Source organism: Diceros bicornis, chromosome 16 (assembly GCF_020826845.1).
Source record: "Diceros bicornis minor isolate mBicDic1 chromosome 16, mDicBic1.mat.cur, whole genome shotgun sequence".
Lineage (NCBI taxonomy): Eukaryota > Metazoa > Chordata > Mammalia > Perissodactyla > Rhinocerotidae > Diceros > Diceros bicornis.
Window position 1 is genome coordinate 32,585,395 of NC_080755.1, and position 72,089 is coordinate 32,657,483.

The following is a 72,089-nucleotide window of genomic DNA, read 5'->3' on the forward strand; positions in this document are numbered from 1 at the left end:
TTGGATGTTTCCTATTCAAATATATTATTATCTACCTAAGGATTCCTGTTGGGAGTCAAGGCAGAACTAGGATATGAGTTGCACAATGCAGTCCAATCTGAAAACAATATCTTAAGTTGCTATAAAGCCTTTCATAAGTGAAACCACAGATGACTTATGTCATTCAAATCTATAGCACTGTGATAGAACAATGAAAAGAGAACATGTAACTTAGTAATGGGCTCAGGCAGCTGAGAGAAGCCAAGTTTATGTAGAGCATTTGATTGAAAATAGATGAAATTCAAGAGTCTGTCAACTCAGCCAGCACCTATACAAACCAAAAAGCAAATAAGCCATTTGCCATTTTATTACAAGGCAATATGGATGTGGATGGGGCAGTGAACTGGGGACAGTGGCCATACAACAATTTTATTATTTTCCAATGTTATTATACGAAATAATTCATTGTAATTACACGCAATAGAAGACACTGTGTCTCCTATGACTAATATTTTTTAAGAGGTGACTCTTGGCTTCCCAGCATGCTCAAATTGTCAGGAGTGACCACAGCAGGAGAAAATATCAATTTATCTTAGAAAAATTTTAATTCACTTTTTAAAAATTGCTGTATTGTAGGTATACAAGCATTGTTTCACATACTTCCATAGGTCTATAATTTCTGAAATTGTTTAAAGGGTTCAATATTATTGTTTCTATAATCTTCACGCATACAATAAGGGAACACAACACATTAAACCAATTCACTTGCTCATGTAAATGTTACATGTCAGATTCTGTCTAGAAAATAAGAGAATGTAGAGAGGAAATGGACTGTGGGATGGGGTTTAATATTGGATGAAATTACGTAGGTGGAAGAGGATACAGAATAGAGAGGTTATCTTCCCAGAGAAAAGTCACTGAAAGAACAAAACTTATAGTTTAGAACAGAGATATTAAGGCAAATATGAAGACTTCTGACCAGAATATGGAAGTGAGGGCAGATGTTCAGGAATGCATCAGGCAAGGGGCAAAGCAAAGTTTCAAAGTGTTGAGTAGCAGATTAAGAGTGGAGATCAAGACTAAAAAACAGAAGGCCAAGGCCATTGGAATAGACACAATGTAAAAGGAGAATATAAAGTCTAGTCCACATTTAAAAAGTTACCTAATTATGCCTAAAGAATATCATGAGCAAAAGATTGATAGATATAGGTAGATAGATGATAGATAGGTAGATAGATAATAGAAAGATAGATAGATAGATAGATAGATAGATAGATAGATAGATAGATAGACAGACAGATAGACATTGTGAAATTTGGGGTTGTACATTTTTGTTTGTCCATCACCATATATATGTCTCCATTCACCCCTTGTGCCCACCCCCCACCTCCATCACCCCTGGTAACCGCAATACAGTTTTCTCTGTTCATGTGTTAGTTTATATTCCACATATGAGTGAGATCATACAGTGTTTGTCTTTCTTTTTCTGGCTTATTTCGCTTAACATAATACCCTCCAGGCCCATCCATGTTGTTGCAAATGGGACAATTTTGTCTTTTTTATGGCTGAGTAGTATTCCATTGTATATACATACCACATTTTCTTGATCCAATCGTCAGTCGAGGGACACAGGTTGCTTCCACTTCTTGGCTATAGTGAATAATGCTGCAATGAACATAGGGGTGTATAAGCCTCTTTGGATTGTTGATTTCGGGTTCGTTGGATAGATTCCCAGTAGTGGGATAGCTGGATCATAGGGCATCTCTATTTTTAATTCTTTGAGGAATCTCCATACCATTTTCCATAGAGGCTACACCAGTTTGCATTCCTAGAGCTGTGTATGAGGGTTCCTGTTTCTCCACATCCTCTCCAACATTTGTTGTTTTATGTTTTGGTGATTATAGCCATTCTAACGGGCGTGAGGTGATATCTTTGTGTTTTGGTTTGGATTTCCCTAAGGATTAGTGATGTTGAACATCTTTTGATGTGCCTATTGGTCATCTGTATATCTTCTTTGGAGAAGTGTCTGTTCATTTCCTCTGCCCAATTTTGGTTTGGGTTGTTTGTTTTTTTGTTGTTCAGTGTGTGAGTTCTTTATATATTATGGAGATTAACCCCTTGTCAGATATATGTTTTGCAAATATTTTGTCCCAGCCGGCAGGTTGTCTGTTCATCTTGATTCTGGTTTCATTTGTCTTGTAGAAGCTCTTTAATCTGAAAAAGTCCTACTTGCTTATTTTTTCTTTAGCTTCCCTAGCCTGGGAAGGCATGTCACCCAAAAAGATTCCTGTATGACCAATGTCAAATAGTGTGTTGCCTATAGTTTCTTCTATGAGTTTTATACTTTCAGGTCTCACCTTCAGGTCTTTGATCCATTTTGAGTTAATTTTTGTGAATGATGATAGCAGATGGTCCACTTTCATTCTTTTGCTTGTGGCTGTCCAGTTTTTTCAACACCATTTATTGAGAGACTTTCCTTTCTCCATTGTATGTTCTTAGCTCCTTTGTTGAAAATTACCTGTCCGTATATGTGTGGTTTTAATTCTGGGCTTTCAATTCTGATCCATTGATCTCTGTGTCTGTTTTTGTACCAGTACCACACTATTTTGATTACTATTGCTTTGCAGTATGTTTTGAAGTCAGGGATTGTGATGCCTCCAGCTTTGTTCTTTTTTTTTTAGGATTGCTTTAGCTATTTGGGGTCTTTTGTTGCCCCATATGAATTTTTGTATCCTTTTTCCTATTTCCGTGAAGAATGTCATTGGGATTCTGATTGGGATTGCATTGAATCTGTAGATTGCTTTAGGTAATATAGACATTTTAACTATGTTTATTCTTCCAATCCCTGTGCACAGGATGTCTTTCCATTTCTTTATGTCATCATCGATTTCTTTCAATAATGTCTTGTAGTTTTCATTGTCTAGGTCTTTCACCTCATTGGTAAGATTTTTTTCCTAGATATTTTATTCTTTTTGATGCAGTTGTAAATGGTATTATCTTTTTGATCTCCCTTTCTGTTAGTTCATTATTAGCATACAGAAATGCAATTGAGTTTTATAGATTGATTTTGTACCCTGCAACTTTGCTGTAGTGGTTGATTATTTCTAATAGTTTTCCAACAGATTCTTTAGGGTTTTCTATATATAAAATCGTGTCATCTGCAAATAGAGAGTTTCACTTCTTTGTTGCCTATTTGGATTGCTTTTATTCCTTTTTCTTGCCTAATTGCTCTGGCCAAAACTTCCAGTACTACACTGAATAGGATTGGTGAAGGTGGGCAGCCCTGCCTCGTTCCTGTTCTCAGAGGAATGGTTTTCAGTCTTTCCCCGTTGAGTATGATGTTGGCTGTGGGTTTGTCATAAATAGCCTTTATTATGCTGAGGTACTTTCCATCTATACCCATTTTGTTGAGAGTTTTTACATAAAAAGATGTCGTATCTTGTCAAATGACTTATCAGTGTCTATTGAGATAACCATGTGGTTTTTATTCTTTGTTTTGTTATGTGATGTATCATGTTGATTGATTTGCGGATGTTGAACCATCCCTGTGTCCCTGGTATAAATCCCACTTGATCATGGTGTATGATCTTTTTAATGTATTGCTGTATTCGGTTTGCCAATATTTTGTTGAGGATTTTTGCATCTATGTTCATCAGCGATATTACTCTGTAATTTTCCTTCTTTGTATTGTCTTTGTCTGGCTTTGGTATCAGGGTGATGTTGGCCTTGCAGAATGATTCAGGAAGTGTTCCATCTTCATCTATTTTTTGGAATAGTTTGAGAAGGATGGGATTCAACTCTTCTTTGATTGTTTGGTAAAATTCACCAGAGAAGCCATCTGGTCCTGGACTTTTATTTTGGGGGAGGTTTTTGATTACTATTTCAATCTCTTCACTTGTGATTAGTCTATTCAGATTTTCCATTTCTTCTTGGTTCAATTTTGGGAGGTTGTATGAGTCTAAGAATTTATCCATTTCCTCTAGATTGTCCAATTTGTTGGCGTATAATTTCTCATAGTATTCTCTTATAATCCTCTGTATTTCCATGGTATCCATTGTAATTTCTCCTCTTTCATTTCTAATTTTATTTACTTGCGCCTTTTCTCTTTTTTTCTTAGAAAGTCTGGCTAAGAGTTTGTCAATTTTGTTTATCTTCTCAAAGAACCAACTCTCTGTTTCATTAATCCTTTCTACTGTTTTTTTGGTCTCAATTTCATTTATTTCTGCTCTGATTTTTATTATTTCTCTCCTTCTGCTGGCTTTGGGCTTTGTTTGTTCTTCTTTTTCTAGTTCTGTTAGGTGTAATTTAAGGTTGCTTATTTGGGCTTTTTCTTGTTTGTTAAGGTGGGCTTGTATAGCTATGAGTTTCCCTCTCAGGATCGCTTTTGCTGCATCCCATATGGTTTGGTATGGCATATTTTCATTTTTGTTTGTTTCCAGATAGTTTTTGATTTCTCCTTTAGTTTCATCAATGATCCATTTGTTGTTCAGTAGCATGTTGTTTAATCTCCACATTTTTGTCACTTTCTCAGTTTTTTTTTTTTTTGTGGTTGATTTCCAGTTTCATAGCATTATGGTCTGAAAAGATGCTTGTTATGATTTCAATCTTAAATTTGTTGAGGCTTGCTTTGTTTCTCAACATATGGTTTATCCTTGAGAATGTTCCATGCACGCTTGGGAAGAATGTGTAGTCAGATGCTTTTGGATGGAGTGCTCTGTATATGTCTACTAGGTCCATCTCATCCAGTTTTTCATTTAAGTCCACTCTTGCTTTATTGACTTTTTGTCTGAATGATCTATCCTTTGATGTAAGTGGGGTATTTAGATCCCCTACTATTATTGTGGTGTTGTTAATGTCTCCTTTTAGGTTTGTTAATAGTTGCTTTATGTACTTTGGTGCTCCTATGTTGGGTGCATATATATTTATAAGTGACAAGTCTTCTTGGTGGAGTGTCCCTTTTACCATTATATATTTCCCTTCTTTGTCTCTCTTAACCTATTTTATCTTGATGTCTACTTTGTCTGATATGAGTATGGCAACACCTGCTTTCTTTTGTTTGCCATTAGCTTGGAGTATTGTCTTCCATCCTTTCACTTTGAGCCTGTGCTTGTCTTAACAGCTGAGATGTGTTTTCTGGAGGCAGCATATTTTTGGTCTTGCTTTTTAATCCATCCTGCCACTCTGTATCTTTTGAATGGAGAGTTCAATCCCTTTACATTTAGGGTAATTATTGATATATGAGGGCTTAATATTGCTGTTTTGTCACTTATTTTCTGGTTCTTTTGCATTTCCTTTGTTTCTTGTCCCATTTGTTTCAGACTGCCGATTCAGTTTGGTTGTTCTGTTTTATGACTCTTCTAGTTTTCTCTTTGTTATCATATGTGATTTTGTTTTGATTATTTGTTTAGTGGTTACCTTGAGGTTTGTATAAAAAATCTTGCGTATGAGATAGTCCGTTATCTGATAGCCTCTTATTTCCTTATACTAAGTCAATTCAATCACTTTCCTCTTCCCCTTCTAAGTCGTTCTTGTTATACCTTATTCTATTTTGTGTTGTGGGTGTGTGTTTACAGTGATGAGGTTATATTTATTTTTGGTGAATTCCTTCCTTTGATTTTTGATTTTGATATTTAAGTGGTTGCTAACCCAATCTGGTAAAGATCTATTATTTTTCTGATTTTGTCTACCTATTTTTCTCCTTGCTCCACACTTTGTATTCCCTTTCTTTTCTTTTTTTGAGGCCTGAGTGCCTTCTTGAGCATTTCTTGTAGTGGGGGTCTCATGGCCATGAATTCTCTTAGCTTTTGTTTATCTGGAAAGTTACTATTTCTCCATCATATCTGAAGGAAATTTTTGCTGGACAGAGTATTCTTGGCTGAAAGTTGTTGTCTTTCAGTATTTTGAATATATCATTCCAGTCTCTCCTAGCCTGTAAACTTTCTGTTGAGAAATCCGCTGAGAGCCTGATGGGAGTTGCTTTGTATGTTATTTTTTGTTTTTGTTTAGCTGCCCTTAATATTGTTTCTTTGTCATTGACTGTGGCCAGCCTTATCCCTACATGTCGTGGAGTGGGCCTTTGCCTGTTGACGTATTTAGGTGACCTATTGGCTTCATTTACTGGTATTTCCTGCTCCTTCCCCAGATTTCAGAAGTTCTCAGCTATTATTTCCTTAAATAGGCTCTCTGTTCCTCTTTCCTTCTCTTCTCCCTCAGGAATACCTATAATTCTTATGTTACATTTCCTAATAGTGCCAGATATTTCTTGGAGACTTTCTTCATTTCTTTTTAGTCTTAGTTCTCTCTCCACTTCCATCTGGAGCATGTCTGTATTCCTAACTTCTGTAATGCTAATTCTTTCCTCCATATTGTCAGCTCTGTTCTTTAAAGACTCCAGATTCTCCTTTATCTCCTCCATTGTGTTCTTCATCTTCATCAGTACTGATTGCTTTTTCTTTATGATTTCAATCTCTTTTGTGAAAACAGTCCTAATCTCATTGAATTGTTTGTCTGTATTCTCTTATATTTCATTGAGTTTTTTTATATAGCTATTTTGAAATCTCTGTCATTTAGGTTATGGATTTCTGTGTCTTCAGGGTTGGTTTCTGGGTGCTTGTCATTTTCCTTCTGGTCTGGTGATTTCATGTACCTTTGCATTGTGGTTCCTGTATTGGCTTTATTTTTCGTCATCCTGGAAATATCAGGTTGTAATTTCCACCCGCTACCACCATTTGGGGGTTAAGGGCTGTGTAATCTCAGTCCCCTGCGCTCTGCTCTGGCTGTTCACTGCGATCCACTGGCTGCTTGGTCTGGTCTGGTCGGCAGAGCTGTAGTGTCCAGCATGTGGGGACGGGGGGGCTCTCTCTTTTGCCTGCTGGGTCCCTGGCATGGGTGGCTTCTTGACTGCCCCTTGTTATCTGCTCTCCTGGGGTGCTCAGATGTTGATGGTAGCCCTGTAGCTGTTCTGAGTCCTCTCTCCTCATTTCCTCCTGGGGCCCAGCACGTTTCACTCTCAGATGTGCAGCAGTGTGGATCTTTCCAATCTTGCTTTTTGCTGTCTAGGAGTCCGTTGTTGATAGGAGCCCTTTTGTTGTATCTTATCAGGGGAAGAGTTTATGGGAAAGCTCACTCTGCCATGATGCTGACATCACTCCCATCCTTGCAGGTTTTAAGGACATGGAGATAGATAGTTGGAGAGTATGGCCTCATAGGCTAGGTCTTAGTGTTTGGAGAAAGCAGGCTTTCTCCAAAGAAATATCAAGACACTGATCTGAAGAAGGGTTTTGAGAGTCCCTGAGTATAAACGACACTGCTTTGGGTCCCTAGAGACAAAGTTCAATAAGCATTTAGAGTGGTTGTGAGGATTGGATGTAACATAGTGATGCTTTTACTCATCCTGATATATTAGAAATGTTGAGGATACCAGGAGAAAAGCAGCCCCCAGGAAGGGGGTCATGCTCTCAGGGGAGGGCTGGTAGCAGTGGCAGTAATGAGGCATTACCCCCACGAGGCTTTCAAGAAAGCCTGAGGCTGACAGGAAAGCATGGAGGAACTTTCTATGTGGACATGCTTGACGCACCTGGAGATACAAAGACAATTGGGGGGACTCCTGTAGGTAATAGTGGTAAAAAACATTGACCAAAGACATTGTCAAAATCAGCAAAGCAATTTTGTCACAGCAACCCCAAATAAAAGGCACAGCCAAATGCCATGCAATTCCCAAGTTGAGGCCAGGAAAAAAATAGAAGATTCTGGAATAGAGTAGAAGTAGCAACTTTGAGAATTCTTATGAATTTTCTCAAACATGGAGCAAACTGCCTATATGCTAATCCTTTCCCTCTTTTAACTGACAGGTTGTAGAAATGACTACTGGGGAAAAGAGGAAGCATGAATGACAGAGCTGTGTTTCTGATGGAAATGAATGCTTGGCCCCAAACATTCAGTGGGAGAGACAACTCAGTTTACAGAAATGGTGAGCACCAACTAACTAGGTGAAGTGAATCTACCTATGGGACCCATAAAGCCAGTCAGAAATGATAGCCTCTCAAAGGCAGAAGAAGAGTTGAATGGGGGAATGCTGGTAAACCTACTGGCCCAGCTGCCTGGAATGGGGCCATGGCTAGAATAAAATCTCTATAAAAACTTTTAGCTAGCTCACTCCTGCTGGTTTTTACAAACACTTTTTTCCCCAACTATAGGAACCAGGTCTTGGTGCCCTGAAGAGTGTACTGAATGCCATTTTATCTGAACTCATGTCTATCCCCATACATGTCCTCAAGGTATGTAAATGATAAGTAAGAAAGTAAGTACCAAAATCTCAAATTGTAGCTCAGAGGAGAAAGCAATCAGGTCTCAGATCTTATGGAAAACAGTGGGAAGTCTCTCTCTCTCTCTTTCACACACATACATGAACCCATACACACACACCATATGAGAGGATATAGAAAGCCTTGATGAGTTGCCCAAGCAAGAGATTTTAAAAGAACAAAGGGAGAAGAAAAGGGATATTGTGGAATTAAGAAATAATATGAAAGCAGTAAGGAGATGAATATACATTTTAAATGTTCAAATTACATATAAATTTATGAATATTTTTCTACTTCTGTAGAAAATGCTATTGGAATCTTGGTAGGAACTGCATTGAATCTATAGATAGCTTTTGGTTGCACAGAAAGAAAACTTGAGAAACTCCCAATGACAGCAAATGAGAAAAACAAGGAAATTAAAGCCAATAGAGAAGGGGTACCTGATATACAGATGAGAGAGAGGAGGATACTGTGTATCCCTGAAGTAGGGTGCTTAACAAAAATAATAAATGACACTCAAAGATAATAGAATATAAGTTCCTTTACATAAGAAATAAATGAATCTTTAAATCAGAATATGCACTGAGTTTTAGGAAGAATTAAAACAGAATATCCAACACAATGAAGTATCTTGGACTGATAATTTTTGAAATTCAAGGATAAGGGTAAAAATATTTTAGCTATCCTGAGAGGAGAAGCAAATTACAGGCAAAGAAGCCAATGCTGGGCTGGCCTCACACGGCTCCATAGTCGAACACTTGAGATGAGAAGCCAGGAAAATATACTGCCAAGTTTTGAAGGAAAGGAAGTAATATTAGATGCCAAGATTTAGTTTAAGGAGGAAAGCAACAGGCAGTTTTTCAAATGTGAACAAAGTCAGAGAGTTTAATACTTATGATCCCTTCTTGAAAACAAAAATAATGACAGCAACAACAACAAAATGTCCTAAAGATGACTTCCAAGTTCAGGGGTAATCCAAATAAAGATTTCAGTAATTATAGAAGCCATGATTTTAAAAAAAGTATTTTGGTTTTATTCAAGTTATTTAAACATAGAAATAATACTAACAGCTTTTAAGATTCAAAAAATTTAAAAGAACAGAAAGTAACTACTGTAAATCTTAATAAATATAAAATAATCAAAATTAAAATATCACATTATCACATTAATATGCAGAAGCAGGTGAGGGGAGGTGTGATAAGTGAGAATGTTACCACCCTTTTCTTTCTTGGCATGGAACAAATCGATGCTATCATATATTGAACACAGAATTTAAAAATCTCTGTTTTTCTTAACCTGAACGATATCTTTTAGAAAAATAGTATCTCTTTTGTCAAAGATCTTTTGTTAATTCAGCTGTGCTTGCAGTTTCAACTATACATTTTTTCCTTTTTCTAAATTCAAGTAAAATGAGATTGAATACTTTTCATTTAAAAAATTGCATGTATTTATGAAAACTTAGATTAATGAAACCAGCACTCTCTTATCCATTCTCTCTCTGTGTCTGTCTCTCTGTGTCTGTCTCTCTCGTCTCCTCCTTCCCTCCCTTCATCCCTCCACATAATACGTGATTATTTTTAGGGCATTTGATGTTATTTCTTTTAATTCCTCTTTTGTGTATTATTTGACTTTTACAGAATGTATGTGTATATATACATATATATATATATATATATATATACACATATGATATGTGTGTGTGTGTGTGTGTGTGTGTGTATTGTCAAATAAAAAACATATCTGGACTCAGTAAGGAAAGACTTTATTCAAAAGGATTATGGGTTAAGGCTATTGTAATAGCGGATGGAGACTATTGCCATGGAGAGAGCTCTGACCATGAGACCTGAAAGGGTCTCAAGGGTTAGGCAAAAAGAGTTTTTCTTTTATAAAGAGGCATAAACAAGGGTGGAAAGTTCTGGATGTGGGGAAGTGGAATAAAAGGATGGCATGATTGGACAGGAGATTGGAGAATGCTCTACCCTGAGGCCAGCCTGTTCTCAGGAAGCGCTGTCCATACTGCTCAGGTTGAGGATGGGTTAAGTTCCCGGGACTCCAGAAGGAGAAAATCTTGACAAAGTTTGGTTAACACACGTTGTGTTCAGACTGCTCAGTGGGGACAAGCAGTTCAGCTAATCTTTTATGAGACAAAGAAGGGCAATTTAAAAGGTTTGGTCTGTCATACGTAGGCAAACAAGGTGGGGCATCCATGGGTCTTATCAAGTCATATGAGGAAGGGTGGTACTGTGCAGTAAGCCATTTTTCTGAAACACAGAAGGATGGGGACATTTCTTAACTTTCTCTGTTTTCCAGGATCATAGGGCTCAGGTAAAATGCAATATTGTTTATATATATGTCTGTGTGTGTGCGTGTGTATGTGTGCATATATATATATATGTATAAAATCTTTTATACTAGAAAAAACAAAATGTACACACTAAAAGCTACTTTAAAACAATGTGAGAGTAAGTCAAATAGAAGTAATCACAGAGTCAATAAAACCAAAGCAACCCTGTTTGTTTCTGGGCACATTTTCAGCATTGCAATACCCAATCACCAATCTCACAGGTAGAATTCAGTTAGGAGTTGATATGGATACTGTTTAAATACTCCTAACTCTTTATGAAGACACAACTAAAAGAGCTGCAACATGAAGTTCTTGGTCTCCAGAAACATGGGCTCCGGCCAGGGTTGGGGAGTACAGCCCCCTTCACTGTTTCCATGTAGCCCATCTCAGGAGTTGACCACACCCAGAAGCTTACCATACTGCTACAAGGTGAAGAATAAAATACATTCATGTCCTCATTCATTACTTTACTCTTTGAAGAAATATTTATGAAACATCTCCTTTCCCTTGTGTCCAGTGGAGAACATAAAAACAAGTACTATATATGCTGTTCCCTGTAGGGGTCTTTTACCTCCCCTATGATTACAAGCACCTGTTACGTTAACGATTTATATAACAATACAAGAAAACAACATAAAAATACCACAAGATAATATGGGACAAACTAAGTGTATAGAAAATATTTACTATTATATCGAAGTAAGAAAGAGAATAGTGCAATGGGAGACAAGCCAGCATGGATTCTGCATCGTCTACCTAAATGCATGTGTGGATTCAGCAAGAGAAGAAAGGCACATGTAACTCCAAATTGGTGGGAGGTAGAGTAAAAAAAATAAGGGAGGAGCAGCAAACGTAATAGTTAAGGGATCAGGCTGTCTTCTCCATGAGAAGGGATCTCAGACTATGGTCCACCTTGGTTCAGACCTTTCCTGACCCTAGTGTGTCATTTCCTTTCAGTGACTCTCACAAGCATCCATGCCTATCCAGGGCTGGAAGCAAGTGTACCCACACATCTCAGCCAGTACTTTCCTTTCTCCTGTCTCATAGGTCCCAGGATAGACTCATCATCCAGTGGTATCCACAGATATTTTATCACAGTGTGGCCCTGCCAACTCTTACCCGACTCCAGGATGAAATAGCCATCGTATTCATTGTGTAACTATCTCTATTTCAAGGAAAGTTGAATCTGTTGTTTTTTACTTTGTCATTCAGCTGAGCCCTGATGCCTTTTACCTTGGCTTTCCAACTAATCCATTCTTCACCTTTCGGTACAACTCTGTATGTTCACAAGGCAAATTGGAGTGAACTGCAAATAGAAATACACAGCTTCTATAAGGTCAGATAAAAGCTCTATAACTTAATCAATATCTAATTAAACATATCTCCTTACACTTGTTACTCATTTATATAGGATTTTATATCAACCAAACTGTTTATAATCATGTTTTTTCCTTCTTTACTCAGCACCGGCTCATGGGTAGTTAACTCAAAGCACAGAGAGTTTTGGTGACTGAGCTCAAGTAACACAGCAAAGAAAATCATCTATATGTCATCCATCCCTCCAGCAAATCACCCTTTATGGATAAAAAAAAAATTTACATTTTTACTACTCCTGTCTTTACTCCAGAATGTCCTTGCCCTGCCACCCTACAAACATCCTAAGTTTCCTCAATTTTAAAATATCATTGATGTTAAAATGCTGAATCAATTTAAATATAGCTTTTTGGGGCTAATGGGAGACAGAAATACATTTACAGAGTTAAATGTACACTTTCAATAGCCATGCACATGTGGATTTGGATAATGTTAGATGACAAAAACCCAGTAAGTTGTATATTACAGTTGAAAAAGATGATATATCCTCATCCCCATAACTACCAATCTTTCAAGACCAAGTTCAAATGTCAGCATATCCAAGAAGCATTTCTTATTTGCCTCACCTGGAAATGACTTCTCCCTCCCTAAAAATCCAATCGCATTTGTTTGTTCATTCCTCATATGACGTTTAAATGCACTGCTTATCTAGCTGGTCTGTGCTCTTTTCATAGGAAAGTTAGCATAGAAGATGTTAGACTATCTTACATTCCAAAGCACTTTTATGTCACTGCAATAGGCACTCAATAAATTTTTCTTGCCGGTCTACATAGAACCAAAATGGCAGATGAATTTCTGTCGGTTAAGTAAACAAATGTTTTGTTTACACAATGTCATAGATCTTTTCCACTGATGCGACTCTTTTGGGTGCTGGAACAATTTGGTCATACCAAAGCCTTTTGTAATTGGTTAATGTGTATTATGTTCTCACAATACATTTGGGTGCTCACAGGCGGGCAGGACTTAGAGTAAGCTTAGAGTTCGCTCTAATCAGATTCCTCTCCATCAGAAGGTAAGATATGTCTTCCTTTTGGATGGCCTCACTCTACTCCAATCCCAAGGGTGTAGTGGGCAGAGGGAAAGCTTTGGATGTTCTACAGTAGCCTCAGCAAGGAAGTGAAAACAGAGAAGTGAAGTGTCACAGTCCTGGTTCACAGCACATTATTTAAGTGGAAAAAAAGAAAAATGTGTGTCACATCCTTAAAGTGGCTCATCTCCTTTTAGCCGTGCAAGTGGCCCAGACCAGTTAACCTTCCAAATTTTTGCGTCTGGTTTTAACGGTTTTGTTGTCTTTTTTTCTGTCAATGTCTCTATTAGTAGCCACTTCTTGCTGTTGTTATAGTACCTTTGTTTAACATGATCCTTTCACTTAAACTCTCTGAGTGGAAGCAAGATAATCAAGATTTTTTAATGAGCAAATAAGAGTAAATGAGGATTCTAAGACTTGAGGTGAAGAGATATGGACCTTTCCCCTGAGGGAAGTGAGTGCATTTAGGTCATGAAGTTTGAATCATGTGGTATTTGATTTCCCCTTTCTTTTTGATACCTTCTGCCCCACATCAGCCCAATCTGCTGTCCCTAGTGCTCTTGCTGTATCAAACATTTTCAGCAGCTCTGGTGAGCTTGTGGTTTAGTAGTCTAAATGGGCATCTGCCAGTATCTCACAGCTGGAAATTGTTCTCCCCTTCTCATTAATCATTATATAACATCCCTGAGTCTTAGCCCTTCTGCATTCCTTTCTAGTTGATATGATAAACATATTCTTGTAAATGATGCTGATATACTAGTGCGAGACACGTGCAATGTATTGTGGGAGCCTTCAGTGAATTCACATACGGGAGGAGTTAAGAGAAAATCATTTGGGGTAAGGAGTTAATTCTCTTTGTCCCTCAGTTCTCACCTCATCCAGCACTTCATGGATCAGTCCTGTTATGAATGGAACAGAAGGGGAAATAGAGCTCAGACATGATCTAGATGAGCCAGCAGAGAAGTTATTATTTTTCTGCAAGTCTTTAAAGAATTTATTTATAAAGTTATGAACTTATTTTACCCTCTCAATTAGTCATTGCCCTGCCCCTTGCTGGGTACCACGGGTGTCCACTCCGCATTCGTTAGTGGAAACTGCTACTCAGACGAGCCTGATTCACTATTTTTTTAAATGAATCATAATTTCTAGTTTTTGTTCTTTTAGTGTTTCATGTGTCTTACTTCCATTTGCATTCATTGACTCATGGAATTTTAAAGCTAGTAGGAACCTATCGACCATTTAGTTCGACTTCCTCCTTTCATAAACTAGGAGAGCAGACACATTAAGTAGTTTATTTCAAGGTCACCTGCTAACCAAATAACCAAGTCAGGATGAAAACTAGTGGATACAGTGCTGGGTCTTGTACAATTACTTGATGTCATTTTCTTTTAAAGTATGTTTTCTTTAAGAAGTTGCCTTTAATGATTCCATATATAACATAATCTCAAATATTTGGATAACTCTCTCTTCTCATCCTTCTAAAATTTACAGGTTATTGCAAATATTAATGGAAAAGAATTCAAAACTTGGGTACCAACTTGTTCAAAGGCAAAACGATCTACATATTCATGCTGGCTTTGATAGCCTGGCGTGTCTCCAGCACACAGTAAACAGACGGATAGAGAAGACCTTTATTCCAGATGCTGCAGTTAGCAGGGTGGTATCTAATACATTAGAGATGTTTTCCCAAGTTTCTCCCTGTTAAAATAATTCATAATGATATCAAGGTCAGTGCAAGCTGAGGCTATTTGTTCTGTAGATACCAGACATGCAAGGTAAACCTTCTAGGAGACTATTACAAGCCATCAACAAAACACCCGCTAAGGATGTAAATTTTCATTCTCTCTGTAAATCTTCAACTTACATCATTCATGGCAACTTCCAACTGTTCATACCCAACACTTCCTGACTCATTCCTTGCACAGGCTTCAGCAAAGTATATAATTTAAAAAGCTGTTCAGGACTCAGATCCACCTAGGAATTTCTACAAAGATAGAAAATAAATGTTTCTTCCATTATTCAAGTATGAGATGCCAGGCTTAAGGGTTCTTTTCAATCAGAAGTTTCAAAGCAAAGGATGTGCTAATATTGGAGGATGTGAACTAAAATCTGTTATCCAATCTCCTTGAGGAGATCAATTTCTGTGTTCTTATAAGGTGGAGAGAATTAAGTCTATTTGATAAACTTCATGGAATATGTGCTTGGTCCAGGGTCTCATCCTCTATGGTTGTACCTATAATAAAATTTTCAAAATCAAATGTAACCACTGGAAATTTAACAAGCTTCTGACATTGCATTTGTCAGTATACTTTCTATGGGAATGAAAACATATGCATATATTCTATAAATATCATGTATGTTTAGTCTATATATGAATATAAGTGTATTGTGTATGTATGGTGGAATTGTCTTTCCAGTCATTTCTTCACATAAGACCATATACATGGCACTAAGTTGTCTGTGAGCCTCTGAGGGGAGGATCAGGAAGGTGTGAACAATGGTGAGAGTAGCATGGTATCCATTCCAGGATCAGCCTTATGTAGAGAACAGGCCAGCTATAACTAACTGTAAGTAGCAGGTAAGATAATTGTTTTCATGATGGGTCTTGTGAGAAGGAGGAGACTCCAGGTGACAAAGTGTAGCATAGAGCTGGGGTTCTTGAAGGCTATGCTGCTCCCTGTTCTGTCATCAGATGCCTGCAGGATGAGTAGTGAGTGAATTGCAGCAGTGTTGGTTTAGCCTAAGCACCTTGCAGTGTTGGGGTCAGAGATGCACTCCAGGCAGAAGCAGCTTGGGCAGAGGCAACCCTGCTGAGATCCCCTCCAACTGCAGACAAGGGACATTTGTGAACATATTTGAATTACCTCTGTGGACTCCCTGAAATCACTGGGGAACATTTTGACTGTGGGGGCCACGTATCCATGGACCTTATTCATAATCCAAGGCACTGCAAGAGGACTGGATAAGTCATTCCTGATTATTCGAGTGCAAATTCTTCCTTCCCTTGGCTAGCGCTTAGGATCTATATCACGAACGACATTTGGCACTCTCCCTGCGATCCCTCTCCAGTTGTCTCCTGCCTATAAAACTTCACCCTTTTAGTTTTATTTTTAAATAGGTAAATTAAGCACATTGTACAAGTTCAAATAGTATCAAAAGGTAATTCTTTCGGTGTTTGTCAGAAGCCTGGAATCCCAAGGATGGGTAACACTGCAGAGATGATATTACTAACCCTTAGACTCCCAGGGGATACACATAGTCACACACACCAATACGCGGTTTCAGCACTACTGAGCGTAAGGAGTTAACACTGCTGGGGAATTTAAGATAAATTATGCTATGGAAAGTAACAGACCCTGAAAAAGGAAGCTGAGCTCTGGCATTTTACACCTTACAAAGACAAATGCTTTGCAACGTGTATTAAAAGCACTCTTTGTGATCAAAAGATTTGGCAAGTCACCCAGAATTCTTAACTTTCCCACGGTGGTAGAAATCTCATTATATATAACCTTTTAAATGGGACCAGAGAAACACTTCAACTTGATTCTCATTGAGCACAACCTCTACCTGCAAGTACAGTTCAAATGGAGACAAAATTTATATTATTTTTGCATTGGACTTGTAGTGCCAAGAGCACTCTTCCGCTGTCTCCTTTTATTCAAGAGCCAAGTAGCTTGCTTGCACTCTCTCACTGTCTCTCTCCCTATCTCTCTCCCTCTTCACACACACACAGATCCTAGGGGCTCTGTATCCCCCAGCTGGGGAATAATTCTTATAAACCTGGCCCCAGCCGGGGGTCCACCATGGTCTGACCACGGTGGATGTGGTAAATTTGAATTCTTGTCTCCTGGGGGCCCTATAGGGCAGGCATACTTAAAAACATGCAAGTTCAACCCCAAAGTATTTTGTGGTGATAGTTCTTGTGGTTGCTTGTGATTTTATCTCATCTACCACCCTGGATTATCTCATATGCTCATGCTAATTTATAGATCAGCCTGTCTCTCTGTTCTATGTTGAGCGGCCATTGTGTTCTTTCATTGCCATAGTTTTGCAAACTGCCACCAGCTATGTTGTCCAGGCTTTGTTCCAGGTCCTGTACATTTAATATTCAAATAATCATCACAAAAGTGCCATGAGAGATATGATTATGACCATTTTACACACAAAGAAACCGAGAATCAAAAAAGATAAGGCCACTTGGTATGATGCAGCACATGTGTTAAAATTTGTACTCAATTCTTCTAACTTCAGGAAAGAAAAGGAACTGATGAAGCAAAGCCCCTATGGTGTATGAAGCACTGTTTGTGTGAGTACAGTCATGCACTGCATAGACTTTCAGCCAACCACAGACCACATGTACTATGGTGGTCCCACAAGATTAGTGTGTAGAGGATTATACCACCTAGATTTGTGTAAGTACACTCTGTGATGTTCGCACAAGGACAAAATCGCCTAACGATGCATTTCTCAGAACATACCCTCATTGTTAAGCAATGCATGGCTGCATATCTCTTTATACACAGACACACATGTACATATATTATTTCATTTAATATATGTAATGCTAGTCGTCTTCACACCTTAAACTTTTGTACTAATTCAACATACAAAGATAATTACAGAGATATTTTTACTTGTTTGTTTTTTTCTTAGATAATCATTTGAATTAATAGGTAAATGAAGGATTAAAGATTTCCTGGGTTGGCTGATTTTAGAATTAGTCACTTACTGCAACAAATTCTTATTTAGTGTGTACCATTTGCTAGGCAGTAAATAATGGGAAGTGCTGGAGATTCAGTGATAAAATAAAAGAAAAAGCATCTACCCTCACAGAGCTTATGATTTAGATGGGCTAAGGAGTTGGCAAACATTTTCTGGAAAGGGTCAGATAAATAGGTTTGGCCTTGTGGGCCATGTGGTCTGTGTCTCAACTAGTCAACTCTGCCCTTGTAGTGCAAAAGCAGCCTTAGACAACAGAGAATACAGTGAGGTTCTATTGGCTAGGTTCTATTGGCTAGGTAGTTATGAACACTGAATTTAAATTCATATAATCTTCACGTGTCACAAAACATTATTTTTCTTTTAATTTTTTTCAAACATTTAAAAATGTAAAAAGCAAGGGCACTTTCTCAACGTGATAAAGCCCGTTTGTGAAAAACTCACAGCTAACATCATTCTCAGTGGTGAAAGAAGGACAGATTTCCCACTAAGATCAGGAGCAAGCCAGCGATGCCCATTTCACCACTGCTATTTGACGTCGTACTGAATGTTCTAGCCAAAGCAATTAAGCAAAGTAAAAAAAAATAACAGGTATCCAAATTAGAAAGGAAGAAGTAAAGCTATCTCTATTCTCAGATGTCATGATTCCATATATAGAAAATCCCGAGGAATACACGCATAAAAAACTACTAGAGCTAATAATCAAATTCAGCAAAGTTTCAGGGTATAAAATCAACACATTAAACCAGTTATGTTTCTATATACCAGCAGAGAATAATTCAAAAAGGTCTTTAAGAAAACAATGTCATTTATAATAGCATTCAGAAAAATAAAATATCTAAGAATAAGTTTAGCCAAGGAGGTGAAGACTTGTACAACGAAAACTACAAAACTGGCGTAAAATGGAAACTGTTGATTGTAATTAAAGAAGAACTAAATTAATGGATAGCTAGCTGTGTTCGTGGATTGGAAGCCTTGATATTAAGATGTCAAAACTATCGAAAGTGATCTACAGATTCAAAGCAATCCTTATCAAAATTCCAATTGCGTTATTTTTTTATTGAGAATTGCAGAACCCAATCCTCAAATTCACATAGAATTTCAAGTGGCCCTGAATAGCCAAAACAAAATTGAAAGAGAAGAACATCATACTTCCTGATTTCAAAACTTACCACAAAGCTACCGTAATCAAAACAGTATGGTACTGGCATTCAGATAGATATACAGAGTAGACCAATGGAATAGAATTGAGAGTACAGAAATAAACTCATACATCTATGGCCAATTGACTCAACAACTTAACAACAAAATGGTAAGCAATCCAATTAAAAATGGTCAAAGAGCTTGAAGGGCCAAAGGACTTCTTTATCCAAAAAGGATATACAAAGGGCCAATAGGCACATGAAAAAATGCCAACCTCAGTAGTCATTTGTGTAATGCAAAACAAAACCCCAATGAAGTACCACTTCATACCTACTAAGATGGCTATAATAATAATTATTTTAAATAACAAATTTTGAAGAGGATGTGGAGAAATTGCAAGCCTTGTGCATTGCTGATGAGAATGTAAGATGGTTCAGCTGCTGTGGAAAAGAGTTTGGCAGTTCCTCAAAAAGTTACATATAGAAAATACCATATGACACCATGATTTTACTCCCAGGTATATACACAAAAGAATTAAAAACAGATATTCAACCAAGTTCATGTATATGCGTGTTCATAGCAGCACTATTCACAATAGCCAAAAGGTAATAAAAAAACTCAAATATCTATGAATAGATGAATGGGTAAACAAATTGTATATATATATGTAATGAAATATTATTTAACAATAAAAAAGAGTGAAGTACTTATATGCTACAATGTGAATGAGCCTTCAAAACATGGTGCTAAGTGAAAGAAACCAGACACAACAGGTCATATATTGTATGTATGATTCCATTTACGTGAAATATCCAGAATAGATAAATCTTTAGAGATAGAATGTAGATTAGCAGCTACCAGCGCTGAAGGGGAGGGGAGAATAAGAAGAAACTGTTTAAAGGTTATTAGGTTTTACTTTGGAGTGTTGAAAATATTTTTGAACTAGATAGATGTGGTGGTTGCACAGCAATGTGAATGCATTAAATGTCACCAAATTGTCCATTTTAAATGGTTAATTTTAAGTTATGTGAATTTCACCTCAATAAGTTATTCCTTTAAATGTGCCAAGCCCTGATTAGATCAATGGTTCTCAAATTTTGCTGCGTGTAAAAATCACCTGGGGAGCTTTTAAAAATGCCAGTGACCAGGCTGTACCTCAAACCAATTAAATCAGAATCTCTAGATTTGGGATTCAGGGATTAGTATTTATTTATTTTTTTAGGATTCCCACATTATTCTATTGTGTAATCAAGTTTGGAAATAAATAGTCTAGACCAGTGATTCTCAAATGTTGTTCTGGGACCAGTTACACGAGCATAACCTGAGAACTTGTTAGAAATCTAAAGTCTCTGGCACCATCCCAGACCCACCGAATCAGAAACCCTAGGGGAGGAGCCAAGCACACCGGTGTTTTAACAAGACCTCCAGGCGATTCTGATGCATCCTCAAGTTTGAGAACTATCACTCTACAATCTAGTCTTGGTCTTTGATGTGTATATCTATCATCTGAGGATCTTTTGAAGTGATACTTGAGATTCAGTTGTTGCAAGGCAGGACCTGAACATTTCAAGTAAAGTCTCTGGTAATAGAGTATTTTTTGTACCTCTCTGGTCTAGATTGAGAAGCAGACATTAGGCAAAAAATGGCATAATTACTCAGTTAATCACAATTGTGAATGAGTTTTCACTTATTTCTCTAGATTTTTGTAATCCACATTTCAATCAGTTACTGAGAGCCTACTTAAAGTATGTGTTAGCTTTTAGGAGTAACCTGTATAATCAAATCTTATATTTGTCCTCAAAGGTTTCCAGTCTCCTAGGTGGGATTGGAGAATGAACAGAGTGAACTGCAAAGGCACTAGAATGCACCAGATCACCTGGCCTTGGTGAGAAGACGGGTCAGCACAGCTCTCAGGCAGCATTTGTCCTCTGATTGGCTGTTCTTTGATAAGATTTTAGCATATGGTAATCACAATATTGATATGTAAGTACATCACAGGCTTTCAAAATTGGAAAGCATTTTAGAGATTACTGGATTTAACACTTTATTCTTTGATACTCTAGGGTAGGGGCTGAGGGGTTTGTTGGTGCATCAGTGGCTGTTGGAGAAGAGGAAAAAAAGAAGAGGAGAGAAAGGAAAGAGGAAAGGAAGGAGGCAAGATGGTGAGACTTGAGTTCTTTACACCATTTTACCTGGATGACATCTCCTTTGCCCTGGGTTATATAGGGCATCCTTACTAAGATCTGCTTAAAGAATGGGTTCCTTGTCAAGGAAAAACATTTAAATATGTTTATGAGTATGTGTGTGTATATGCATGTGCATTTTAAATATATATGTATACATTATTGCAATTATTTTAACTCATAGGTAGGTGCAAACATTTAGTATTGACCAGAGGGTTTCAACCTCAACTATTACGCTTACCTAAGGCACATTTAAAACATATTGACACTGATATTCCAGGACAAGATACTTGGTCTGAGTTGGGCCTAGGCATAGTTATTCTTTGCATATTCCTCAGGTGATTCTCATGTATAGTCTTAGCTGGACACTCCTGATAGAGGCCATGACACTTTTAATAGTATGAGTAGACATGGTTGAGGAAGGCATCCCAGAGCCCAGGAACACTGAGCTAAACTGCAAAGTCCAGAAGGTTGCAAAGAGAGCAGGAAAGAAAGAAGAGGGTGTCTGGACAAAGCCTTTTGAACAAAGGAACAGATTTGACAACACACAAGATTCATTTGAAGGATGAAGACAGTAGGTCTGAACAAAGGAAGCCATAGCATAAGGAAGAAACACAGGCTTTGATAGATAAAGGTTGTATTTTTTAAACAGCATTTTGAGATTACAGCCATAATACCACTGTCTTCAAAAGCCTGTGTTATAAAATGCTGTGGAGCAACCATTCTGCCATTAGAACTTCTGATTTCCATTTTCTTCCAATAGTTTTTACAGAGTCAGGTGCCAGTAGATGACTTTCCTCCAGTCCCATGGTGATTTAGGAACTTGGAATAAACATAGGACTTCAGTTTCCTGTCTCGCACTTTTCATAAGCATGACATTCATTTTGAGATCTAAAAAGAAAAACAAAATAATAGGAGCTATAAATTAAACTCTTGCAGAAAACTGGCTTGGAAGGAGCATACAATTGATAAATATGTCAAGATTATAAACATTTTTTTGCCTTCAAATGAAGTGAAGATTACAGAATTTCTTGAGTAATTTCTAAAATTAGAGTAAATCTAATTTTTCTTTGTCATTGGTTCCAGTAATCTAAAGGAGCTTCCACAGAATGAAAATGAATCTATCTATCACCTATCTATCTATCTATCTATCTATCTATCTATCTATCTATCTACCTACCTACCTATCTATCTATGTATCTATCTATCCACACGCGCACACACACACACACACACATATGTATATATATAATTTGACTTTAAAAATTCACTCATATTGTTCAATGCACTTATGGATTTTCTTCCTAACCTAGAGCCCCTGGACCCTTCAAGATCTTTCCATCATAATGGACAAGGAGAGAATTCTATTCATGAGTCACTTCTGATATTTCAAAAAATCTAACAGAAATCAAATGTTTACAGATGATGGAGCTACACAGAATTAGCACATTTTGCTTACTTTTGTTTTAGGATGGAATTTGTCATTTTGTTGTCCAAATAATGAATCTGGATGTTCTTTGTGTTTTGAAACTAGATAGAAGTTCTGAGTAGTTGCTGATGACATCTCAGATAAATAAGGTCATATAGAAGTAGAATAAAGACAGGTATCTTTGGGGCTGGCCCCGTGGCTTAGCGGTTAAGTGCGTGCACTCCTCTACTGGCGGCCCGGGTTCGGATCCCGGGCGTGCCCCGACGCACCGCTTCTCCTGCCATGCTGAGACCGCGTCCCACATACAGCAACTAGAAGGATGTGCAACTATGACATACAACTATCTACTGGGGCTTTGGGGAAAAAAAAGGAGGAGGATTGGCAGTGGATGTTAGCTCAGAGCCAGTCTTCCTCAGCAAAAAAAAACAACAAAAAAATTATATATAAAAAAAGAAAGACGGGTATCTTTAGTGGTTAAAAAATTTGGATAATGGTTACAACTATGCATATTTCTTTGTAAAATTTTATGTGTAAATTGTTGAATTATAAAAATTAAATATCAACTCTACTTTTAGATTGATCCTCTTTGGAAATTGGGAGATGGTTTTATGACCACTCAATGACCCTTTCAAATCTGAGAATCTATATATTAAAGTTTCTAAAAATGAGGACTTCTGAAGAATTGTGTGCTAGTCACAGAATAATGGAATCATAGGATATTCACCATAGAAGATACCCGTGGGCACCGTAGGAACCACAGGAAATACTTACCACAAATGTCCCTTCTGCAGTACTCATTTGTTCATCCAGCCACTCATTCACTATTGATGCCTTTCAAGCTCTCCTAGATCATAGGCACACTACTGTGTCTCCTATGGGTACAAAGATTACAAGACACATTGGCTCTCTTTGAGGTCACAGCCTCCTGAAAGCCTGATATTGTTCATTTGGTTCACATGTCACACTCTTTAAATCTTGTTGACATGAATTACTGGAGCTTAAGGATGGCAAGATTAACTAGAACAAAGCAGGATTTGAATCCTAATAGGAAACCAATTGGTGTAGGAACACATGCATGGAGTCAAAAAGGTGGGATTCATCAGCAAGAATGAACCAAGAAATTCCAGATCCTAGAACTCACACATCATATCTGTATCTGACTAACAGTATCTCTGGCACTGCTTAGATTCTGACTTTTGATGTGTTGCTCCAAAACTATTCCTTATTGGGGACAGAAGTTTTCTAGAATCTAGGATGGAACTAGACCTAACACTATTGGCTAAACAAAAAACATGTCATCACAAAGCTTTATATGGTAGATAGAACATTGAGGAGAGTGTGACAGAGGAAGGAGGTCATAGTGTTAGCTTTGTGCTGTGGTTGAGTAGATTTACTCTGCATGGCCCCAGTTGGAATTTATTTTAACTAAATGTTCTCTAGAATTGTATGTGCTTTATCTAGTGAAGGTAGAAAAAGTAGGAAAGAGTGACTCACTATCACTAGCCCAAATCTGGTCACATGGTAGATGTTCAATAAATATAAGTTATCATCACAAAGTTGTGAATGTATTCAGAAAAATTGTATTGAGTTAATTATGTAAGCTATGCAAACAGAATTTTCCAGTTCCAGCCCCCAAATCTTTTCAAAATGCTGTGAACTCCTTAAACAGTAAAATAATATTCTATTTGTCTGCTGCTAAATTCTACTAAATCAGGAAAATGGCCTTGAATATTTTAGAAATATTTAAAAGAGCAAAAAAAAAATTCTGGTTTGAGGCTTTGGTATATTTGAATCTTAAACTAACCAGAAGACTCATTGCTTGGGCATTCTCATTGAGTTTCTGTTCATATAGATAACTTATGCTTAACTCTGCCCTGATCAAAAGAGAATACTTTGTTATCGTGGGAGAAGGCAAAGTAGTTGATAGAGACATGTACTAACTGTGTAAGCAAATTCTTCAGCAGAGAATTCAATGTGTCTCCTATTTGCCAAGGCAGACGAGACGTATGGGTAAGTTACCAATTCCATATCTCATCAGGTATTTAATAAAACTAGGAACATTTTCAGTCACAGCTGTGAGAATCCCCAAGAAGTTTTGTGAATGTTTGCACTAGTTGGGAATATATTTCCAGAGACCATTCCTACATGCCTCCCTCAATTCAGAAGCACTCCATTCTGCTTCCGGACTGCAGAATAAAAGAACATCTTTTTCTTGGTTGGAGTTTACAAGTACCAGAGCAGACAGACACTTGAGTTAGGCCCATCACCTTACAGTTAGACCAGAAGTGTTGCCAGACCCCCACTGTCTTTTACTTGGATCATGTGGGGGACATTTTTGCACTTGATCCTTGGAGAAAATTCAATCGGTACAACCTCGCTCTATTTCTCTCTCCTAGTGCTCTGCTCATGACCACAAATTGGCACAAGAAGTGTAAAGGAGTAGAACTTATATAACACCTAATAAAAGAGAAATGTAAACAAACAAACAAGCAACACCTTGCATCACCATCGAAGCGAAAAGAATAATAGAAGCTATAGGCGTTTCCTGCAGTGGCGAGAGCAAAGCCAGGAGAAGGTCACTCCTCAGATCTTACTTTTGCTTTAAAAACTGTGTTTAATTGTTAGTCACGATGCACTGTGAGCAGAACAATTAGTTGTATCTATATTAGATCTAAGCTGTAATTATTTGTTACATTAATCATGACTAGAGTGAGAATTTAATTAGTCACGAACATTAAGTGAATTTTTCTGAAGCAGGGGAAAAATGTTTTCTGTTGTTTGGTGCATCTGATCAAAGAAAGGGCACCACAGCTGGCTGGTGAGGTGGAAGGGGCGTAACCTTCAAGATTTGCTATCTATTTACTAAGAAATCTGGATCCAGCTGATTTCATGTCACTACATTTGTGTTTCATATCCAAATGGCGCATCTGTGTTTCTCAGCACAGGTAAGGGAGGACCCCGGATGTTGAACATTATCTAGTAATTCAGAAGGGCCATCTGATGTCGATTTTACCCAATTTTTGTTTGTTTCCCTTATTTATTCTATATCTCTGTTTTCATGAGGGCAAAGATGCTACCAGAGAAATTCCAAGAATGGGGAAGGAGATACCCAGAGAGAAGTTCACGCAGAGTTAGTTAATATTTATCTCTGTATAGTGTTTCGAAAGGAGCAACTGAACGTTTGGCATTCACCTAATCACATATAGCTAACGTCCAAGGCCTCAAAGCTCTGCAATCCGTACTCTTTTCAAATTAAAAATATAAAGACTTTTGGGGGGTACTTCGAGGAGGAAACAAAGTATAAATGTGGTGGCTGCGATAGTGTGCGCCACGGCATGTGATAATGTGACACATTTAATGATTCACGTACCTAGAGCTGTTATCGCCCCAAACAGCTCTACCCTGCTGATTCGAGTGAAAACTTTTAGACAAACTCAGCGTTCTTTTGCTCATTACACTGACCTGTCAGAAATGACAACTTGGCCTAGTCTGGTTATTCCATGCTGACAAGGTACCACTCAGGCTTCATGGCAATAATGTCAGCTTTTAAATGTGCAATGTACTTAAGGAAGCTCATTTCTATGATTTGGCCAAAAAGAGCCATTTTCCTTGTCAGTGGTGAGGAATGCCTTAGTTTTCTTTAAATTAGGAGTCGTTTTCATGGAGATTGTCCCTAAGAAAACCTGCAGAAAGGAGAGAAGCTATTTTTTGAAAGCTTTAAAATAATTTAGCCTACTGAGCAGTGGTGTGATTACACAGTGTGTTGAAGACAGCCAGAGATGCTCTGCTCTGTCCAAATCATACTTCATAACCACCAATAACACAACAAATAAAACTTCAGTTGGGTCACGAACAGTATGCACTATCTTCTGCCAGCAGAGTGGTGAGTTGGAAAGTTCTTTCCGTGTGGTTTGGGGCCACAATATGCAGAATCTGGAGTAAGGCCAAAGCAACAATTTGACGAGGTGCTATGCTCCTGGTCCAGAGGCACATTTTTCCTTGCCTTTGCCAGGAAGGGAGGGACAGAGAGACATGTTAAGAGACATGTTAAGGCTAGCATTGGGCTTTACAATAGATCCAGTGAAAATGTAAAGAAAACTGGTGATGACCTAGCAAATTGGGATAGGAGACAGGAAAACCGGGATAAAACTGACACGTCCTTCTTTGATTTTCCCCATTAATACACTATTGTAGTTGGGTCTACTCATATGCCAAGTTCTTGGCAAGACTGGAATTACATTTTGACATTCAAATTTGTGTTGTCTTCACTTCATTATTTTAACATACTACTTCCAAAATAACATAGATAGATAGATAGATAGATAGATAGATAGATAGATAGATAGATAGATAGATATAGATAGATAGATAGATAGATAGATAGATAGATAGATAGATAGATAAAATTGGTTTTATATCAACCACAAAGATGCCTAAGCCATATTCACCAAGACCAGCAGATTCAAATCCAACTCTACCGGCCTCATGAATTTTTGCTCCCTGTTTCAAGCTCCCTGGTTCACTCTAGGACTGACTAGTGACAACGTCTAATCAACTCCTATGACAAGCTGCACTGGAGACTCATAGAAGACTATGGAAACCGTGGGGGTTTTTTGTATTTTTTTTTTGTTTTTTTTTAATACTCTCTTTTAATATAAGAACCTTTGGGTGGCCTTTAGACTAAATTCACATCATACTCAGACTCTTAGTTGCTGAGTACTGCCAGCCAACTATTTCCACTTGAGGAAATGTGGGTTGACCCAAAACACAATTTGATTGCTCATGATTTCTTCTATTTTCCTTATGTTAAGGAACTAGAATCTTTCCAAAATATATGAGTAAAAATTTTCACAAATACACATCCTGAGATTAAATTATTTGGACAACTGGAGGTATATTTAATCTGCAGTAAGGTGCTGTGATTAATTGTACTTTTTAAAAATTATTATTTGGACCTAGTAATCAATCAAGCAATACATTTTTATTAAGCAGTTAGTGACTCTTGTGCTGTGGTAGAGAGTACTTTCTCCTCAAAGACATTACAATTGAGTAAGGAAGGCTACACTGAAACAGCAAATACCAGAGAGTAACACAATATTTGAAGAATATGCCTATGTATGCTATAGACATCCAAGAACTAGAGGAGGTTAATAAAGAAAAAAAAACCTGGATAAAGATAGTGCTGTTAGTGACTGCCGTAGAAAGACAAGTAGATTCGTATACACGTACTCAGAAAGACTTTACAAGAAAGAGCTAGTATGAATAAAAACCCATGAAAAATATGTTTGCGGAGAGAATGAACGTTGGTTGAAGGGAGCTACTCCAGTTGTGAAATAGACCATATTGATAGGAAAATTTACAACCTCATTGTAGGGAGTATTGAATGACAGGGAAAAGAGGTTAGCAGTGCTATTTTGCTATACAGTAGTTCTCCTTATCTGGGGTTTCACTTTCCGTGGTTTCAGTTACTCATGGTCAACCACAGTCAGAAAATACTAAATGCGAAATTCCAGAAATAAACAATTCATAAGTTTTAAATTGCACACTATTCTGAATAGCATGATGAAATCTTGTGCCATCCTGCTCTGTCCCACCCAGAACATGAATCATCCCTTTGTCTAGCATATTCATGCTGTATACACTACTCGCCTGTAGTCACTTAGTAGCTCTCTCAGCTGTCAGATCGACTGTCACCTATTTTAGTGCTTGTGTTCAAGTAACCCTTATTTTACTTAATAATGGCCCCAAAGCGCAAGGGTGGTGATGCTGGCAATTTGGATATGCCAAAGAGAAGTTGTAAAGTACTTCCTTTATGTGAAAAGGTGAAAGTTCTCAACTTAATAAGAAAAGAAAAATATTCATATGCTGAAGTTGCTAAGATCTACAGTAATTTTTATTACAGTATATTGTCACAATTGTTCTATTTTATTATTAACTATTGTTGTTAATCTCTTACTGTAACTACTTTATAAATTAAACTTTATCATAGGTATGTATGTATAGGAAAAAACATAGCATATACAGGGTTCAATACTAGCTGAGGTTTCAGGCATCCACTGCGGGTCTTGGAACATAGCCTCTGCGGATAAGGGGTCTACTGTAGTCACTTCCTGTTTACCTTCTTCTACATTGCTGAGATATTGAGAGTTTATGCTTAGTTAGTAACACATTGCCAATGCAAATTTATAGTTCTTGTGGCTCAACACACAGTTTCAACTTTCATTATGTGTATTGGTTTCTCATCTGTTTAATTCCATTTATTTCAGTCAAGTCCTTTTATTCAAGACCATCTAATGCTCAGTGTAGTAGTAGGCTGCAATATTAAATGCTGAAATAACAGGGATGATTTCTGTTCACTGGGAGCTTACAATCTAGGTGCCTTGGAAAACTCTGTCTCTCTTAGCGTTTCCTTAGAAAACTGCCCTCGGACACACACGTCAGGACAGCGGTGTCAAGAAACCAACTTGTAACTTTCAGAAGGTTGTCTACCTGCTTTGTGGAGGATCATGAGATTAATACTACTTGTTAGTTCTATCATTAATAATACAAGTGCTTCTTTACATGTGTGCAGGGATTCATGGATGAGGAGACATTTTCACATATTTCACTTCTTTTGTGCCTAATTGTGTGGCCTTGAGGAGAGAAGGTCGCTGGACATCCTTAGGCGTTGTTCATCTTGTCCCTACCTGCCTCTTGGGACACTTGTATGTATCAAGTATGTCTCACAGTGTGAAAAAGAGTTTCATAGTTCACAAGAGAGAGCTTAGGGTTTCAGACCACAGTACATCCCTTTTTTGAATCGTGCATTTAAGTTACTCAGCACACTTCCACGTGCTTTCTCTCATTTGATCCTCATAAGTTTATTTTTGTCATTAAGTATATTTACATATTATTCATATTTACAATTCTTCTCTCATCAAAAGAAACCAACAAAACTTCCATAGGCACGCATATCAATTTCTTATAACCCAAAACTGTCAAAATCATTGCTCTCCTCACCTCTCTCACCTACATGTCTGCAATAATAGTTCACCATTCCACTCCTTCTTCTGACTCTTACTCATGTATGTGTATCAGTGATTCTCAGATAATTTCTCCCCAGAATGGTGCTTCTCCCTCTTCTCTTTTGGGTGAGAAATATAAAGCTTTTCTTCTTACTAGTAACTTGACCATTTTCTATTTTTTATAATTTTTTCTAGCTAATTTTAAGCTTCTTTTTAAAAAAAACAAAAGGCCTTTCAGATACAAAGTGAGGATTTATCTTTCCTGACACAGAACTCCCTTTGGTTAGATGTGATATCTCTGTTTCGTTTAATTTCTTCTGCTTTCTTCAACCCTTAAAAAACTTTATGTTTTTTAATATCTTTTCTCCTGGGGGGAAGATGTCCATTCTATCAGAGACAAAAGGAATTTTTGGCATTATCCAATTCCATCCATCTTCAAGTTTAAACACAAAATATTAAATATTAAATAACTCTGAATCTTATGCTTTGTCTTTTTTCTGCTCTAGCTGATCCATACAATGTTTTCCAAATTTATTCCAGTGTTCCATAGGGTCATACATGTTAAATGTCCTCTTTATGACCTGTACAAAAGCTAATGGTGGGAGTCATAATATGCATATTAAAAACAGCTAAATTCTATTCTTACCACACACAATGATATTATATAATATCCCTGTATGGTTTTCTTTTTATGCTTTATTTTTTGTTTCATTTCTCAATTTTCCTTTGCAACTTTATGTTTGAAAATATATCCCAGAAGTTCTCATTTACCATACATTCTCTATTTTGCCTTAAGTCTTATTTTTCCTCTGAAGGATCACGACATTCTCTCTCTCCTCTCTTCCCTTCTCTTCTTTCTTCTTCCTATTCTTTTCCTTCTCCTCTTCATTTCTTCCTCTTTTCTATTAACTTTGCTATTATGGTATTTTGCCCTTTTCCCCTCTTCTTCACTTTCTTCGTCACTTTATCATTGTTACACAGTAGTTTCTTTTCCTTTACTCCAGTGACTCTCAACTGGGGGCGTTTTGCCCCCAAATGACATTTGGTGATGTCTGGAGACATTTTTGGTTGTCACAACTGGGAGGGGGGTGCTAGAGGAATCTAATGTGTAAAGACCAGGGATCCCCCACAACAAAGAATTACCCAGTTCAAAATGTCAACAGTGCCAAGATTAAGAAAACTCCTATCACTATTCTAATGCCCTATGCACGAACCACAGCTCCCTCTAGCTAATACCACACTGTTCCTTTTGAAACACTTTCACTGTAATTTTTTCAAATGTAGTATCTGTTTGATGAGAGAGTCTACAGAACACAGATAAAGTGTAAGCTTCCATGAAATGTTCAGGTTGGCATAAAGGTTTTATTTTTACATATCACATCTACTGTCCTGAACCTATCCAGGTACCATTTTCTAATGGTGATCAGGACCCTTGCTGGTGTGGGATATAAAAGAGGGCCCGCCACGCCATAAAATAAATGTGCCAAAGTAAAATGAAGAGTTTAGAAAATTCATGCTTAGCCCCTGATGCAGTCACCTTGGTCTTGAGTTGTGAGAGCCCACATGCTGGTATTATTTGGGGATAAATCTGTGTCCCTGACTGTAATGCTGATTTGAGCCCTAGATCTCAATTATCTTTTGATCCTCTAGCTCTGTGCTAGCATAGGACTTTACAATAATAAATCTGAATAAATATGTTTTTAAGTAACATACCATGGTCATCTCTGACTCATTCCTCTTGTGACTTAATCTCTTTTGCAGCCAACTACTGATTATGGCATGGAACATTTTACACAAACTCACCTGACACACCATATATTTACAAGGTTTTAATGAGAAAATTATCTAACCAAATAAATGCTTGTCTTTTCCAAATAAGTACTCCCACATCACTTCCCTCTTTTATTGTCTTTCAAGATTTATTTTGGGACCAATAGAAATTTCCCACTTCTTTTTGACCTACCACTGGCCCTTTTCAACATTTCTAGAGTTTTTGCCCATATTTATTGTCTCCCATTTCTAACACTATCTTCCCTGGAAAATATAATCAATCTATTTATTTTAATGTCCTGGTCATTCCATTTTTTTCCACATGCAACTGCAAAAAAGCATTCAAAATCTTTCTCTATGTTCTTTGAAAAATTTTTACCATGTCATCAAATTAACAACATTTTATCGACAACATAATATTTGATTTTCGATCGTGATTTTTAAAATTTCTCAGATAGGTTTTCTAGTATGAATCCACAATTTTATCATTTTCCTTATAGCTTTTTCTTCCTACCATAAATAAATAATTTCAGTAATATTTTAATCTAGTAATCTCTTACCTCAAATCCGGCAATCTTTGTTTTATTAGGATTGTGTACGCTAAGCTTTTCACAAATAGTGGCTTTGCTTTTTCTTTTCTTCTCTTTCCTTTTCAAATCTCGATCTTATCTACATAAATATACCTCATTCTTTGCAGTTTTATTCCCCCTCACCTATGTTTTATCTGCACTGTCTATGTAATATTTCTATAGCTTGAAATAATTACTTTCTCAGTAAAACCTCTGTTTTAATCCCTCACCTTTGCAAATTTCTTCAAATTCAACACAAACTTATTTAAACATCTTGTAAAATTCTTAAAAATTAATAATAGCTATTATAAAATACAATAGTTTTTATTTTATATTACAAAATATTATAGACATTGTTGCTTGTCAATTAAAAAATTATTCCCCTTCTTTTTCCTCCTTAATGGCGGAGTCTGTCTTCCAAAATGGTACTGAAAATGCCAAATGCTTGCTGTCCCTGTCTCCCTTACAGCTAAGGATGCTTCATAAGAAATTCCTAGCCAAAGAGAGATATGAAGGAGTCATCTGAGAAGTTTCTGGGAAAGACAATCTTCTCTAACAATAAGAGAGATTGTGAGGAAATCTTTCTCACTGTCACTCGTTTGATTTTGGACATTATCTTGTGAATAAATGATGCTTGGAACTAATGGTCCCTTGGCCACAGGGAGATATTGTCAATACCTCAAACTGGCAGAGTAAATTGGTGTGAAAAACTAGGTCCTTAGTGGTACTGTTATGTCTCCAAACCAGTAATTTATGATGATACTTAAGAAGCTAATAATAATGGCTAAGATTTTTGGAGGGGTTATTAACTGCCCAGCATTTTATGTTCTGAAAAATCATAATCGTAAGTGTTTTTTAAGAACTATTTTCCACAATTTACATCTGAGGAAAGTACAGAACGAAGGGGTTAAATAGCTTGCCCATGGTCACACAGCTATTCAGTGGCACAGCTAGAACTGAAGCCCTGACAGGCTGGCTCTATCGTTCATATTCTTACCACTAAGTAAGTTATACTTTCTCATTGACCCAAAGGTCACCTGCTCCAGACTTTGTGGGATGTGAGATAACTGTGTCTGAGCTGTATAAGACACCATTGCGTCACATTCTTCTACTTCTACATGAAAGCTTCTTAACACAATTGTTCTTCAATCTGTTGCAGACATCAATTGTCCCGGTCCACTTACTTTATTAATTTATTTATTGACAATCATATTCCCTAATGTAGATTGTGTAAATTAGCCATCTTAAATCCTGTCCTCCCACTGTTTCTGTTAGGTGTACTGTCTGCTACTCACCCATTTCTCTACTCTTCCTCTTTCTAGTACCTGGTCCCATCACTTTAGTACAATTGTTTTTATTTTCTTTGTCCTTGCTGTGCATCCATTTCTGTGAATATTTTCCCTTACTTCCTCCTCCTTAAAGTTCAGACCAATACCTCTTTGGGAAGAGGAAGGGGGCTCTCTCTCCATCTCCAGCTCTCTCCGGGTTTTTACATTTGTCTGTCTCTGACTACTCTGCCTTTTCTCCCTTATTTCACTTCACACCTTCATCCTCATTACCCTCCCTCATATTTTCTGAAACTCTCATCGGCTCTTTTTAGTAGCAAGTTATTACTGAACTAGGAGGTCCTTAAAGACAGCAACTATCTTATTTACTTATTTATTTGCTGTTTAGGGGGGATAGCTGCATCCCTAGAGACTATCGCAGAACCCAACACCTGCTAGAAGCTCAGTGATGCCCATTAAAGGAAGAACAAGTGAGTGAATAAGTTAATCAGCCTTCAAGAAATTATCCTGCATTAATATGAGCAGATGCCACCAACTCCATAGTTCTTTTTTTCTCCCATCAAGAGACTTGGAGTCTGTCTCTTGTCCTTGGTCCTCTTTTATGATATCATTTTCTTGTGTAGTTTGGATAGATGTGTCCTTTTTGTCCCCAGAAGCTATCCAGAGTTCCCTTTACAAATGGTACTTATTCTCTGGACCTAAAACCTTTTACCTGATTGTCCCTTTTGCCTAAATGATTTCCTGAGCTTCATCAGTAGCTGATCTTTAGATGTCCTCTGCACAGCTATAACTCATCTCAGTTCTTAAACGAAAAGTGCCCATAGGCACTGCTTCATCCTCAAGTCAGTGAATAAGGTCTTTAGCCTTGGCCTGTGCAGTGGAATCATCACAAAGTTCTCTGAACGGTATTGGTCCTTTTTACTTCTGACACCGTCTCTATAATAAATTCAGTTTATCTTCTCATCTAATGCTCATATCAAATTCCTTGTATGCTGGCTTTTGAATTACAGCAAATATGTCCCTCGGTATATCCCATAGAATTAATAATCAGTGTCCCCACCACGTGATCTTGCCAGGCCTCTGCTCTCATCTCTGGTGTTACTGTTTCCCACAAATCTTCCCATGAAATGATTCCTCTCACTGCAGGCCGTGTAGACGTTATGTTGATCTTCTCTTCTTCCTCTTTTTTCTCTACAGGAATACTCATGAAGCTGGCTTTCTTTCTTTTTCTACAATGCCATCTTTTCATTCTTCCTACTTCCTCTCCACTTTTCTCTCTTATATCATTTATTTGACTTTTCTCTGTTTTTTTTCCCTAGTATTATCAGTACTTTTACTATGTAATGATGATTATTAATACTGTCACTGCTGTTTATTAAACACCTACGATAAGCCAGGTACTCTACATGGTATGTATATATTTATGTGTTTGTGTGTGTGTGTGTGTATTTTAAAACTCATAATAGCTAAATGAATTTTTTTGTTGTTTTACAAGGGAAGATTTGCCCTATGCTAACATCTGTTGCCCATCTTTCTCCTTTTTTCTTCTTCACCCCCCGACCCCAAAGCCTCAGTACATAGTTGTGTATCGTTGTAAGTTCTTCTGGTTCTTCTATGTGAGCCACTGCCACAGCATGCCTAGTAACGGATTAGTGGTGTGGTTCCACTCCTGGGAACCGAACTCAGACCACTGAAGTGGAGTGTGCCGAACTTGAACCACTAGGCCATCTGGGCTGGCTCTAAATGAATTTTTTTTTCTTTTTAGAGTGAGGAAGATTGGCCCTGGGCTAACATCTGTTTCCAATAATCCTCTTTTCTTGAGGAAGATTGACCCTGAGCTAACATCTATGCCAATCTTCCTCTATTTTGTATGTGGGCCACCCCTACAGTAAGGCTCAATGAGTGGTGTGTAGGTTTGTGCCCGGGATCTGAACTTATGCACAATGGGCCACTGAAGCAGAGTATGCAAACTTAACCACTACATCACTGGGCTGCCCCATGAATTTTTTAAATGAGAAAACTGAGACCTTGTTTTTAAATAAGTGGTTCCAGATCACATATGATGATAAATATGTGTAAAAATATGCATTTAATTTAATTCTCATATGTATGTACCTCATAACTGCTAAATGACATGCGTTATTTTGTCCTTTTTTAAAATTAGAAAACTGAGATTTGGTGAGATTAAGAAGGTTGACCTGTAGACAGCATACTGAACACTGGACAAATGCGAAAATGTGGTCACGTGGAGTCCAGGAGATTTAGTTTTTAACCAAAGCTTGAGGCTACATACAATAGACATCCACTCCCATGTCTTGCCTCCCTCTACCCATTATGAGTCTGCGAGTCAGATATACAAATTTTGAGTTTGTTCTTGCCTGGAATTCTGAAAAGTGAAGAAATCCCACTCAGCTCCCTGGGTGAGCTTTGAACTGACAGGCTCTGAGTGGCACCATACCTACATAGTAGTGTCTGTTTTCTTAGAAGAGACTCCAAGGGTGTCTTGCCTCACTCACTTACTCTGAGGTGGTGGGCAGTGGTTGTCAGATGGTACTTTATGTACTTCTTCACAAACGACAGCAACAAAATTCCAAATGGTGACTCGCTGGAGAGGCCATAGTACAGTAATAGAATTTGACATGTTCAATAGTCACAACAGTCCAGGAAACAAGGCTGATAGAAACAAAAGGTTGCAGAGGAAAATAGACCTGGAAGTCAGCATGAAAGTTTCTGTGTGGTTAACATTTTCATTAATAGGAGAGGCAAGTGTCTGGGGTTGTGAACTTATTTCTGATCTCTATAGAGTCTGACCTCCACTTGATACCAGCTATCACTCTATTAGCCCCTCGTAAGCACTTCCAAGACTAATTCAGCCTTATGTTACAAGTCATTTGAAATTGTTTCTTACTAACATTTGTTAGGGTATATTTTATATTTGTTAGTGTATAGTGTATATTGCTGAGATAGGAAAAATATGGTTGCCGAATACATACTCTCAAATAAAATTTTGAGTCTCGAATTCCATCTGAAGCAACATCCATCATGATAAGGTGTGAAGCCTTTCACCTGGACATTTGGCACACCATGCTCCCAGTGCCTTTTGTAGCATAACTTCTTTCTACTGGATTAAGAAATACCCACTGACCTGGAGGAAGAGCCTAAACCCTTTCCTGGGATCCCAAAGTTATACCAGTAGCTAGTGGATGAACATCAGTATTGTCTTTTAACACTGCTTGCTCTGAAGCTTCCCACTAAACTTCAGTTTCTTCATATGGCCTTTTCAACATAATACTATCTTGTAAGTGGGTTTGAGTGTGTGGTATTTCTCTAAAAATTTATTTGATAATTAGGATTCACATAATTGAAAAGTATGGTGAAGCCTTAAAGATTTTTAGTCCTCTCTCCCTGTATTTTAGATAAGAAATTAAAAATTCAGGGCAGAGAAATTATTTGTTAAAGTCACACAAAATGTTGATGGCAGTCTGCTCAACAGAGTTGAAGGAGCTCTATCAGTCTCAGGTGGTAAAATTCACCCTCATTTCATGAACAGTTGAATAAGTTCAGTTTTTCTCTCAAAGAGAAACTACTTTTGATTTCTCCAAAGTCTTCTGAATTGGTGCCTGTTAGAGAGATATGAGGTAAAGATGAAAATGAAACAGTCACAAAGATAGACTCATCACAGCTAGGTAACTCATCTGGGTTTCTCTGTCTACTAGGAATTCCTGGTTATGACATGGAGTGGCAGTGGTGATAATATTCAGCTTGCATATAGAACAGGATAGCTTCAAAGTTTATAGTAATAAGGCAGCTATCCAAAAACAATGGAAACTCTTGGAATCTATCTATCTATCTATCTATCTATCTATCTATCTATCTATCTATCTATCTATCTATCTATCATCTATATCTATCTATCCATCCATTCATCCAGCCATCTATCTATTGACCTACCTATCTACATCTTTAATGGATTTATGAGCTGACAAGCAAGCAAGGGATTCTTAGGAATGATGAAAGATAAAAATTCACAAATTTGAGAAACCAAAAGAACATCAAGCACAATATATAACAAGAAATCTCATCCTAGACATTGCCTGGTGAAACTAAAGAACACAAAGACAAAGAGAAGATCTGAGAGAGAGAGAGAGAGAGGATGATTACCTTCAAAGGAGCAAAAGTGGCAGATGACTTCTTATTACCAGCAATAACAGTCAGACAACAAGCGAACGAGGTACTGAGAGAACATAACTCGTGCACATCTGATGAATGCAAGGATTTGAATAGAAGAGGTCTGAGTTCAAAGCCTACACTTTCAACCATAATGCTATTCTTCCCTTATGTCAGCCAGAGTCAATCAAATATGGACTTAGCAACGAAGGAAAGAAGGATTACCACCGTCATCTCTGGCTCTAAGATGTTAACCCTGCAATTATCCTCTTTCCTCCAGAAATGACACTTCTCTCATCTTCACTGTTTTTGTCTGTGCAATTTTTTCTTTTCCATTTCCCTTAGTTTTGGCTTTTGAGTAATTGTTTACTTCTTCCTCTACTTCATCATCTCCTTTATTTATCTCTATGACTTATTAGCAATTCTTTCTCCTTAATGTCAATCAGAGGTGACCTCTGCTCTTGAAGTCAATTACATACCAGAATCACTTTTATTATCTTATCTCCAGAAAAATAAATCCCAGGTAGCATATTGTTATACTTCTTGGGGGCCCCACTACATTTTCTTCTTCTAAAAGCTTAATCTATTTTTTTAACTTGCAAGAGTAAAATAAAAATATTTAAACAGTTTTTTTGAGGGCACCAAATGCTTTCAAGTACATTACCTAACTGGATCCTCATAATGACCCTGTGACCTAGATGTTTTCTTTATTCCCATTTTATAGATGAAAATGCTAGCTTAGTAGAGTTAAATGATTATCCTAATTCACATCATCACTGAATTAAAGCTGAAACCTAAGCCACTTGAATAAAAATCTCATACACCTCTTAATCTACCATTGAAACCCCTCCTATTGTACTTGATTTATGTTCAAGGAGTTGGTTTTCCAAGAGATAGTCACTGTACGAAGCCTGAGAATGGTCCCAAGGGGTCACTGCAATGTTCAATGTCTGCTCCAGAGAATTAGAAATGGAACTAGTAAAGGTATTACTACTATGGCTCTCCCCCACCTGAGTTATAAATGAAACAAGCTGATTATCATGATGATACTTCATTCCAATAAGAATTGAAATAGGACAATGAAATCATGATACTTAGCACTTATATAGTACTATTCATCTTCTGAGCTCTTTACAAACGGTAATTAATTAGAGGAGGGCAACAGAGAGTGCAGCTGATCGGGTGATGCACATGCAATAAACCAACTCCTTCAGAATTAAGATCCAGAAGAAAGTAGCTACTTGAGATCCAGACTGAAATTGCGGGGGGAGGATAGTGAATGGTGAGAGGATATTTTAGAAAACCAAAACCTCTCCTCCTTCTGAGTTGTCAATATAATCAGCCTTTGAAAACAGGCTGCTGCCAATTGAATTATAAGGGAATTTCAAATTGGGCAGGAAACGGAAACTAGTGGAGTGAAGGGGAAGATCACATAAGAAAACAAAACTATATGTTGAATTCCACTGTCAGCAGATAGTCTTTAAGAGTTCAAAAATAATGATTTGATTATCAAAGAAGGAAAATGTGCAGCTCCTCTCTCTTTGTGTCACCTATAGTTTCTCCCTTGAATCTGTGGTTCAGCAAAAGGTGTCCTGGTGGCTGAATAGGGCTGCTGATTGCTTTCATCTTAGGAAGAGTTGTAGGGGCAGGATGGGACAAAAGAAGTAAAAAGAACAAAAAAAATCAGTCTCACAGCTTCATAAGATCCTCCTTTCCCTCTGATTCAGACTCTGTTCCAAGAAGCAGCCACAAGGTCAATTACTAGCCCTGTGTCATCAGGATTATTGAATGTTGCTCCTTCCCCGTCATGCTCTGAAACAACAAAATAAAAGGCCTAGATGTTTGGCATTTGTAAGGGGACACATATTTTTTTCTCTTCTCAGCTACTTGACTTTGGTCTTATGCATTTGCCTTCTTGGTGCAATTGCAGAGGCATTGGAAGGATACTAGAACACAATCAAAATCTTAATCTCTTCTTCCCCAATTTTGCTGGCCAAGAGTAGTGTTGCAGAAGAGGGAGAATGCCCCTCCGCCCTTTCCCTCAAGGTTCTTATGGCCGGTCAAATAATTAAAAGACAGGTTAGCAGGAGAAAATAATACCAAGTTTAATAACATGTATACATCAGAGAAATCCGGGAAACTGAGTTTCTCAACACAATAGCAGTGATTTTCATCTTAAATACTATCTTCAGCTAAAGACAAAGGAGGATGTTGGGGGTGGGGAGGGAGATAGAAGGGATACAGAAATTACAGTAATCAACGGTATGGAAATCTAAGTCCTCTCCTTCTGTACTGATAAGAGTTTCCACAGATAAGGCCACCCCCCCCCTTCTCAATACAGAGAGAGAGATAACTTTACAAATGGAGATTTCGCTTATAAACATAAATGTTTGTCTGGCAACTCTTTGCAGGGCCACCTAGAGAATGTGGCCTGGGAGAGATAGAATTTTTGATAAGATGGGCTTGTTGGTGCCTTTCCTATTGTAACATCTAGTTTACGTTATATTACAGCCATCGTATGATATTGGCTCCTTCCTGAAACAGGTCTTCTATGTTAAATTCTTTAGGCCATTTGGGGGAGGTCAAATGTTCGTCAGAGAAAATAATCAAGGTAAAGAGACATATTTCATGATGGCTGATTTTGATCTCCCACAGTAGTGAAGCTGGGTACCTGAGGGGTACTGTAGATAGTAAACAACTTTGTTGTTCTTCCTGTTTAACTTGAGGGGTAACTCAGGGGTGTAGAGGACTCCTGAGCTTGTTTTCCAGAGGATTTGTCAGCTTATTTTGCAGAAGAAAGAGAATGTCTTTGGGGAAGTTGCAATCACTGGATGGCTGGCCCTCAGCAGGTGTTGAAGCCCAGAAGTCAGGTTGCCCAGAGGCTTATCGGGAGAGTGACCCCTTTGTTTCCCTGGAGGTCCTCCTGCCAAGCCCCTTAGCTTTATAAAACTCTCCTGCTTTCTGTTCTTGAGGAGGTGGATTTGAGTGAACCCAGGCTCCCTCCTACTCATTTTGGCCAATTCGAATAAATCTTTCTCATCTCGTAACACCAATGTCTCAGTGTTTGACTTGCTGGGCATTGGGCACATGAACTTGAGACTAAGAGGTTTGGTATCAGTAGGAATTCCAGCAGTGAGAGACAGTGCCTTTGCCTCCACATCAACTATAACAGAAGAATGGAGTTTTGATACTGGGGAGCCTCTTGTCTCTCTTCTTGGGTCTGAGCAACTTAGCCTCATACTCTAGTTCAAACCCTAGCTCTGTAATTTACTAACCATATGATGGTAGACAAATCACTTAATTTTCTAATCCTCAATTTCTCCACATGCAAACTGGAAGCAGGGATTCATTTATCGTCATTTACAGTAGGCAGATCCACTGTTGGTTGAATCCTCTGACGCAAAACCACATGGATAGAGAGAGCCAACTGTATTCACGGTACTACACCATTTTGTATAACAGACTGGAGCATCTATGGATTTTAGTATCCTTGGCGGTTCTTCGAACCAATCTCCTGCCAATATTGAGGGACTTTTGTGCTCATAACATTTATTTGAGACTCTGCACTAGATTTGAGAATACAAATATGGAAAATACAAATTCTCCCCTCCAGGGGCTCATAGTTTGGTGGGAATCACAAATAAGCACTTAGCAAAATAATGTGTGGTAAACTGGGAGCGGGTTCTACAGAAGTCCGGGGGATGGAACTCTGAACTAAAGTAGTAGGAGGTGAGTAATGATAGGCTGGTAAATGTTTACCAACCAGCCGTCTGGGAAAAAGTGGATATGTTTATATACAAGCCTACATTTATTATAAATCTTACTGATATAAAAGATGTGCCACAGAAAATTAACAAACTAATAGAATATACAATACTTAACAAAAATTACATACAGCCCATTGATTCTGAAGGGAAGTAGAATTTGCCACAGCAAAATATGTCTCTTTGGCATAAGGTTTTATTTTGAGCTGGCTGTTAAGAAACAACAGACATGGGAAAAGCTCTGAAAACTGAGTAGAAGTTACCCTTTTGAAAGGGACGTTTACATTTAAAAGGGAAATCTCCATTTGTAAGGGTGAATCTCCCTCTCTCTGTACCAAGAAGAAAAGGATGGCTAAATCTCTAGAAACTCTCTTCAATGGAGAAGGAAATGACTTAAATCTGCATAAAAACCTTACCCTTGTTTACTGTTTTTTTTCTGATAACTTTCCATAACCACGCCCCTCCCCCCCACACACACACATCTTTATTTTGTGTTTAATTGGAGATGGTATTTAAGATGTGACTTGGGTCACTTCCTGGAGTCACTCAGTTTTCTGGGGTATCTCCCATGTATACAGGAGGTATACGTGTTATTAAATTTCTGTTTGTTTTTCTCCTGTTAATCTGTCTTTTTTATTACAGGGGGGTCTCAGCCAAGAACCTAGAAGTGTAGAGTGAAAATTGTTTTTCTTCCCCTACATTTCTCAGAGAATCCTGCTATTGATTTTTGCTGACTGTTATATCCTTAGCAAATCAATAGAAGCAATTGATAAACTAGTGTAGTTAGGACATGAATGTTGTCTGGTATTTTTGTTTATGTTAACAAGTAAGACGGAAGTGAAACAAAAAAGTTTTATGTCCCAATTTCATTTATTCATCAATTTCTTTGCCAAATTGAATACAGAATAGTACCGGAAGCATTTCTTTGTTCAGTTTTGTGTGCTATTCATGACATGGCACACTTTTAAGTTTGTTCTGCATTATTAACATTTTCTCCATTAGTTTCTTACTGTAGACAACCAATAAAATAATAAATCGAGCCTTGATTTTTAGTATTTACCAACGTCTTTCACCTTGACTAATTTAAGCTTCCCATGTGACATCACGAAATGCAGAGTTAAGAAGAGATGCACGATAGCACATTGTTATGAGGTATTTACAACACACACGTCAGTAACCTTGAGAGTGTGGATAATAGTAAAATGTAGTAAAATATTTAGAAAATTATGAGTTTGTGTATATATTACCATGATTTAAAATATAGTTTAATTTTAAATTAATTTGTAATAATTGCTGTGCTTAACAATGCCTTAACAATAGGCTCACAAATTTCTAAGATGTAACAATTGGTTATCACGAGCCAGTATAGGTTGACTTCGTCTCACCACTGGGAATGAGCAAAGTCTTTGAAGCTGTGTAGGTAACTACTGAGCAGTCCACATAAAGATAATAGAGAATAATGTTCCTCCAGTAGTAAAAACTACGTGTATAGAATGAGAGGAAAGAGTATGGAACCTATGGGCAGAAACAAACAAGATGAGGCCCGTTATGATACCTTCTAGCACAGAGAGGCTTCAATGATTTGAAGTGTGTGACGGTTACTCTTCCACAACAAGAATTTGGAGTTTAAGAATAATAATAATTTAAAAAATTGACCCTATAATACACAAAAGACATTATCACAAATAACATTATGATATAGGATTCAAATCTATATTGATTCTTGAGCAAAAAAAAGAGCAAGGCCACTTCAGTTGTATGACTTGTTTTAACATAATCTGAAATTGAGGCTGTCTTCTTTTTCATGTTTGGGGAGCACACAGATTTTAGGTGTGTTGATGATGCTGCTTTCAACTCTAGCTCATGAGAGAAGGTGAGAAAGAAGGAGGGAATCACACACGATGCAGTTACATGGTACAGTAACCAGTAACCTAAGTCAGACAGAGAGCATCAATAGTGCTCCTGAGGAAAGGACCCAAACTTGAAATCCAGAAAAAAAATCCTCCTCCAGATAAATGTTGATCCCATACAGCAGTAGAGACCATAGAATGGGGAAAGGGAGGGAAGAAATAGCGATTCGTGCCAAGAACTTGGTCCCCTGTGATCTCATTAAGCATTGAAAATTTTTAGTAATTGAAATTTTTGCAAAAGTTGGAAATATCCACATATTTAAATATTTACATATTATTTAGAAGTCCATAGTGTACTAAAATTTATATAAAGAAAATTTTATTGATTGGCTGCCTAAAACCTATTCCCAATATAGGTTTCCCTTTTTTTCTCTGACTATAGATGTGAGAATGTTTTCCCAGACCCTCTTGAAGATGGCAATGGCTCTGTGACCCAATTCTGGCACATAAGGCACAAGGCGTGAGTAGATATCTGTTAAAGAGAGGGAGAAGCATCTGGAAAGGGTTTATTTTCCAGATAAAAAGGGATAGATGGAATTTGTACGGACTTTCTTCTTTCCCCTCTTTCTCCCTTCAGTACAAACATGATGTCTGACACTGATGGCAATCATGTTGCAAAAGTGAGGTAGTGAATACAAGAGAAATGCCAAGGCAAACCCACTCTGACCATGAGCTACCAAAGCAGTACCAGCAGCCACCTCCCTCTCAACTTTCTATGGTGTGAGATAAACAGATCTCCACAATTTAAGCCACTATAAACAAGGATTTCTGTTCCCTGCAGATAATCCAGAGCACTCTACCTTCAAATAACAATTAGGATTTGGGGTCAAACCATACAGTAGATTGCAGATTAAACAGGTCCTGAAGGTTCATTAACTTTTTTGCCACTTCTGGCCTCAATGAATTTCTTAGCCTAGATTATTGGTTGTAAGTACAAAAAACAACTACTTAAATTAGCTCCCAGGGAAAGGAGATTTCCTGAGTCAACCAGTGGTCTGTCATTGAACCCTGGGAAAGGAATTTTGATCAGAATTCACCAGTTTGGAACCAAGGAGCTTCCTTCCCCACCGCACATGATCTCCCCTTTCTGCTTCTCTGCAAAACCTGCTTCATTTTTCTCTCTCTCTTTCTCTCTCTCTCCTTCTCTCTCTCTCCAATTGTTTTTTTCATCTTCCCTTAATTCATGTTATTTAAGACAAATCAAAGCAAATAGATGAATAAAGGTTGTCCCTGGATATCTTATTTGCCTCCTTAATATTAAAGCCAAAGATTATCACTCTATCTTAGAAAATAGATTCCTCAATGTCTTAGTTTGCTATGGCTGCCATAACGAACTACTACAGACTGAGTGGCTTAAATAACAGAAATTAATTCTCTCCCAGCTCTGAAGGTTAGAAGTACAAGATCGAAGTGTTCTCAGGATTAGTTTCTTCTGATGCCTCTCTCCTTGGCTTGCAGATGGTCACCTTCTCACTGAGTCCTCACATGGTCTTACCTTTGTGCACACACGTCCCTGATGATGTCCAAATTTCCTCTTCTTATAAGGACACCAGTCAGATTGGTTGAGGGCCCACCCTAACAGCCTCATTTTAATTTAATCACATCTTTAAAGGCCTTATCTCCAAAAACAGTCACATTCTAAGGTACTGGAATTAGGGCTTCAACATACAAACTCTGGGGAAACACAATACAGCCCATAACAGTCAATCTTAACTATATCCCCTTCTGGCTATAAGGCCTTCCTTGTGATCGGTTGTAAGGAATATGGCATGTAGGCAGCAAACAAGGGAAGGCAAAAAGGCATTTGGGACACAATCAATGAAAGAATCAGCAACTATTTTGCTCACACTTTCATCTATATAAAAATCGATACCTTAGTCAGAGAGGTAAATCAAGCTATTAATTAGTTGATTAGATGGATAAGTTCAAATGGCACATTCAAGATGTATCATTAAATGTCCAACATGTGGCATGGACAGTAAGTACTATAGTATTTTAGGGGAGGAAATGATTTTGTTCATTTGTTGTTGTTTGTTATAGAGAAAGACCCTAGGATGATGTTGATCTGGAAGAATGATTATTAATTCAGAAAGTGGCTAGGAAGGAGAGGGCTTTCGAGAGATCTGGAACAGCATCAGTGTAGGCAAGGGGCAGAAAGAAAAGATGATTTCTTCCAGGAATAGTGAGTACACCATATTTTTTTTTTTTTTGAAGATTGGCCCTGAGCTAACATCCATTGTGAATCTTCCTTTTTTTTTTCTTTCCTCCCTAAAGCCCCAGTACATAATCGTATATCCTAGTTGTAGGTCCTAGTAGTTCTTCTATGTGAGCCACCACCACAACATGGCTACTGACAGATGAGTGGCATGGTTCCACTCCAGGAAACTGAACCCAAGCCGCTGAAGCTGAATGAGCAGAACTTTAACTGCTAGGCCATCAGGGCTGGCTCGGTGAGTATGTTATTTCGACAGAAGGGAATTTGTGCAGAGAGGAGTGACAAGCAAGATCGGAAAGATAGCTTGGGATAAGATTGTCTAGACTTTAGGTATCATTGTAATGTGTGTCTGCTGATGCAGTCTTGCAAGAGTTAAGCTGAACACTTTTCTGTTGGAATTTTCTGATGTCTCTGAGTTGACCATCTAAGCTCTCCTCCTGAATTAATACAAGGTTTGGGGTGACCTGGAAGGTCAACTCTTAAGATAATTAGTACCAAAGAGCTGCACTCTTGCCATGCTGCCATTTCAGCCTTCTCACAATCTAGCAATTTTTCACGATAAATTGAATCTAATAACATATTTTTGCAGCGAAGATACATGGTGGACCACTGTCTTGTCACTTTGATAAAATGTTTGGAGTTTTTTTCTCTGGTCCTGACTTCATGATAGAGCAGGTGAAAAATCTACAGTTATGTCAGACCAAACAAATATAACAATTTCCCAAAACATGGACTTGAAAGAATCATTAATTCTCTGAGCAAAATAATCCACAGACATTACTATGCTTCATGATTTAAAATTCATTTTGTTTGTATATTTCAGTTTTTAAGGTTCCTTTAAAGATGGATTGCTGTAGCTGTGAAGAGATGTAAATGAGAGGCAACACTATCTATGCATGGTACCAAAAACTTATTCAATTCAAGTGTGTTGAACAGACACTTCTGGTATTTTTAACTTGAATCTATACCCTGTGTAAGTATAGGCCTTCTGTCATTCCAAAGAAAGGTTTGTATCATGAAATGGATCACCACATAGGGTTTGCAATCCAACAAATGGAATATGTCTTGGCTCTATCAATTAACTCATGTGATCAGGGTTAAGTCTTCTATCCTACATCCAATTTCTGTATCTGCATGTGCAAAATGCAGAGTCTCATAGTGCTGAGAATATGAAATGGATGTAAGGTATGAAACAAGCTTAGTACGGTGCCTGGTGCACAGTAAGTCCTTGCAAATTTACGTATTTATAAAGCGTCTTCTGTCACTATTTTCAAGATATCCAGTTTAAAATGGACACTAACTTTTTGTTTGTTTTCAATGCACAGATGAAGAAATTTTATTTTTTCCCTTTAAAGATAAATACTTTGAAATCACTAAGAAAAAAATATTTTGGTGATGCCACTTCCAGCGTTGAGCTAGTGGGGATGGGCAGCAGCTCAATGACACCTCAAGCATCTCTGCTGCCAACCTTGAGTCAGCTGTCCTCGCAGACCTCCCTTTGACTGTCCTGTGTGTTATGAGGCTGTCCTGTACCAATGAGGCCATTGCGCTTGCTAAAATGCTGTTTTTGATTGGCATCTTTCTCTTTTTCATAGGCTTCCTCCTGCTGGCAGACTATATGAGCAAAGGAGAGGCAGACTAGCTGGGTTGTTCCCGTCCTGATCATCGACATCCTGGTGTTCTTGCTGGGATTTTACCACCTGCACATTGCCTACTATGCAACCAAAGGCTACTCCTAGGATGACATTCAAGACTTTGATGCCTAGCTCCCACGTCTGCCTGGAGGAGAAGAGTCACAGATGGGACTGAGCCTAGCTTTAAGACATTGAGCAGAAACTACAAGTAAGGGTTAGGGAATTCTGCAGTTTGCATATGTTTACCAGAACAGTGGCCAGATTTTATGGGTCCACCCTAGAGATGTTAACTGAACTTACAATTAGCCAATTAGGACATGCTCTATTTTTCGTCTCCTGGCTCTGGCTCAAGTTCCTGATAAGGTTTTCCACATGAATATGTATCACGGAAAAGTAGCAATGTTAACTGAAAATGGGAGGTTAATTTTTAGTGAAAAGCGTTGCTGCCGCCAACCTTTTTAGAGTTGTGCATTTCTTTTGACTAGTCATCATTGTCAGTTTCTTCTTGCGGCAAATGGAAGAACGCAGTATGTCAAATTTCTTGCTACTAAATAATTTATTTTGAAAATATCTAAGATTCTTATCTCCTACACTCCTCTCTAACTTCGTGTTCTAGTGGAAGAACTCAACAAAATCAAATATCAGTGTGCGTGCATCTGTAATATTTTTTACTTGCTTTCTTATTAACAGCAACCAGAAATTTTTAAAACCTAATAGCAAGTTTTCAAAGTGTCAACACTTTCTCTGTTCACCAATCCTTGGCCAGCTCTATCTGGTTCACCAATAGGTTCGTCAGCATTTAATTTGGGTCTTTCTGTCCTGTGTAGATCAAGATGTTCTGTATATCATGCCTTTAAAGACTGGACTTCTGGCTGCTTCCTATGGAAAAATGTAGACAAGATGTTATTATGTAGAGTTTATAACCCCGTTGTTAGCACCTTGTATTATGATTTCATTCTTCTGAACATTGCAAGACTCGGTCTGGATCCCTAGAGGATGAGACTGCCTTAGTTTGATTCTGTTTCCTAGCTTGCAAAAAGTGACATAATCAAAAGAAATTAAAATGTCAAAAATCTAAAAAAAAAATCTTTTTATTGTAAAATAAAACACAGATACAAAAAACAAACTCAAAATGTGGCTTAATGAATTATTACAAAGTAAATTCTTGACCCACTCTGGTCAAGAGTTATAATCTTATTAACCACCCTGGAAGTACCTCCCATGTGTCTGGTCCCAATTCCAACGCTCTCACTGCTTCATGGGTAACTATTGTCCTGACATTTTCAGAAGTATTTTCCTTGCATTGGTCATAATTTTACAACCCAAATGTGCATTATCAGATATTGTAGATTATCTTGCCCAGGTTTTAATTTTAATAGTTTTTTAATAATTTTTTTTTTTTTTTGGACAGATTTCCCCTCTCTCCCTTTCATTTGTTGAATAACCTGGCCCATCGGACCTGTAGAGATTTCCCCAGACTGGATATTTTTGAATGTACACCTATGGTGTAGTTCAACATGTTCAACAAGTCCTCTATAATTTCTGCAAATTGGTAGCTGGCTCCAGATACTCGATCAGACAAAAATTCCATCCTTTTGGCAAGACTATAGGCAGTGTTTAGCAAGCCTATATGGAGTACATGATGTATGGTTGTCTCTTTTTATGATCTTAACAACCATTGTTAATTAACTTTTGATGATTAACCAATTAACCATTGATGATTAATGCCTGTATCTATTTAATAAATGGGAATTGCAAAGTGGTGATATTCTAATTTTATCATATCTATTTTTGTTTATAAGTTATGATACTTTTACAAGGAGACAAGTCCCTTCATTTATTAATTGGTTACCCAGTGGTGCAAGTTTGTATAGGAAAAATAGAATAACGGCTTGATTATTTCCCTTTATTTACCAGTTGCTAGGGTAATGAATTGCTTTCCTATTATTGCCTATGAAAGTGATCAATTTTTAAAATATAATTATGAAATCATGGATTTAAACATATGTGATTGCTTTTATCTCATTGTGAGTATTATAGATATTGAAGCATATGTTGTACCATTTTTGAGCAATGAGAGCCTCTCCAAGTGGTGTCTAGGTCCTTTTGACATCTTAGTAGTTTTTGATATCTTACTTAGCATTTAGTATTACAAGGTATGTAAGACTCATCTTGTACATTTGCTACTCCAAACTGGGGATCAGCTGTTTCTCCACTGAACCCTGATAATTACTTTAAGTGAGAAATTATGTTTCAAGACACAGTATGGGCACTATAGATGTTCATTACTGATTAATTGATACACACACACACATAAAATATAAAATAAACTACATCATGGGTTCGTACTGATATTTCCAATTAAAATTTCAGACTACAGAACTTATTACATCTGTTTCTCCCTGAGGAAGAAAGAATTATTTCTCACAGAGAATCCTGCTTCTCAAAGACAGAGGGATGATAGAATTAAATTATACAGAATTACTCATTTTCTACGACATATTACAGACACAACAGTCACAGAATAACAATGCAAATACTACCAGCAATATTATTATAAGAGCCGTTAAAATTATTTCTGGATATGCTTTCTTTATTGTCTCCTCATTTTTTTTAATAGTTGCATTTTATGTTGTCAGAACATATAGTCATTAGACCTATACTCTCTCCTTCTTATCCCATAATTATTCTTAGTTCTACAAATAACCATATATTTTTTGCTCACCACCAAATCTATGTCAATGTCTCTCAAGTTATTTTGGATGTCTAAAGCTCATCCCTCTGTAGATTTCTTAGAACATGCTCACTGTAACAATATCCCTTTTGTTCCTATATGCTGATAACAGTTAGTGCCTTTTAGTCTTGAGAGTCAGTTTTGCTGGGTATAAAATCCTTGGCTCACATTTTCTTTTCTCACGAGTTGAATAAGTCATTTCATTTTCTTATGGAATAAGTAATTATTGCAAAATAATCTATTTTTATTTTCCTTATAAATCATATGCTCTTCTTTTCTAGATGCTCAAAGGATATTTTTTTAACTTAAAATCTAGTACTTTCACTAGAATACGTTTTAGTATTTGTTTTTATATATCCATCTTCTCAGATACATGCTATACTCTTTCAATGTGTAATATATATACACACGCACACACACACACAAAATATTAGTATTTGTTTTGTTTCTTTACTGTATTTTTTCAATCAGTGATTCCTATTATGTGTATGCTCAATCTTCTTTCTCAGAATTAATAACTTTCGCTTGAATTCTTTTTATCACATCTTCATTTAAAAAGTTAATTTTAATTAAATACAGTAAAATTTTTCTACACAATATTATAAGCTGGGACATATGTATAGATTCTTATAATCACCACCACAATCAATATCTAGATATCAGATGCTGTGATGCCACAAAACTCCCTTGTGCTGCCTCATTGCAGGTAAACACTCTCCCCAACCTCAATCCCTGGCAAGCATTGATTTTATCATCAATGTTGTTTTGTTTTTGTTTTCAGAATGTCATGTCAGTGAAATCTTACAGTATGTAGCTCTTTGAAACTGGTTTCCTTCATTCAGTATAATACCTTTGAGATCCTTCCAAGATCTAGGCATTCTGGTGTGGATGTGTATGAATGTATATGTATGCCTTTGAGTAGATTCTATGAGTTTTTCTACAACAACAATTATGTCATCTGTGAAGAGGACATTTTTATGTCTTCCTATTCAACCTGTGTGCCTTTTTATTTCTTTTTCTTGCCTTATTGCACTGCATAGGACTTCCCGCTGAAATTTGAATAAGAATGGTGAGAGTGGACATCTTTGCTTTGACTCTAGTCTTAGGGGAAAATGTTCAGTCTTTTAATATTAAGTATGACATTAGCTATAGATTTTTGTAGGCGAACTTTTGTCAAGTTAGGAAGTTTCTTTCCATCCTAGTTGACTGAGAGTGTTTATTATGGTTTGATGTTGAATTTTATAAATTGGTTCAGTTAATATAATCATCTAGTTTCTCTTCTTTAGTCCTTTACTGTGGTGGATTTCACCTACTGATTTTTTAAATTCTGACTCAGATTCATATTCATGAGATAAAACATGATGGTTTTATATATTACTGGGTACAATTTACTAATATTTTGTTGAAAATTTGGGTATCTATATTCATGAGGGATATTGATCTATAGTTTTCATTTCTTGCAATGTCTTTATCTGGTTTTGTTGTTAAGGTAATGCTAGCTTATAAAATGAGTTGGAAAGTTTTCCCTCTTTTTCTGTTTTCTGAATGAAGTTGTGTGGTATTTGTATTATTTCTTCTTAAAATTTTTATTAATGTTCACCAGTGAATTAATCTGGGCCCAGATATTTACTTTTTGGAAAATCTAAATTATTCTAAACTATTCTATGAAGTCAGTTTTAAAAATAAATATAGGACAATTCATGTAATGTATTTTTTCCTGAGTGATTATTGGTATTTTGTGTCTCTTAAGAGATTTATCCATTTTATCTAAATTGTCAAATGTATAGACATCAACTTTTTCATAGTGTTTCCTATTATCTCTTAAACATCTATAGGTTATGTGATGTCATCCCTTATTTCATTATGATATTGGTGATTTGTCTCTTCTTTCTTTTTCTCCATCAGCTTTGTGAATGTTTAATCAATTTTACTGATTAAAAAAAAATCCCTGGTTTCATTAATTTTCTTACTGTTATTCTATTTTCAATTTCATTTACTTCTTCTATTTGTCATTTTTCTTGTTCTATTTCAATTGGTTTATTTCACTATTCTTTTTCTAATTTCTTAAGATGGAATATTAGATTTTTTATTTTAGACCTTTCTCCCTTACTAACAAGAATTTAACATAAAATTTCCTCTAAACACTCTTTTCAGAGCCTTATCAAATCTAAATATATTATATTTTCATTTATGTTCAGTTCAAAATATTTTTCAAGCATCTTTGAGATATCTTCTATGACTCACGGATTATTTGGAAGTGAGTTGGCCAATATTCAAGACTTATTTTTAGATTTTCTCAATGTCTTTCTGTTTTTGATTTCTAGTTTGAGTTATTTGGGTCATAAAATGTACTTTGTATGATTCTAAATTTTTGAAATATGTTATTTTGTTTTATGTACCAAGATATCATTTACTATGTGAATATTCCATGAACACTTGAAAAGAATTTTTATTCTGACATTTGTGGAGGAGTGGTCTATAAATATCAATTTAATCCAGTTGGTTGCTTGTTATATTCAGGCATTGTATTTTTACTGATTTTTGTGTCTATGTGTTCTATTGTTACTTAGAGAAGAGTATTGAAGTCTCCAACTATACTTTTTATTAATCTATTTCTCCTTTCAGTTTTGTATGTATTTCAAAGCTCTGTTATTAGCTCTATAAACATTTAAGACTATTACATCTTCTTGATGAATTTACCCTTTTGCCCTACATAATGTCCCTGTTTATCACTGAAATTTTTCTTGCTCTGAAATTGACAGTGTTTGATATTAATATAACATGTCTTGCTTTCTATTGAATAGTGTTTGCATAGGAATATAACTTTCATTTTTTAAAGTTTTAACTTCCATTATTATTTTGAAAGTGAGATTCTTATAGACAACGTGTAGATGCTTTATTTTTAAATCTATCCTGAAAATCTCTCTCTTTTTATTGGTGTGTTTAGGACATTTACATTGAATGGAACTATTGAGATGTTTGGATTTAGGTTTACTATTTTATTTCATTTTATTTATTTTTTTGTTCCATTTTTAATTCTCCTTTCCTGCTCTGCCTTATTTTAGATTAAATTTATATTTCATTTTAATTTAACTATCATGTGTTTAACATTTTTTTTGTATAATTTTAGTATTTGCACTATGAATTACAATACTCATATAAAATTCTTCACAATCTACTTAGAAGTAATATTCTGCTACTTCAAGTGGAATGTGGAAATTTTATGACATATAGATTTCTTTAGCTTCCTCCCCTTATGGGTGGTTGTCTTATGTATTATGCTCATATACATTGGAAATCCAATTAGACAATGATGTAATTTTGACCTTCAAACATCAAATAGATTTTAAGCGACTTAAGAGGAGAAGAATAGTCTTATATTTACTCATATGTATATATATATACATATATATATATTTTTTCCATTTCTGTTCTCTTATTTCATTTCTGTTGTTCCAAGTTTTCTGCTGATATCATAGCCCTTCTGTCTGAAGAACTTCCTTTAGCTATTCTTATGAGCAGGTCTGCTAGTGATGATATTTTTTTTAGAGTTCTTTCAGCTGAAAATGTCTTTATTTCACGTTCATCCCCAAAAGATATTTTTGCTGGATATAGAATTCTGGGCTGACAGCTATTTTTGTTTAGCAATTTAAAAATATCCCATTTCCCATGGCCTCTGTGATTTTTGAATGGGAAATCTATAATCATTTGGATAATTAGTATTGTCTCTGACTGCTTTCAAGAGCTTTTTGTTTTTGTTTTTGTTGTTTCTTTACCATTCATCAGTCTATCTGGGCATGGATTTTTTGTTGTTGATGTTTATTCTATTCACTGGGCTTTCTGAATCTATAGATTTATACTTTTTTCAAATTTGGCAATTTTTCAGGTTTCATTTCTTTAATTTGTTTCCTATACACCATTCGCCTCTCCTTCTGGAATTCTGATAGCACAAATTTTAGATCTTTTGGTATTGTCCCATAAGTCACTAAAAAAATTTATTCTTTTGTTTTTAATATTTTGTCTCTCTGCTAAGATTGGATAATGTTTATTGATCTTTCATCAAGTTCATTAACTTTTTTAATCCACCATCTCCATGATCATTTTGAGTCCACCCAGTATTTTTTTTCTAAATTTTAGCTATTGTAATTTTTAAGATTAAAATTTCAATTTGATTCTTTTTTATGTCATTCATTTCTTTGCAGATAATTTATATCTTTCCATTCATTTAAACAGTGTTCATCTTTACTTCTTGGAACATAGTTGTAATAGCTAACTAAAAATCTTTAATAATTCCACCATCTGTGCTACTTGAGGTTGGCATCTCTTGATTGTTCATTCCTTTGTAAGTCAATTTTTCCTGGCTTTTTGAATGTCAAGTGATTTTGGATTATTCCTTGTCATTTTGAATATTATGTTATGAGATTATGGGTCTTCTTTAAATCCTAAAGAGAATGTTGATTTATTTTATTCTATTAAAGCAGGCAATACATTATTATGTTTACCCCAAAATTCCAACTCTGCTTCTGTGAGCTAGAATTACAATTAATTTCAATTTAGTTTTGAAAGCCCTTGCAGTGCTATTTGGATGTTTATAGTATGTGCACCACTCAGTGGCCCGTCTGGAACCTGGAAAGCTTGCTAATCTATAGCTTAATCCTCAAAGTCTTGTGTATGTTTACAGACAAATCCGTATACGCACCACTCAGAACTGATCTTACATCATCAGACAATACTTTCAGGGATTCTGTATTGAAATTTCTATTCTCTGCAATCTCTTAAATACTTTCTGCATTATGGGATCACCTTTCTCAGTCTACTGGCCAGAGAAATGGGCCTACAGTTTCCCTTCCTAAAACTGCCTCTTCAGTAAGAACCAAGTGGTGGGAGGAAACTAAAAGCAATAAGGATTCATCCTCCAATTTTGGGGCCAGAGTTCTTTGAGTCAGAGAGAAGAGTTCTTATCTTCAGAGTTTTAGATGCCTTCCTGGCCCTGCTGCTACTGCCACCAACTTAACAGGTTCAAGTATTGCTGCTATGGGAATGCAGGGGAATTATGTGAGGGCAGAAAATGGAATGAAGTAACAACATATTTCCCTCACCATCTCTAACTTTTACCTGTTGTCTTTCATGCTCCTCCAGCCAGAAAGACCATATCTTCTTGGTATTCTTTCTGTCTGCACCCAGTGAGCACTTATGAGTTTTGGGCTGCCTTTGAGTTTAGATCAGGTTAGTCTACAACAAACAAATAGATAAAATAAAGCCAGAAATACTACCACCAGTTTGTTGGCACTTTGAGTTTTGGTTTCATTTCATAATCCGCCTACTACTATTTATTTTAAAGCCCTCACAAAGCTGTTCCTTGAATTCTGTCTCAATTTTATAGCTGCAATCAGTGGGTAAGTGAAGGTTTTACGTGCTTACTCCATCTTGGCTGAGGATAGGTTTTCATTTCTCTTGATTTTAAGAGAAAGAGATGGTGAAAAAGAGGAGAAAATTAAAAATCAACATGTTTGGGTTTCAAAAAAATTATAAGGCATGTAAAAATATTAGAATAAACACAGTCTGAAGGGAAAAAGCAAGCATCAGAACCAAATTCAGCTATGACACAAGTGTTGGAATTATCAGATAGGAAATTTAAAATAACTATGATTGACATAGTAAAGATGCTAATGGAAAAAGTAGACAAAAGGCAAGAACAAATGAGAAATGTAAAGAGAGATGGAAGCTCTTAAGATTAATTAGTAAAATAGAAATACTAGAAATCAAAAACAATGGAACATAAATGAAGCATACTTTCATGGCCTCAGCAGTAGACAGAATATAGCTGAAGAAAGAATCAACAGCTTGAAGTTATGTCAATAGAAACTTGCCAAACTGAATTATAAAGGGAAAAAAAGAATGAAAACTACAGAACAGGGCATTCAAGACTGGAGAGGCAATTTCAAAAAGTGTCACACAAGAGTAATTGAAATACCAGAAGAATAAGAAAAAGATAGAGCAGAAGCAATATTTGAATTAATAATTGTCAAAAACTTTCCAAAATTAATGATAAGCATCAAATTATAGATCCAGCAAGCTCAGAGAACATGAAGGAGAATGAATACCAAAAAGTCTACACCTGGACATATCATATTCAATTGTAAAAAAACAAAGACAAAGAAAAAAATCTTGAAAACGAGACTGAAAGTCTTTTACCTACAAAGGAATAAGGATAAGAACATAACAGATTTCTCATCAGAAACTGTGCAAGCAAGAAGACAATGAAATGAAACATTCAAGTTCTATAAAAATAAACAAAAACACAGATGTTCAATTCTTTATCCAGTCAAATTAACGTTTAAAAATGGAGAGGGGCCAGCCCAGTGGCGCAAGCGGTTAAGTGCGCACGCTCCACTGCGACCGCCTAGGGTTCACTGGTTCTGATCCCGGGCGCTCACCAACGCACCATTTCTCAGGCCATGCTGTGGCAGGCGTCCCATATAAAGTGGAGGAAGATAGGTATGCATGTTAGCCCAGGGCCAATCTTCCTCAGCAAAAAGAGGAGGATTGGCAGATGTTAGCTCAGGGCCGATCTTCCTCACACACAAAAAAAGAATGAAGGAGAAATAAATAAAATAAATAAATAAAAAAATAAAAAATTTTTGAACAAACAAAAATTGAGGGGAATTATTGTCCACAAACCTGCTATGTAAGAAATGTTAAAATAAGTTTTACAGGAAAAGGAAAATGATACAGCATGGAAACCTGGATTTACATAAAAAAGGAAGAACATCACAGAAGGAATTGAAGAAGTTAAAATACAATCTTTTATTTTTCTTATCGTTAATTGATGGAAAGGATAAATGTTTGCTTAAAGTAACAATAGTAAAAATGTATTGGGTGGTTATAGCATATGGATAAGTGAAATGAATAACAGAAATATCAAAAGGAATGGGAGAGAGGACTTGGAAATACTCTGTTCTAAGGTGCTCGCACTTCTCGTAAAGCAGTATAACGTTATTTGAAATAAACATAGATTAGTTAAAAATATATATTGCAAATTCTAGGGGAAAAAACTAAAATAATTAAAATAAATAAATATATTGATATGCTAAGAGAGATACAAACTGGAATCATATTTAATGCTCAATTAAACCAAGGAAGGAAGAAAATAGAGGCAAAGTAGAAAGAACAAGTGCTTTAAAAAACAGTTAAAAATTGGTAGATATTAATCCAACTATATTAATTATTACTTTACATATGAATGGTGTAAATAATCCCTTCCTCCTTTCCCCCAAAAAACACAGGGATTATCAGAATGGATATAAAAACAACTGACTGCATGTTATCTAGAAAAAAGACAAAACAATACAACTCTTTAAATATAAAGTCTCAGAGAGATATAGCAATGGAGAAAGATATAATCAAAACTAAAACTAATCAAAATAAAGCTGGAATGCTTACGTTAATTCCAGACAAAGCAGACTTCAGAACAAGGACATTTATTAGGGATAAAGACAGTCATTACATAATGAAGGAGTCAGTTCACTAAGAAGATATAACAATTCTTAACACATATTGACCTAAAAACAGTGTCAAAAGATGAGAATGATGGCATTATAAGGGGAAATTTTTAAAAAGTGCACCATTAAAGCTGAAGACTTCAACAACACTATTTCAATTATTGATGGGTGAAACAGACAGAATGTCTATCATTAGTTAGTCTATAACTAAGGATAAAGTTAACCTAAACTGCATTATGAACAACTTGATGTAATTAACATTTATAAAATACTTCATCCAAAAACAGCAAAATAAAATTCTTCTCAAGCTCACATGGAATATTCACCCATAAAATACACTTAACAAATTTGAAATAATAGAAGGGCTACAGGTATTTTCTCAGAGAACAATAGAATTGAACTGGAAATTGGTAATAGAAAGATAGCTAGAAAATTCCCAAATATTTAGAGATTAAACATACATTTCTAAATAATAACACGGGTCAAAGAAGAAGTCTCAACAAAAATTTAATTTATTTTTATTGAGGTAACATTGGTTTATAGCATTATACATATTTCAGATGTACATCATCATAATTTGAATTCTGTATACACTACATTGTGTTCACTACCAAAAATCTAATTACCATCTATCTCTGTATAAATGTCACCCTTTACTCATTTTGTATTCCCCACCACCTTCCCCTCTGGTAACCACCAATCTCTTCTTTGCATCTATGTGTTTGTTGTTGTTGTTGTTGTTTTAATCCTCCATCTATGAGTGAAATCATGTGGTATTTGTCTTTGTCTGCCTGACTTATTTCACTTAGCATAATATACTCAAGGTCATCCATGTTTTCACAGATGGCAAGATTTCATCCAATTTATAGCTGAATAGTATTCCATTGTATATATACCACATCTTCTTTATCCACTCATTGGTCAATGGGCACTTAATGTTGTTTCCATGTCTGGCTATTGTAAACAACGTTGCAATGAACATAAGGATGTGTATATCTTTTCAAATTAGTGTTTTTGTATTTTTTGGACAAATATCCAGAAGTGGAATGGCTGGATCATATTGTAATTCTGTTCTTAATTTTTTGAGGAATCTCCATACTGTTTTCCACAGTGGCTGCACCAATTCACATTCCCACCAACAGTGTATGAGGGTTCCCTTTTCTCCACATCGTCTCCAACACTTTTTATTTCTTGTCTTTTTAATAATAATCATTCTGATGGATGTGAGTTGATATCTCATTGTGGTTTTGATTTGTATTTCACCGACAAATGGGACTACATCAAACTAAAAAGCTTCTGCACAGCAAAGGAAACCATCAACAAAATGAAAAGACAAGCAACTGATCGGGAGAAGATATTTGCAAATCATACGTCTGATAAGGAGCTAATATCCAAAATATATAAAGAAGTCATACAACTCAACAACAAAAAAACAAACAACCCAATTAAAAATTGAGCAGAGGATCTGAATAGACATTTTTCCAAAGAAGATATAAACATGGCCATCAGGCACTTGAAAAGATGTTCAACATCATTAATTATTAGAGAAATACAAATAAAAATATTTTGAACAAAATGAAAATAAAAATACAACTTATTGCGGATGGCCCAGTGACATAGTGGTTAAGTTTGGGTGCTCTGCTTCGGTGGCCCAGGGTTTGCAGTTCGGATCCCAGGTGCGGACCTGTGTACCACTCATCAGGCCATGCTGTGGCGGCATCCCACATACAAAATGGAAGAAGATGGGCACAGATGTTAGCTCAGGGCTAATCTTCCTCACCAAAAAAAAAAAGCACTATATAACATCAAAATTTGGAGGTACAGCTAAACAGCATTTAGAGGAAAATTTATGGCATTGGAAGTATATATTAGAAAATAAGAATGATCGAAAATCTATAATATAAGATTCTACCATAGGTAACAAGAAAAAGAACAACAATTTAAGCATAAAGCAAGCAGAAGAAAAGAAATAATAAAAATTAAAGGAGAAATCAATGACATTTAAAAGATGGATACAATAGAAAAAAAGCAACAATACTCTAAATTAGTTCATTGATAAACCTCTATCCTGGCTAATCAAGACAAAAAATGATAGATGATATAAACTCTCAGTATCTGAAATTAAAGAGGGCACATCACTACTGATCTCATGGATATTAAAAGGATAATAAAGGAACGCTATGAAAATCTCTATGTCTGTACACTTGATGACAAATGAAATGGATCAATTCCTTGAAAGACAAAAACTATCAAAACTTACACAAGGAGGAAGAGATCATGTGATTAGATCTATATCTGTTAAAGAAATTGAATCAAGAGCCGGCTCCATGGCCTAGTGGTTATGTTTGGCATGCTCTGCTTTGGTGGCCTGGGTTCAGTTCTGAGGAGTGGACCTACACCATTTGTTGGCAGCCATGCTGTGGCGGCCACCTACATACAAAATAGAGGAAGATTGGCAAAAATGTCAGTTCAGGGTGAATCTTCCTCAGCAAAAGAAAAAAAAAAGAGGAAATTGAATCAATAATTAGTAAGTGTCCAAAAAGAAAGCCCCAGGCCCAGGTGGTTTTGTTGAAGAATTATACCAATGTTTAAGGAAGAAATTATACCAATTTTCAACTTCCAAGAAACAAAATCAGAGAGAACACTTCCTAGCTCATTCTATGAGGTCATTGTTACTCTAATACCTAAACTAGATAAAAATAATTGAAGAAGGAAAACTGCAGACCAATATTTCTCATGAATATAGATGCAAACGTCCTCAACAAAATAGTAGCATATCACATCCAACAATTTGGGAAAAGAATTTATAGACCGTGACCATGGAGTATTTTTCCCAGGCATGCAAGCTTGACTCAACATTTAAAAACCAATGTAATCGGGCCCGCCCCGTGGCTTAGCAGTTAAGTGTGCACACTCCGCTGCTGGCAGCCCAGGTTGGGATCCCGGGTGTGCACCAACGCACCGCTTCTCCGGCCATGCTGAGGCCGTGTCCCACATACAGCAACTAGAAGGATGTGCAGCTATGACATACAACTATCTACTGGGGCTTTGGGGGAAAAGAATAAATAAATAAAATTAAAAAAAAAAAGAAAACCATTGTAATCTACCACATCAACATACTAAAGTAGAAAATTTATATAATCATACGAATAGAAGCAGAAGAAGCATTTGACAAAATTCAACACCTATTCATGAGTTAAAAAAAAAAATTCTTTGTATGTATAATCCCAATGGTTAATTAAGGCTAAATGGAGTAGGAAATGAGGTCGATGGGGAATGGCACTGGGTGACTTTCCTGAATGTCTCAGGAACTCAATGGCAGATTCAGAGATAGGTTACCAGATGATGGTGAGAGCACAAACAGGTTAGATTGTGAGAGATTTGGGGAATGAGCCACAGACTAAATCCATCCTTTTCCTTGGAATTCCTTAGATTAAGGGCTAAAGTCAGTCAAGGCTTTCTAAAGTTATAGCACAAAACAAATGACAAAGATCAATACAAAAACACTGATGGTTGAACAGAATCACTCCTTTTACTGATGTGGAAAAGAGTAAAGAGGGGAGGGATAACTCAGAGCCAATTTGATCAAGAATGCACTTGACCAAGGCTGAATTTAACTTTCTCAGACTTACTTCTCCAAGTGTCCACTTGGTTAGACCACTGTACCAAGAATCTTTAGTCATCTCTTCTGTCAAATGCAATTTCCAGGATATTTTTAACTTATCAGGAGCAATACAAAAAGCATTAAATAGAAAACCAAATTTTCATATTTCTTTTCTGCATGTGTGACAAGAATCTTTCAAGATATAGTCTACTGAAACAATTGAGAGGTTTCACAAATATACTGTGCATCTATGCTAAGTATAGAGCTTATCATACTCCCCAGTAAATGTGTAATTGTAGCAATCATTTTTATTAAAGTATTCCTTTCTCTCTCTTTTTTTTCTGTGTTAGATGAAGATCTTGTAAATAGTAAATAGCTAAATTCCAAATCTTGGTATAGCAAAAAAGAGACATAGGATTCTGGGAGTGCTGCAGTGTTTTTGTGTTTTGAGTGTAGAGACTGAATCTGCCACAGGAAGACTGTCAATAGAGTAGGGTTTCACTCTTGTCTCTGATTAATTTTCTTTGTCACTCTAGTCGAACCATTTCATCTGAACCGCAGTTATATTATCTGTCAAATGGAGATAACAATCCATGTCTATGGTTAACAATATCACAATATAACAACAAAACAAAGGACAGAGAAAACTTGATTTGCCTAGAGATCTTATTGGTTCAAGCTTGAGCCTAGTTCCTGGGTATAATCCCACACAATCCACTCAAGTCAGGAGAAGGTATAAAAGTGACTCTGTATATCCACTGCTTTCCAGAAGGAGAAATGTCTCTCCCACACAATTTGTTGATAGTGGGTCTCTCAGTAAGAATAAAAGGCATCACACACAAGGCAAGGTAGAGGCAAAGGCTATTTCATACCACTTCTCTGTCTTTGGAACGCCTTGCCCTTTCCTTTTTCATTAGCAAATTTCTGTTCCTCCTTTAAAATAGATCTCATGTTCCACTCTTTTTTCTTTTAACCCAAGTTCATTACTTCAGTGTCACTGCTTTATGTGTGTCTTGACTCAGGCCCATATCCTATCATTTGTAGGTTTGAACTGGTTGTCTTTTATTCTTTATACCCTACCCATTTTGAAAACACGTAGCATTCTCATATCTCAGTGACTTTGCACAAACCCCTCTTCCTAGTGTGGAATGCCCTCCATCTACCTTTCCACTTGTAAAATTTCTATTTATCCCCTAAGTCTTAGTTCTGTATTTCTGTGAATCCTCCTCAGACTCATCCAAGTCAACTGTGTGACTTCATCTTCCTGCTGTTAGGATTATTCCTCAGCTATAAATTCTTTCAGCACAGGAAATATGCCTTTTCATCATTGTATGCTTGTGCAGTTTATTGTAAAGATCATGCCACATAACAAGTGATCAATACATATATTTAATTGCTTTACTGAAGAATAACTGACACATTATAAACTGCACATATTTTAAGTGTACACTTCAATGAGTTCTGATGTGTGTATGCATATGTGAAACCATCATCACAATAATGGTTGTGACCATATTCATCAACTAAATATTTGTTTAATGAAAAATGTGGTTTAATCTTAAAAACTGATATCATTTATTCTTAATTTTATATCCTCCATAAAATCAAATTTAGAAAGTAATATGTTGAGTTTGTACCCCATTCCAGTCATTGCAGAGATTGTGGGTGTGCAAAGATGAATAGGGTACTACCCCTGCTCTTAAGAGGCTTGCTTTCTGGTCCTGATTCTAGAATAGAAAAGAAGTTTTATATTCACTAAATATTGTTCATTGCCTGTCAAATCCTGACTGTGCATGTAGTTCAGAACAGATGGAAGACTGTCCTCAGAAGCAGTTCATAGAATGAGGGGCTGGAGACCCCAAAGACCCAGAAGAGCCTGGATGAAGAGTTGCCTGAGGTTTGCACATGAATGCATCCAGCCATGAGGTGACAGAAATGCGGCCAGGAGTAGAACCAAGGTTATAGCTGCAATCAGGATGAAGTAGTATGTGGAGATGGATAAGTAATGGAGAAATTAGGCTATTAGTCAGAAGAATCAAAATAATGGAATAAAGAAAGATGAACAGAATGGAATTGATTGAAAAACTCATGAAATTGAATCCACAAATACTGGTCAAGAGATAGTATGCACTTTTTATATATAGACTTCCATACACTTCTGGGTCAAGCCTTGGGTAGAGAAGATTCTATGGGGCTTCATGACAGCATTCTGAATTGTTCAGATGCCCAATCAACATTTATGTCTAACTGATTTTGACTTCAACCTACAATTCTCTCTGTCTTATTAGACTATATCCAGACTCTTAACTTAAAATTCAGTGCAACACAAAAGACATATATAAGTTTTTCTCTAGGCCTCCATTCAACTGGTTATTCTTCTTCCACTGTCCTTGCCAACTCAAGCTCATGATGTTTTAGTTACATTTTCAAACTGCTCTCTCATATTGTTCTCCCTATCCTGATGACATTCTTTACTGTTTATTTACTTTCAATATCCTAGCTATCACTCAATGCAGAACACTGGTCTGAACCCTCTGTTGATGTCTTCTACAAACTCTCTAAGCACCATTTCCCTCTGTGTTCTTTTTGTTTCCACAGAGCACTAAGAATTTGGGCCACAGATTTTGTCTCCCTTTTATTGCCAGTTTATTCCAAACTATCTTGCATTGGTTTTAATTGGATTCATGTATATTAGTTTTCCTCTACAACAGGATTTATGAGCATCTAAAGTAGAGAAAAAGCTTCTCAACAGTGTCTCCCTTAACAGTAAGCCTAGATACTTACAGAGTCCCTATTCATTACAGATATTTACAATCTCATATTTTTTCTTTGCATGTGTCGATTATAGTTTAGTGATGGTCCTCAAGCTTTCTCATGGCTTCCAAACAAGGAGTTCTCTCCCTTCTGAGAGAGGTTTATCATTGAAAACAATGGGCAAGGAATGCAAGTTAAAGCAAGGTGGTTGGATGGACCCTGAGTAAAAACAAGAAGATTTAGGATACCTGTAGAAAGACAAGTCAGCATTATATAGAGACGAATTAATACTTTGGGATTAAACTGTCTGTGAAGGATAGAAGCATGGCAGACTAAAAATAGGCATGGAGTAATTCAGAAGCTAATCAGGCTCTGTCACAGATAAAATTAATAAGTAAAAAAGTTTTAACAAGACATTAGCCGTCTGAACAGCCCAGAAGGCCTGGGGAGGGAGATGAGAATGTTATGGCTGCAGCATTAACATCACTGTTATTAGGTTGGTGATGATTAACAGGACATGGTCCCAGAGGGAGAAAGATGAATCTTCATAGGACAGCACTATGTCAGAAGATGATGGTCTCAAATTGGATAGCAAAGGTGAACTGTCTTTCAGGAGTGACATAAGGCCCAAGAACACAAAAACAGACCTGGACACAAAAACGGAGCTGGACCAGCCTGGGAAGGAATAAGAGTTATACCAGGGAAGAATATAAGTGACACAAAATTAAAGTGAGGCATAAATTTGTGACAAACAGACACACCTGTTAGTCTTTGCTTTCCACTACATTCATATTTTAGGAATATTGGGCCAATGTTTCTTTTGGGTCCACTCCATTCAGATTTTATGATAACAAGTGAATGGAATCTGTGAAGCAGAAAACCAAAGAACTTCATAATTGCTTCACCCAGGTAACTATAGGAATGTTTTCTATCATTTATTATTAGAAGAAATTGATTAAAAGTCCCTTGCATTTAGATTCTAGTGCTAAGTGCCATGGATGATGAAAAGGAAACCTCAAGCCTAGCTTTTCACAGGAGCTCTCAATGTAGCAGAAGAGGAAACACCAACACAGATTAAAAACACTGATGAATAAGTACATGACTGGTGACAGCTATGTGGAATTGTGAAAATATAGTCAATTGGAACATAAGTATATACTGATATTTTAAAAATATCCAAAGTGGGATGAATGGGTTGGTGTGGAGAATTTTCCCATTGATGAAGATTTTGAAGTGTCAAAGAGAAAGGATATGATTTGATGGGAAGGAAATGGTGAATTAAAAGCTGAATAAAAGACTGAAAGTTTAGAAGAACTATGCTGGTTGATAAAAATGTCTTTGCATTTAAACAAACATCTTTTTGTGCTTTGTAAAGTTGGACATATGCTCTTAGAAACAAAATACTGTGTTATTATATCAGGTTTCTGTAACTTCCATTAAAAAATGTTTCTGATATAATACATATTTTATCAACCAGCATAATTTCTCTGAATTTTCAGAAAGATTTTTCAATACAAGTTATAGAAACCTGCTTAAAATGGGCTTAAGCTATAAGGAATAGTACATTCTTACACAACACATCTAGAAGTGGAGAATCGTCAGCCCTCATCCAGTCAGGACTCCCACTCAGTTTCTCTGTGAATTTGTCTCAGCAGTGCTCCATTCTGTACATTCACTTAGTCTTCTTTCATGCTTTCAAGGCTGCTGCCAAAAGCACATACTGTATGAAAGAGAGAACCTTACTCTCTAGTCATTTCTCTTAAGAAAAAGGAAATATATTCTCAGAAGCATCCAAAAGCCTTATTTTTCAGAAAGTAAGTGGTTCACGTGCCCATTTCTACACCAACAAATAGCATGGAGTATAGAATTTAACGTGGGGTACTTAGACAAATAAAAGTCCACCCCTGGAGCTGGGGTGAAATCAACATCCCCTCAATCAACACGAGTAATAGTGGGAGAGGGAAAGATTCCTGAATGAAAGGAGAGAGTGCACACTGATGGGCAATCAACAGTGACCATTACAATATCCAGAGTCAACTATGAGGTTCCATTGAATAAATTCCTATTTTAATTTCTTATAGGCAGAAAGAACATTGAGCTAGAAGTAAGGATACCTTGAGGTCAATACCTGTAGCAAACTAAAAAATTGCATTATATCTGTGCTTTACATTTCTCATCTTTTAAGAAGAATAATTCTGGTAGCAGCTAAGCCATTGAGTATTTATGAAAGTAAAGGGGAGTAAAGTATGAGGGGCACTTTAAAGTTTATTCAGTCCATGAGATTCTATTCTTCCTGCCTCTTTGTACTCCTTCACTCCTGTGTGCTTTTAGGATGCCTAGATGGTCTTTCAGACAGTGGGGAGTTGATTGCAATTATACTTATCTGCCTTTGTTCTTTACTTGCCATCTTTTAATATAAATTTTAGGTTCCCAAACCACTCCATATTCATCCCAAATCACTCCTGGTGATTTTCCAGGTCAAACCTGTGTTGTTTCTGGAAAACTGCAATATGCGTAATATACACGACCACTGTATGCTTGTAACATCTTCTACAGATGACTTTTGCAGCTGTTTACACGTGTTACTCTGTCAAAACAACAAAAGAATATATTGGTGCTGAAAGAAATACAGGCACCAAGGGCTCTCATCATTTATTTGCATCTTGGAAAATTCACTATCATAAGATTTATTGGTAGAAGGCCATCAATGTGCCTCTAAAGGGTCTGATTTTCTAAATCCTGATAGAAGAGAAAATAGTCAACCCAGAAACTTCTAACAAGAAAAATGATTTATTTTGCTATTTACAGAAATGACAGCAGTAGCCCCTTGCTAAGTAGAACAGGTACATGTCCTACAGGATATTTGAATACTGGGTTTTAACTTTCCTGCTTCAAATTTGAGCACAGTTATATAATTTTAAATATTTAGTTCAATGCTGTTCTCCATATACACCCAATCTCTATTATTAAAATCAAGCTCAGATACCCAAAATATGAGCAAAAGATCAAATTCTCCACATGGTAGAAAAAGGAAATTGGGTGATGCAGCCTTTCCTTGGCAATTCTCCCCTTCTCTTCTGTTCGATCGTTTTGAGTTTTCTTATAGCCAATTTGGAACAATTTGATGTTCCTAAGGGAGTATTTTGGAAGAATTTCACTCATTTTATTTTTATTTCAGTATGCCAAACTCAATTTTCAAGAAAGATAAGTATAAGCCTCTATAAAATATACTTGAAGAGTTGAGGAGCAGATTGGATTTCTCACACTTTGGGAAGACACCATGCATAATCCATCCATTGCAAAGGGAGAGGAAACGACCAATGGCTGTAACTTCTGATCTTGATGAAAGACAAAATACAGATAGTTTGTGTCTATTGGGGTAGGGATAGCTTCTTTGCATCAATGTCTTAGTTGAATATTTGATATTGTTGACAAACAACAGCAAGAGATTATTAAATTAAAGCTTATTTCAGGAATTAGAAGAAATGAAGTATGGTACCCAAAAGCTGTTCTTTTAAAAAGTACTGATGATGCAGGGAGAAAAAAATATATTAAAAATATAAAATTAATAATTAAAAGAGATACTTAAGACTAAACGTAAACTGGCAAAGAGTGAATCAGCTCTTTACTTCTCAAGTGATTTTGTTTTGCATCCCATACACAGAGGATGCTTTAAAGTTATGAATAAAGGAAACCTCTCTATTCAAATAACCATTGTCAGTTACTCTGGGAATTGGATACTTATGCCAATGATTTTAGATCATTCAAGACATTTCTATAACTTCTTATTGCACATTTCCACTGGAGCCAATTTATAAACTAAAAAGATAGCAATGCATTCATGAGTATCATTAAATTATAGCCACATTTCCATTAGGTATTTTGTCTAATATGTCAAATGAGACTCTTTTCTCTTTCTCTGAAATTTTACACCAGATTTAGAATATATTTAATTCCAAAAGAGTTTTCCTTATTACAAATTCAGGTATCCTCAATTTAAAGATTATTCTTAACATTACTTTGGTTGAGAATTATAGAAAAATGTGCACACAAAATTTCCACCCATACTAAATTATAATATGATAAAAATTCATAATGAGATTAAACCAACTAGTTTAGTGTCTATCTGTTTTGTTTTTTAAGAATCTTGTTTAATTTAGAACACTTGTTTAGTCTCCATTATTTGTGAAGCAATACTTTTGGCCTATAATCATATCTGCGAAGGGGTGAGATTGAAACTATGTGTTATTATTTCAGCTCTGACATATAAAGAGCTTGGAAGTCATCCTTATAACAAGAAAAAATCTGAACAAACCAAAAATCAATGACTTTTCTTGGACCCATCAGAGAATTGAAGTTGCAAGGTAGACTCACACCAAAACCTGAAGAGACAGGTGAACACAGAGAAATAGTGGAGATTAGCTCACCTGAATTCAGAAACCACTGGAGACATAAACTGATAAATAAAAGGTCATTACCTTAAACAATAAATTTGAGGAATTGCTGGAGGCTGAGTATAGCTTAAGAGAGAGAAACTCCTGGGGGCTGCCGACATAGGAGGGTCTCATACTTCTATGGGTTTTGCCTCCAAATATCTCACCAGGCTATCATGATGAAGAGTCAAGAAAAATTATCTCATGTTTTTTTGCAGGGGAAGAGGAAAAGTAATCATTTTGAAATACACCCAGTATATTCGCCATAGCAAACACATACTTTCTAGTGAAAAATACTTTATCAGAGACTTATCTCACATCAGTGGGAAGGGCAATTACCTAGTGATAACCCCACTTAGTCTTCCTGTCTCACCAATAGGAGGGAGAAGGAAGTGCTTGTGAAAATTGCAGCCAAGGGACACAGATCCACTAAAAGATTTAATCATGAGATTATAGAACACCTCCCTCCCCCACTCCTTATGGTCATATTAACTGAACTTCAGTATAAAACAGTGAGTTATAGCTGATGTAGCTGGAAGGCTCAGACTCAACTAAGATGGAGTTCTTATGAATATATAAAGACAGCAAGGGAAACAAAAGCAATAACACAAATGGAATTGGAGGCCCCTGACATCTACAACTACAGTTAACGTTAAACACAGCTTAGTTTCTAGCTAGATTAACATAAAACCTCACATTAAAGGCATATTTAACTCAGTTCCTATTATCCAATATATCATGCCTATCTTTCAACAAAAATTTAGCAGGTATGCTATAGGCAATAAAGAAATACCATCTGAAGAGACAAAGAATGATCAGAATCAATGTCAGATATGACGGAGATGTTGGAATTATCAGACAGGGAATTTAAAATATCTCTGGTTGATATGTTAAAGGCTGTAAGTGAAAACGTAGACAACATGCAAAACAAATAGGTAACATAAGCAGGGAAATGGAATTCTCTCTGGAATGGAATAAGACGAAAAAGGAACAAAACAAGAGAAATATTTGAAGCAATAATTGCTGAGAACTTTCTAAAATTAATGACAGAAACCAAACCATAGATTCTGGATATTCACAGAACATCAAGCAAGGTAAATACCAAAAAATGTGTACCTAGACATAATATTCAAACTGCAGAAGACCAAAGACAAAGAGAAAATATTGAAAGAGGCCAGAAGGAAAAAAATCACCTTACTTATAGAGGAAAAAGGATAAAATTTACGGAGGATTTTTCTCAGAAATCATTCAAATAAGAGAGTGGAGTAAAATATATAAAGTGTTAAAAGAAAACAAATACCAACCTAGAATACTAATCCAGAAAAGTATTCTTCAAAAGTGAAAGAGAAATAAAGATTTTCTCAGACAAACAAAAACTAAGGGGATTAATTGCCAGAAGACCTATCCTGTAAGAAATACTAAAAAGATCTTCAGAGATCAGGAAAATTAGATAAATCAGACATTTGGATCTACATGAAGAAAAGGAAAAGCATTGGAGAAGGAACAAAAGAAGGTGAAATACAATGTTTTATTGCTCTTATGTTTAATTCAGCTAATAGAAAAAAATCCTTGCTTATTTTATTTTTTCCCAACAATCAAGTTAATTAATACATCTATCAGCTCACATATTTATCTTTTTTTGTGAGCACATTTAAATTTTACTCTCTACAAGAAAAAAATTTGTTTAAAGTAATAAAATAGTGTCAATGTATTTTATTATTATAGCATAAGTATAAGTGAAATGAATGACAACTATTTTGTAAGAGATAGGAATTTTCTATTCCAGAGTACCAGCACCATCCATGAGCAGTATGCTATTATTTGAGAACAGACTTTGATTGGTTGCAAATGTTTATTTCAAACTCCAGGGCAGCCACTAAAAAAGTATTATATAAAATAAGCACATCTAATATGTTGAGAGGAGAGAAAATGAAAAAATATGAATTTCTCAATTAAAACCAGAAAAGGGAAAAAACAGGAAAAGAAAATAAAGAGAAAAGAACAAGTGCAATGAAGATAAACAATTACAAACATGGTAGACTTAAATGTAAATACATCAATAACCACTTTAGTTGTGAATGGTCTAAATCCACCCCTTAAAAAAATTGAAGCTGGTCAGAGTGGACTAAAAAAACAAGACCCAACTATATATTGTCTATGGCAAACTCATTTTGAATATAAAGACACAGATTACCATCGAAGCAAAAGAAAGCTGGAACAGTACAGAAGAGAAGGCCGACAAAGCAGACTTCAAAACAATGGAAAGTATCAGGGATAATGACGGGCATTACACATTGATAAAGGACTTAGGTGTCTAATCCTTAATATGTATGCATGTAACAACAAAGCTTCACAATACATGAGGCAAAAATTGATATTATTGGGGCTGGCCCAGTGGCACAAGCGGTTAGGTGCGCGTGCTCCACTGCGGCGGCCGGGGTTCGCTGGTTCGCATCAGGGCGTGTACCGATGCACCGCGTGTCAAGCCATGCTGTGGCAGCGTCCCAGATAAAGTGAAGGAAGATGGGCGTGCATGTTAGCCCAGGGTCAGTCTTCCTCAGAAAAAAGAGGAGGATTGGCAGATGTTAGCTCAGGGCCGATCTTCCTCACACACACACACAAAAAATTGACAGTATTTTAAGGAGAAATAAATAAATCCACTATTTTAGCTGGAGATTTCTTCACTTCTCTTTCAGTAATTGATAAATCAAGCAGGAAGAAAATCAGTAAGGATATGGTACTCCATACAACAACAGCAGAACATTCTTCTCGAACTCAAATGGAACATTCATCAATAGAGAGCACATCCTGTGTCATAAAACACATCTTTCAAAAGAATAGATCATTCAAAGTATGTTCTCAGATCACAATGGAAATAAACTAGAAATCAATCACAGAAAGATAGTTGGGACATCCCCAAATATTTGAAGATTGAACAGCACACTTCTAAACAACTCACATGGATAAGGGAGTCTCTAGAGGAATTAGAATATATTTTGAACTAATTGAAAATGAAAATATGACTTACCAAAATTCGTGGAATTTAGAGAAAGCAGTGCTTAGAGGGAAATTTGTAACATTAAATGCACATATTAGAGAAGACGAAAGACTTAAATTCAATAATTTAAACTTCTACCTTAGGAATCTAGAGAAAGAACAATTTAAGCACACAGCAAGCAGAAGAAAAATAATACAAAGTAGAGCAGAAAGCAATGAAATTGAAATCAGGAAAACAATACAGGAAATCAATGAAACCAAAAGTTGATTCTTTGGAAAGACGGAATGTTTAGTAAATCTCTGGCCAGGCTAACAAAATACAGAAGAGAGAAGTCACAAATTATTAATAGAAGAAACAGAAGAGGCATTGTCACTACTGACGCCATGGAGAAAAGGACAATAAAGTAACATTAGGAACAACCCTATGCCCACACATTTGATAATTTATATAAAATGGACCAATTCTTTGTAAGGCACAAGCTACCAAAATTCAAATGAGGAAAAATAGGTAATCTGAGTAATCTCATATCTATTAAAGATATTGAATCAATAATCAGTAACCTTCCAAATAAGATATCACCACGCCCAGATGGTTTCACTGGTGAATTCTAACACATGTTTATGGAAGAAATAATACCAATTATCAACAATCTCTTTCAGAAAATAGAAGCAGAGGGAATGCTTTCGAACTCATCCTATGAGGCAAGCATTACCCTAACACCAAAATCAGACAAAAACATTCCAAGAAAGGGAAACCATAGACCATTATCTCCCAAGAAACTAAATGCAAAAATATTATAAATTGAATTCAATAATTTATTTTAAAATTGTGTAACACAACCAAGTTAGATTTATTCTAGACTTGGTACACTATTTGAATATAAATTAATATAATCCACAACATCAGCAGGCTAAAGCAGAAAAATCATATAATCATATCAATTAATACAAAAGGAGCCTTTGGTAATGGATTAAACTTTGAGACATCAGAATGAAATTGTGTTTATATAGAGGGCTACATATACATAAATTTATAGAAATGTTTATATGCATGGGTTTGCATATGCGCATGTATTTTCTCACTCTGTCAGATGAAAAGGCCTAGAAGCAGCAAAATCCTCGTAGCAACAAGCACACCTAGTGCCCAGATCTTGGTTTCTAATACTATTCTCTAAGAAAAGGAACCAGGACTCCTTGGAGACATGGCTGATTCTAGAAATGGCAGCAAATATATAAGATGAGCCT